The 60,948-nt window shown below is 46.4% G+C and overlaps 1 protein-coding gene across 1 annotated transcript; it reads right to left on the bottom strand.

Moving 5' to 3' along the window:
• Window positions 1-3,138: 3,138 nt before the first annotated feature.
• On the bottom strand, window positions 3,139-41,532 carry LOC126418771 (trypsin-4-like). Its single transcript, XM_050085698.1, has 2 exons — window positions 41,296-41,532; window positions 3,139-3,516 (listed from the first exon to the last, which is right to left on the bottom strand). Exons 1-2 carry the CDS (start codon window positions 41,530-41,532, stop codon window positions 3,139-3,141), a joined length of 615 nt encoding a protein of 204 aa, XP_049941655.1.
• Window positions 41,533-60,948: the final 19,416 nt, after the last annotated feature.

Below are 60,948 nucleotides of genomic sequence, written 5' to 3'. Positions count from 1 at the left end.
AAAAGAACGATCTCTTGAAAAACGAATCACTCTTCATTAGATGTTGTCTGCATCTTCTGTTAGTCTGATTTGGCGTGGGATCACGCTGATGGGTAACTCTTCAAAATTGGTCGAAAAAGTGTTTGTAAGCCACCTTCTTTGTGGATGGATTACACTTCCTGAAGACTTCTCCTCTGAACCTCAGCATGTCGTCTGGTTTTCCTACTATTTGCTTTATGTACTCACTGCACTATAGCTTGCTATCGATAGTTACTTCCGAATAGTTTATAATCGCTTCTTTTTCTCTAGTGATTTCTCGTCAGTAATGTAATAGAACTGTACCAGATCTCTTCGCTCATTTACACTGAGAGCCAAACAAACTAGGACACCTGCCTAATATGGTGATGGATAGACCATGAGTGATAGAGCACCTCATGTTCCTGCTAGTAATAAGCCAAGTACACCGTTCATTTGTCGTATATTTTTGCGAGCTTCAAACGGGAGCAACTACAGTAATGGATAGGAACTGTAATTGCTTTGTACAGATGCGAGCTGAGTTGGTGACCCTTCGCTCACAGCTCCAGGCTGCATTGGCTTCCGTCACACAGCCGAGGCTGCTGCGAAGGGGCATCACTGGTGGGGTCAGACGTGGGGATACGAGACACGTTGAGCGCGTCCCACGTGTCCCACGTTCGGTCCACTGCTGTACTGCGTGCACTGAGGTTGACCCCTCACCTGTGGTCAAGTGGGAGATCATTCCCAAGTCTGGCAGGTAGTGAAAAACTTTCCGAGGAGCCGATCGTAGGGCCTCCTTGGTTCGTTCTGCAAACAGGTTTAGGCATTATCTGTAGCTGACGATGTCTCTGAGCCAGATGCAGTCGTCCACCCTCTTCCAGAGAGATTTTCGCTGCCTCGTGATGACTGGGTGTTGTGTGATGTCCTTAGGTTAGTTAGGTTTAAGTAGTTCTAAGTTCTAGGGGACTGATGGCCATAGATGTTAAGTCCCATAGTGCTCAGAGCCATTTGAACCATTTTTGAACCAGAAGGCATTCGGCACCGTTCCTCACAAGCATCTTCTTACAAACTGCGTGCCTATAGAATATTGCCTCAGTTGTGTGACTGGATTCGTGATTTCCTGTCAGAAAGGTCACAGTTCGTAGTAATAGACGGAAAGTCATCGAGTAAAACAGGAATAATATCCGGCGTTCCCCAAGTAAGTGTTATAGGCCCTCTATTGTTCCTGATCTATATTAACGACATAGAAGAAAATCTGAGTAGCAGTCTTAGATTGTTTGCAGATGATGCTGTCATTTATCGTCTTGTAAAGTCATCAGATGACCAAAACGAATTTCAAAATGATTTAGATAAGATATCTGTATGGTGCGAAAAGTGGCAACTGATCCTGAATAAAGAGAAGTGTGAAGTTATTCACACCAGTACTAAAAGAAACCCGCTAAATTTCGGCGGTTCAATGGTTCAAATGGCTCTGAGCACTATGGGACTCAACTTCTAAGGTAATCAATCCCCTAGAACTTAGAACTACTTAAACCTAACTAACCTAAGGACATCACACACAACCATGCCCGAGGCAGGATTCGAACCTGCGACCGTAGCGGTCACGCGGTTCCAGATTGTAGCGCCTAGAACCGCTCGGCCACAGCGGCCGGCGTAAATTTCGGCGGTAAGCCACACAAATCTGAAGGCTCTAAATTCAACTAAATACTTAGGAATTACAATTACAAATACCCTAAATTGGAACGATCACATAGATAATTTTGTGGGTAGAGCCAACCAAAGACTGCGATTCATTGGAAGGTGCAACAGGACCACTAAAGAGACCGCTTACACCACGCTTGTCCGCCATATTCTGGGCTACTGCTGTGCGGTGTGGGATACGAAACATATGGGATTGACGGATAACATCGAAAAAGTACAAAGAAGGGCAGATCGCTTTCCATTATCGCGAAGTAGGAGAGAGAGTGCCACAGACATGATACGTGAATTGGAGTGGCGATCAGTAAAACAAAGGCGTTTTTCGTTGCGACGGATGCATGAACTGTTAAGCTTGTTGTGCGACATTTCTCTCACTAATCTGTCCTTGTTGTTTTTGGAATTGCGTGAACGATATGTTCCCGAAAGTCTGTCTTACAACGCCAGCCTCATACCCTGTTCTACACACCAACTTGAATAGTCATTTTGTTGCCAGTTCTTTCCATGAGTACATAAATTCTGATGGAATGTTGTCTATCCTTTTTTGCCTTATTTGACCTCAAGTCTCCCACAGAGCTTCTAATTGCTAATACTGGATCCCCTATGTCTTCCACATCGATTCCAGTTCCTTCTTCTTTCACGTCATCGGACAAATCCACCCCTTCATAAAGGCCTTCAACGTAATCTTTTCGTCCATCCGCCATCTCTGCTTCGTTTAACAGTGGAATTCCCATTGGCCATTGGATTCTTAATGAAACCATCCTTTTTTTAAATTTCACCGATGTTTGTTTTGAATTTTATATACGCTGAGTCAGTCCTTCTGACGATCATTTTTCTATCGATTTCTTCACATCTTTCATACAAACATTTCGCATTTACTGCCCTGCACTTCCTATTTATTTCATTCCTAAGGGATATATTTTGCTGTATTGCTATTTTTCCTGAACCGTTTTGTATGTGTTGAAAAATGTTTAGAAATCAACAAGGATGCATTTCAAGAATCACATGAATCAATTTCAGCGTTAAGAAATACACTTATCTTCAGAAGAATACTGTATTGTAACCTTTGTAGTACTTCTCACTTTTCGACAATGAGTGTAGGTGTCCAGTACTGTTAACTGTTGTCAGTTATCTTGCCTATATCTTGTTTCATCAGAGTCAGATGAATAAACTATTCGAGAAATGGATTTTCGGGTAAGGTGTCTGGAAGACCCTTATCATGCATTAGACGCGTTGGATTACAAAACTAGTAGTAAAGAAAAATAATTGATTTGATCAGCACCAGACAATGTTTTTCCTAAACAAAGTCAGTTGTATTTCCAAGAATTACACTGAACTTAAACAAAAATAAGCAATTTTTAATACAGTTTGTTGATAAAATTAAAGGTTGTCAGGTCCGAAAGATCCCTGTTATGCATCCAGAAGCTAAACTCCTGTGTTGTTCCTGATTCAGGTTCGGAAGTTGCCCACACTGGCATAGACAGAGGTAGTGCTGATGCAGCCAGGCCGGGTCCAGTATGCAACGCCAATCTGCATGTCCCCATAGACCAGGGGGCTCCCAGAATCCCCATAGCAGATGGCCGTCGTGGGGTCCCCCGCACAACACACCATGCCCAGCGTCACTGAGGCAAAGTCGGCCATCATGTACCGGCAGGTGTCGCGGTCCAAGACGTGCATGTCCGCCCGCTGCAGGTAGACGGGGTTGAATTCGGTCGCGGTGACGCCCCAGCCCGAGATAGTGACTGGCAGGCATGCTGGAGCGTCGTATCCATCGGCAGGGAGGTTGACCGCTTGTATGTTCGAGCCTAGTGGGAACGGCTCAGAAGCCTGAGTACAGAAAAAAAGAAGACCACATCATGTCTACTGCAGGTACGAATACGTATTAATGAAATTCTGGGAACGCTGGGAATAAACTGGAACATTCCCTGAAAGTCTCTTCGGGTTTGCTGCCGGATCCTAAAATCAACTTGACTCGATATTTCGGCGATCCAACTGGTCGCCATCTTCAGGAAATGCTCCTTCTGCTGATGAGTCCTGCTGAGAGTTCTCAAGTTGATTTTAGGATCCGGCAGCAAACCCAAAGAGACTTTCAAGACTTATTACGCTGGAAAAGCCTACGTAATCACATAAACTAGAACACTCTATAGCTGATACAAATGCTACAAATGACCAAAACGTAGAAGAAATGCTACAAATGACCAAAACGTAGAAGAAATTATTGATAGTATTTTGTCAGAAAAATAATATGTTTTCCTTAACAAATAAACTCTCCCTTAATTTATTTAATTATGTATAGCAAGTACAATAATACCAACAATTAATATACTTCATGAACAGTAACTGGTGAATATGGTATAATGAGCCATGTTTTTGGGATACAAATTGATGAGGTTTTCAAACAGCAGAAAGATATTACTAACATTTTCAAACACTCAATTGCAGCGACTTTTGCACCAAGTGTAATTCTAGTTTGGGAAACAAACGAGGCAGTATCTTAAAATATTTCACATATTTGTACCAGATAATTTGAATTTCAAGTAACAAAAACTGGATATCAATAACCTACAAGCCATTGAAAAGACGAGGATCTAAAGTTCCTATTACCACTTCCAGCGCGCTGGTAGTTGCGTAAACGACAGCTTGAGTGCTCATGCCGACAGGCAACCATTTCACAGCAGTTGTAAATAAATAGGCTACCAGGCAGTCTGCGTTCTTGACTTCAGAAGAGTTGAGTCGTCAATTCAGTAAAATGGGCATTTCGCCTTCTACTTGTTACTGAAACATCAACCAGGAAAAGTATAAGCTACTGGTTTGAGCAGTTTCTACAAACTGGATGTCCATGCGTAGGAAGAAGCGCAAACTGATGTCATGTGTCAGATGAGGACGTGAGAGCAACGGACTGCGATATTACACCCATCAAAAAAAGTTTTGCATCACCCAGTTCCCAGAACTTCTGAAGATAGGCGTTGACTGTGGATATTGTATCACAGACACAGTTCCTTTGACTGTTCAGAGATGTCACTAAACCCGCCCAAATATGTAAACAACCATGCATGAGCAGCGCCTATTAGACGAAGTGGGTCCGACAGCCGATCAGTTCCAATCGTTCCACAAGGAATGAGGTACACGGCTCGTGTTGTCTGTAGTTCAGCCATGCCTAGACGGTCAATACCACGGTTCGATCGCGTCCGCATTGTTACTTTGTGCTAGGAAGGGGTCTCAACAAGGGAAGTGTCCAGGCGTCTCGGAGTGAACCAGAGCGATGTTGTTCGGACATAGAGAGAGACAGGAACTGTCGAAGACATGCCTCGCCCAGCCACCCAGGGGCTACTACTGCAGTGGATGACCGCTACCTACGTGTTATGGATTGGAGGAACCCAGACAGCAGCGGCACCATGTTGAATAACGCTTTTCGTGCAGCCGCAGGACGTCGTGTTACGACTCAAACGATCCGCAATAGGCTGCATGATGCGCAGCTTCACTCCCGACGTCCATTGCGAGATCAATCTATGCAACCACTACGCCATGCAGCGTGGTACAGGTGGGCCCAACAACTTGCCGAATCGACCTCTCAGGATTGGCATCACGTTCTCTTCACTGATGAGTGTCGCATATGCCTTCAACCAGACAATAGTCGGAAACGTTTTTGGAGGCAACCTGGTCAGGCTGAACGCTTTAGGCACACTGTCCACCGAGTGCAGCAAGGTGGTGGTTCCCTGCTGTTTTAGGGTGGCACTATGTGGAACCGACGTACGCCGCTGGTGGTCATGGAAGGCGCCGTAACGGCTGTACGATACGTGAATGCCATCCTCCGACCGGTAGAGCAACCATATCGGCAGCATACTCGCGAGGAATTCGTCTTCATGGACGACAATTTGCTCCCCCATCGTGCACATGACTTCCTTCAGGATAATGGCATCGCTCGACTAGAGTGGCTAGAATGTCCTCCAGACATGAACCCTATCGAACATGCCTGGGATAGATTGAAAAGGGTTGTTAATGGGTGACGTGACCCTACCGACCATTCTGCAGGATCTACGCCGATTCGCCGTTTAGGAGTGGAATAATCTGGACCAAGAGTGCCTTGATGAACTTGTGGATAGTATGCCACGACGAATACAGGCATGCATCAATGCAGGAGGACGTGCTACTGGGTGTTAGAGGTGCTGGTGTGTAGAGCAATCTGGACCGCCACCTCTGAAGGTCTCGCTGTATGGTAGTACAACATGCAATGTGTGGTTTTCACGAGCAATGAAAAGGGCGGAAATGATGTTTATGTTGATAATGTATTCCAATTTTCTGTACAAGATCCGGAACTCTCGGAACCGAGGTGATGCAAAATTTTCTTTGATGTGTGTAGATACCCTGGTAACCTGTGGTTGTGTACTTTAAAACTACCTGTTTCCGACTGACTTAAGTTACTCATATAAAATTAGTATTTCATGAAATAAAAGTTTATTAAATTGTATCCATTTTTGAATAACCTGGTATGTACTCGTCATCACCCTAATCCCAGTCGCTTAAAACCGACAAACTATTACACCCAACCTCCAAGTCTGGATGTATTCGGACTATTCTTTCACTGTGTCGCCATTTTCACCATCATTAGTGTATGTTAGTGATCAATTGACTGCGTAACACCTGGTATATTAGAGCCACAGTGACACCATCATCATGACAAATGGAACAGATTATCATGTCACATGTATTAAAATCATCAGAGTGATCAGTTGCGCGCAGGCAATTTTTGTGTCAGGTGGACGCATAGTGGATAAAGCACATTTGTTCACGGCTGTATAATTGGTGACAGACGCAAGGAAGGAAAGGCTTAAAGTAACGTTAATGATGATGGTATTAGAGATGGAGCACAGGACTGAATTGAGGAAGGATACGATAGGAATTTGACAGTGTCGTTTTCAAAGGAACCATCATAGCATTTGACTTAAGTGAACTAGGGAAACCAAATTTGTGAACAGGGGTCAATAATTATCCTTGCATATTATTATAAACAACCTGAGTGTGTGTGTTTTGTACTCTATATCGTTTCTTATTATGAGAGGTAATTGTATTTCAGTGGAAAATATTGCATTTTTACTGTCTTGTTGTACCATTATCTTTGGACATGTTTCATCTGTTTCATCTCCGCCTTCTTCCGACACAGCACTGTCTTTGGTCATTTGTAATGAAGATAAACATTGCAGAAGTTCTCCTAGGCATGCTGTTTAAAGTTATCACATTTGGTTTGTCTTTTAGAAACTATCGCCAGCTTTGCTAACATTTATTGGAAGTCACAGCCACCTCTTATTCACAGTGACGTAACAGGTTTTGTGAGGGATGACTTCCCTGAGTTAATCTTGCAAATCCTGATACGAGAACACGGCTCACCGTAATTTTGACTTTCTTCTAGAAATGCCTTTTTAAGCAGTTGATGTATTTCAGTCCAAGCAGGAGATCACAATACCTCTGTTCTGACAAGTCATCTCACTCGAAAGCCGCTGTTATAATCACTATTAATTAATTATAACATTGTTACAGGCAAATCAGTAACTTTCATAAGACTTTGCCTACACGAAATTTAATTGCAGTTTTGCAATTCTCTGACCAGTCGGAGTTATTAAACGTACATCATGATATATTCTGTTTAACCTTTATTCCAATATTTTCTAATAATTTTCTGATACATTTTTAGCCCTTCTAACGCTTTTTAAGCCGCCTGAATCAAAACATCGCAAACACCGTTTTCATGCCACCAGAATTGGCAAATTTTTGAGGGTTTACCAGTGCCACTTGGATGCAGTGAACTGTCTGCTTTACTAGCTATCGACATAGCTTAGAACAACAGGATACTTATTTTGAACCATTACATACGTCGCAATTCTGATGTACGTCACTACCCATTACATCACTACCCATTACGTCACAGCCTCAGGCAAAGGACACACATTACGGCAGCAGAATTTATGTGGAGGGTTGTTGTGAGTTCAAATGGTTCAAATGGCTATGACCACTACGGGACTTAACATCTGAGGTCATCAGTCCCCTAGAACTTAGAACTACTTAAACGTAACTAACCGAAGGACATCACACACATCCATGCCCGAGGCAGGATTCGAACCTGCCACCGTAGCGGTCACGCGGTTCCAGACTGAAACGCCTAGAACCGCTCGGCCACACCGTCCAGCTCTTATCTGCACTTAAATAAACTGAGAGTCTATCAGTCTGATGCCTCTGATAAAACGTCAATATTTGAACCAGTTTGGTTGCTCCCATAATTTCTTTTGTGTAATTTAATAATTTCCTAAACGAAATAGTGATTCAAGATCAAACTGCTACTTTCGCATACTGCAGTTGTAGGTTAACTGTACATAAATGTACGTTCGTCTTCATCTTCTGGTCTGCAACGAGGCGATGCTGTATCAGTGTCGGCTGCTCGTTATCAAAACTTAATTTACTAATTATGACATGGATGTTATTATTGCTCCATGTGTTTACTTTAATGTAAAAGGTACGTGGGCTACCTGCAAACAGTATAGACTTCTGTAGGTAGCACTGAACTTAGTACGACGTTCAGTTTAATAACTATATTGTAGTTATAAATATATGCAATTTTGCAGACGTATGAAAGAATAATCTGTTGTGTCGGTAGCTGGGCCGACACCGTGAAGTTGAGATGGCTGAAAATGAACTCTAGACTAACGCTGTAGCCGATAGGGCACGCACGGCTAAAGCAGACGGGCGTGAAGTCTGGAACATGAGAACTTGTAAATGAATAAGAAGTAAAGTATGTAGATGCTTATTACTTATCTTTTTATTAGTCCTTGGAATACATCTCTCTTGAATACTCGTAAGCTATAGGCACTGGATACAAATGGCGCCTTGCTAGTTCGTAGCCATTAACTTAGCTGATGGCTATTCTGTCTATCGGCTAATGAGAGAGAAAGGCTTCGTACATCTGGTCGGTAGCTTGGTTCTCGTACAACTGGGCGGTAGCTAGGTTCTCGTTCAACTGGGGCGGTAGCTAGGTTCTCGTACAACTGGGCGAGTGCTCTCTCGTATGACGAGACCTGCCTTGGTGGTGGCGCTAGGTCTGCGATCACACAGTGGCGACACGCGGGTCCGACATGTACTAAATGGACCGCGGCCGATTTAAGCTACCACCTAGCAAGTGTGGTGTCTGGCGGTGACACCACATTCCTCCCCCGCAAATCGGCGAACGGTCGTGTGATAAGGCTTCCGCCCGCCGAGGGGAGGACCACATGGTGACGTATGCGATGAGGTGGGGAGCCTAACAACAGGCGAGGCTGTGCCACCCGCACCCGGCCATTCGGTCCGAGGGGAGCTAGGAAACGCCTGAAAAACTAGTCCAGGGTGCACGTCAACATGCGGTGTATGCGCCCGTAAAGAGACAGGAGTGACCGAAGGATCAACCTCCATTGCGTCGGGGTAGCCGACGCGCGATGACGTCATGTGGTCCGGAGCGGGCGGGAGTTCCATGGCGGAGGACAGCTGGTCACGGGAAGCGATCGGCGGCGCGTGACCCTGGGAGGCGCTTGGCGGCTGCAACGAAGCGTCGAATGCGGGCGGCGCCGGCGGGAGAACAAGCGGCGGCGGCGGCGGCTGCTGCTGCTGCGGCGGCGGCGGCGCGTCGCCATGGGGCAAAATGGAAGGCATCGTCGGTAACACCTGGGGATGTGGCGAGCCAGTAGATGGGTCCCCAGGGCGCTGACCGGACGGCACCGTCGCTGAAAGCAGACGGGGAGCGGCAGAACCCGAGCGACGACAGAGGCGCAGCTGATTGAGATGCCGACGCACCTCACCAGAGGCCCCCAAAACCAAATACATCGCGCGGCCGAGGCAGCGAAGAATGCGCCCTGCGAGCCAACGCCGTGAACCTCGATAGTTGCGATAAAATACAACGTCGCCTGGAGCAAAAGCAGGAGTCTGCCGCTGCACAGGAACCTGATGCGGCGGATGCAGCAAAGACATCAAGGTGCGATGAGGACGACCGTGGAGCAACTCAGCCGGCGAGCGACCATCTCGGGGCTGAGAGCGATACGAAGACAAAAAGAGCAACAATGCGTCCTCCCGAGAATGCGACTCTTTCAATTTCAACATCTGTGACTTGAAAGTCCGGACCAATCGTTCAGCGGCACCGTTGGACTGAGGCGAAAACGGCGCGGATGTCAGATGTTGAATACCATTGGCCTGGCAGAATGACTGAAATTCTGCGGACATGAATTGTGGGCCATTGTCGGAAACAACAGTCTGCGGAAGACCTTCAATGCAAAAGATAGCAGACAACGCTTGGATGGTGGCGGAGGACGTCGTGGAAGACATCCGGACAACAAAAGGAAAATTACTGAAGGCATCGACCAGACCAACCATCGAGCATTCCAGAATGGACCAGCAAAATCAATGTGCAAGCGTTGCCAAGGGGAAGTGGCTTTTGGCCATGCAAAGACTTTCCGCGGCGGTGCGGACTGTTGTTCGGCACACGCCGGGCACGAAGAACACATATTCGTAATCGCAGCATCGATTCCGAACCACGTACAGTGCTGACGAGCAAGTTGTTTCGTTCGCACGATACCCCAATGTCCTTGGTGAAGAAGCCGTAAAACAGAGGACTGTAACGAACGTGGGACCACGACTCTGGACTGATCATTATCAGAATGCAACAACAAAACACCACGTCGAACAAAAAGTCTCTCCTTGTGAGCAAAAAATCGGCGAACCAACGGATCCTCGATCCGAGACTTTGACAAAGGCCATTGCGTAGCAACAAAACGTAAAACAGTAGCAAGGACAGGGTCAGCAGCTGTGGCTGTAGCGACACGACGAAAATCAATCGGAAACGATTCGACCACTTCATCGGTTTCCGAATCAATGAACAGGCAAGCAAGTTCGGAAGAATCGAATGCTTTATCCTCAGCAACAGGCAAACGGGACAACGCATCGGCGTTTCCGTGCGTAGCAGTGGACCGATACAAGATATCGTAGCGGTACTGCGAGAGGAAAATAGACCAGCGAATGAATTTCTGCGCTGTACGTGGAGGTACAGGCTTGGTCGGATGAAAAAGCGATGTCAAAGGTTTGTGGTCTGTGATGATGGTAAAGTGACGACCATACAAGAAATCATGGAACTTAGTAACACCAAACACGAGAGCCAAAGCTTCTTTCTCTATCTGTGAATAATTTCTTTGCGCAGACGAGAGCAATTTGGACGCAAAGGCAATAGGGCGATCATGGGAGCCAACTTTGTGCGCAAGCACAGCACCGATCCCGAAATTCGATGCATCTACCATCAACAAAAGGGGTTTCTGGGGATCGAATGGCGTAAGGCAAGTATTAGAAAGCAACGCCGATTTCAACTGGCGAAAGGCGCGTTCACATTCCGTCGTCCAGACGAACGGAACACCTTTACGGCGTAAGCGATGAAGCGGAGCTGAAATAGAAGAGGCATTGCGCAGAAAGCGATGATAATAATTAATTTTACCCAACACACTCTGTAGCTGTTTCACATTTTGAGGGGAAGGCAATTCTTGTATGGCACGGAGGTGCTCTGGACTCGGATGTATGCCTTGGGCATTAATGACATGTCCCAGGTATGGTAAGTCACGAGCAAAAAACACACATTTGTCCTTCCTCAAGCGAAGACCATTTTGCCGCAAGACCTGAAATAATGTTCGTAAGTTCGCAAGATGATCTTCTTCTGTCTGTCCGGAGATCACTATATCGTCCAGATAGTTTGCTGCAGTAGGGACCGACGCACAAATAGTTTGTAAATATTGCTGAAACAAGGCAGGGGCGGAGGCACACCCGAATGGCAGTCTTTTGAAGCGGTACAATCCAAGATGCGTGTTAACCACCAATACGCGCTGGGATTCGTCGTCCACCGGTATTTGCAAGTACGCATCGGCGAGGTCCAACTTTGAAAAATATTTTCCCGGGCACAGTTTAGCAAAAAGATCTTCCGGGCGGGGCAAAGGAAAAGTAGCAGTCACTAGCTGTGGATTCACTGTGGCCTTGAAGTCCACGCAAAGTCTCAATTTTCCGGAAGGTTTTGGCAAAATTACTAAGGGTGAGGCCCAGAGAGAAGCTTGCACACGTTCAATTACACCCTGTGATTCGAGATCGTGTAACGTTCTTGCGACCTCATCACGCAATGCGTGGGGAACATTGCGCGCCCTGAAAAATTTCGGTTGCGCGTTTACCTTCAGTTCTAAATGTGCCTCATAGTTTTTAGCGCAACCTAAGCCCGGTGCAAAAATGTCTGCAAATTCGTCACACAGCCGAGAAACACTGTCTGTAGGCACAGTCTGATTCACCGATAGGACCTGATTTACAATAGACATGTTAAACAACTTAAATAAATCGAGACCAAACAAGTTCACAGCAGAAGAAGAACGAAGAACGTAAAATGACACAAGTTTTGTTTGTCCCTTGTATGTTGCAAGAAGGCTACACTGTCCTAACACAGGAATTTTCTGTCCGGAATATGTAGTTAGCTTAACATTTGCGGAACGCAACGGAGGTTTGCCCAGTTGTTTGTACGTGTCATGATTGAGCAATGAAACTGCAGCTCCGGTATCGAGCTGGAATGGTATCACTTTGCCTTCAAAGTCTAAGTCCACAAAAAGTTTATTGTCCTGCTGACGACAAGAGCGACTGTTTTGTGCAATTTGAATAGACACTGGTACAGAATCACTTGCTAATTGACGTGAGTTCCGGCGACGTCGACGCACAGTTTTTGTGGGACGAACACAGTCACTGTTAGAGAAAGTGTCACAGGACGAAGTGGAATTAACGACATGAATGTCCATAGGCGAAGGTCCACGAGCCTGAGTGTCCTGGGTTCGATTCCGGCGCGAAGCAAAGGGCCTGGAATGATTGTGATTGTCTGATCTGAGCTTTTTCTGGCAAACACTTTGAACATGTCCTTTCTTATTGCAGAAAAAGCAAATAGCTTGGCGTGGCGTGTTCACGCGAATGTCTAGTAGCACACCGCGGGCATGATTTCACTGCATTGGTGGGCTGGCGCGGCACACCTGGCTTAGCACGCGGCGGTCGCTGTGTCGACGTGCGCAAGGCCCGGTTACCGGGCCGCGCAGCGCGTCCAGCGGGCCGGTTAATGTTACACACGGCTGGCGAAGTTTCAAAAGATTCCTGAGCACAGTCAAGTGTGTCCTGTCTATCCAATATGTCTATTACTTGTTGAAGGGAGGGATTAACTAGTTTCAAAATTTGCTCCCGTATGCGAACATCAGAAACGTTCTGTGCTATTGCATCACGCACCATTGTATCTGAATAAGAAAGACCACAGTCACATTCAAAGGCACAGTCCCTAGTAAGTCCTTGCAATGTTGCTACCCACTCCCTATGAGTTTGACCGGCCGTACGTTTTGTATGAAAGAACGTATACCGTTTTGCAACCACATTAACTGTTTCTTTGAAATAGGCATCTAATGCAGACAAAATTTCCTCGTAGGACAGAGTTGCTACGTCGCGTCGGGGAAACAATTTCACTATCACACGGTATGTGGACACACCGACACAAGAAAGCAAAAACGGCTGCCGCTCATTACCTTGAATTCTGTAGGCAGCAAGGTGGAAGTTGAACTGGCGAGACCACTCTTGCCACGTCTCATCGGCTGCCACGTATGGTCGAAAGGGAGGTGCAACAGCGTGTAGTGGCAGCGGTAGCGAAGAAGCGGCGGCGGCCGCATCGGTTTGAATGGTACGTTGACCCTGGACGAGCTGTCCAAGGGCATCCAGTAACGCCTGCGTCTGCTGATTCTGCAAGCGATAAAATTCGGACAGTACATCTGGAGAATGTGGCGAAGCCATGACACAATTAAATGTAAGCAATCAGAACACTTTAAATCGTCGCCAATGTTGTAAACGAATTAATACAAACTCTTTTGCTCGTCGCCAATAAATGTTGTGTCGGTAGCTGGGCCGACACCGTGAAGTTGAGATGGCTGAAAATGAACTCTAGACTAACGCTGTAGCCGATAGGGCACGCACGGCTAAAGCAGACGGGCGTGAAGTCTGGAACATGAGAACTTGTAAATGAATAAGAAGTAAAGTATGTAGATGCTTATTACTTATCTTTTTATTAGTCCTTGGAATACATCTCTCTTGAATACTCGTAAGCTATAGGCACTGGATACAAATGGCGCCTTGCTAGTTCGTAGCCATTAACTTAGCTGATGGCTATTCTGTCTCTCGGCTAATGAGAGAGAAAGGCTTCGTACATCTGGTCGGTAGCTTGGTTCTCGTACAACTGGGCGGTAGCTAGGTTCTCGTTCAACTGGGGCGGTAGCTAGGTTCTCGTACAACTGGGCGAGTGCTCTCTCGTATGACGAGACCTGCCTTGGTGGTGGCGCTAGGTCTGCGATTACACAGTGGCGACACGCGGGTCCGACATGTACTAAATGGACCGCGGCCGATTTAAGCTACCACCTAGCAAGTGTGGTGTCTGGCGGTGACACCACATAATCTATTTCTCTGTAGTTTTTGCTCCACCACAATGTTTAGGTTAACGTGAATTGCATATACCACTACTCTGTATGATTCTCTTGTTTTATGAAAAGTATTATGTGTTGACTAAAAAATAGTTATGATCAAGGATTTTCCCTATTTTGGATGTTTGTTCGGTGATTACTTGCCTAAACTTAGTGAGAATACATTTCTGAGCAATTAAATGAGCTTGAATTGGACCCTAACGCAAAGATAGTCGAGGAAGATACTAATATCCGCTACCGACGGCAAACGGAGAGCCAGAGAAACTACTCTATAGGCCAACAGTGCCTCCTAAAAACAGCAAAGGAACTTCAGGTTGGCACAACGTGTCTCTCCTACCCAGTAAAAGCAGCAGTGAGAAAGGGGATATGAACAGGGCAAGATGCACGGCAAATAAAGAGGGGGAAATGGAAGAGACGAAAAGGATATTGTGGTGTCACCGCCAGACACCACACTTGCTAGGTGGTAGCCTTTAAATCGGCCGCGGTCCGTTAGTATACGTCGGACCAGCGTGTCGCCACTATCAGTGATTGCAGACCGAGCGCCGCCACACGGCAGGTCTAGAGAGACTTCCTAGCACTCGCCCCAGTTGTACAGTCGACTTTGCTAGCGGTGGTTCACTGACAAAATACGCTCTCATTTGCCGAGAAGATAGTTAGCATAGCCTTCAGCTACGTCATTTGCTACGACCTAGCAAGGCGCCATTACGTTACTATTGATGCTGTAAAACATGTACCGTCAAGAGCGATGTTCACTATTTATGGATTAAAGTTAAGTATTCCTCAGCTACGTCCTTCTTTGCTAGTCTCATTTCCTTGAACTGTTCCAGACCTCACGCCAGCCTGCGTGAGCTAAAACGCGTGCCTTTCGGCTTCCTCTCATAGTGGGTTGGCTCTCTTGCCAGTCCACAACAGATATAAAGAAGAAGAAGGAGAAGAAGAAGAAGAAGAAGAAGAAGAAGAAGAAGAAGAAGAAAGAAGACGCAGAAGAAGAAGGGAATGAATCGGAGTTCCTACAGTGGGACAGAGGAGCAAATATATGAATGGAAACCATGAGGACATTCGGATTCGATTGTACTGAACAAAATCTGCGTTAGACGTACCTTTCCTTGAGTGGTAGTGCCCTTTCCTGTTTTTGTCTACTACATACAGTTACTCGCAATTTTAACGTTTAGGGAACTTGTAAAGGTGCATTTTTAACACTGTAATAGAACGGAGCACATGTCTAAGAAGACCACAAGTTTGTTGACAGGTTTTGTAGCTACACTCAAAATCGACGCAAAGGCGGATGCAGGAGTGGAACGTCTGTCAAACCCTCTGGCTGGGGGTGTCAGGAGACGCAAAAGCTCTTTGCAAACGGGCCGGTGGAACGCAGGACCACGGCTCATCTCCATCCAAAACCACTGATCGCCCTGGGGTTGGAGCCAACGGTCCAGCTAGCCCTGTGCGTCTAAAAAAAATACCAGAGTACACCAAAAATGGATCCAACTAATCACACTTCTGCATTCCAAACTGAGCCTGTCGTGTTTAAAACAAAAAACTGCATCCTAAATTCAAGAAAAAAATTGGCTCTAAGCACAATGGGACTTAATATCTGAGGTCATCAGTCCCCTAGACTTACAACTACTTAAACCTAACTACCCTAAGGACATCACACACATCCATGCCCGAGGCAGGATTCGAACCTGCGACCGTAGCAGTAGCGCGGTTCCGGACTGAAGCGCCTAGAACCGCTCGGTCACAGCGGCCAGCCTAAATTCAAGAGATATAGACAAAGTGAGTTGGTCTTCCACCAAGTCATCTGGAAATATTAATTACTTTTCAAAGCAGAAGTTATCATAAAAGCCATTAAAAGATAGAGTAGCCTGGAAGATAGAGTAGCCCCTGATTGGCTGACACTAACATACGTTGTGCAGTCTAATAAGAGGACGGCATCGAACGACAAGGCACTTCGTCATGGGTCATCATGAGCGGCGGACACGCAGGATTTCTGTATAAAGATGGTATCTGTTCTTTCGGACGTGCCCGAAAGAACTGATACCATCTTCATATATAGTTAAGGCTAGCCGGCCATTGACCTTTTGTGCTGGATGCACACGCATTGTCCGGACTCTTACGGGACTCGGTAAGATTGTCTGCCGCGAGTAATGAGTGAAGTGGGCAGGGGCACTACGAATGTAGTGTGTGGACATCAAGTTGAGAAAGTGGGTCTCACGGGGAGCGTGCAAGGGATAAATCCCTGCAGTCGCACTATCCTGAGTGTCCTCGGTGGCTCAGATGGATAGAGCGTCTGCCATGTAAGCAGGAGATCCCGGATTCGAGATCCGGTCGGGGCACACATTTTCAACTCTCACCGTTGATGTATATCAACGCCTGTCGACAGCTTAGGGTCTTGATTTAATTATCATTTCACGCGGGATTTCTTCCTCAAGGAGCATGAACTCGTGGGTAAATTTTACTATAACGGTTCGCAGCATTGGTGAGACGATGTACGTCAGTTACCTTGCTGCACTGGCACTGGTTTTCGCTATCAACGTCCTAGCCCTTTTAGTGCAAATAATTAGTGTCAAATATAAATCATGCTTCTGAAATGTTAATCAAAACGTGTTGTCGGCGGGGTGTGTCAGTTGTCCTAACTTAGCTTTGTTCATCCTCGGTTCGAATCCCCGATCTTAGCATTTTATTAATTTCTACTGACGTTGTTGCACACGCTGTATGCAGGCTGTTGGGTATATCTGTCCAGGGTCGTGCGACAGGACACACAGGTGAAGGTATATGTGTTGCTTGATTAATAAAAAAAAAATGGTTCAAATGGCTCTGAGCACTATGGGACTCAACTTCTGAGGTCATCAGTCCCCTAGAACTTAGAACTACTTAAACCTAACTAACCTAAGGACATCACACACAGCCATGCCCAAGGCGGGATTAGAACCTGCGACCGTAGCGGTCTCGCGGTTCCAGAATGTAGCGCCTAGAACCGCACGGCCACTCCGGCCAGCGCTTGACTAATACATAGCAGATCTCAGACTGCCGGATTCTGCAGATTACGGTTTGCACACACACACAACCTCAACGGAAGAACAGTGTTTTAAACACCTTACACCCAAGACATACGCTTCTGCAATCTCCTGTCTAAAGTCCAAATCAGACAGCTCTTTCCCAATGGCTGCGGTATTGCTAATGTACTAGAACATTCTGGACGTTACAGTTTCTCGCGAACGTTAGGGAAATCGCACGTTGACTGTCCACACTTTCGAGACTTTGGAATGAATCAGTTGGTTGCAGTGTTTAAACTGATTTTTATCATTTAAGATTACTAAGTATAGCCCTCTATGAATAGGACACAGTGCAAAGGTTGGTTTATACACACGATTCAGTTCGGTAGCCACCTGCATATCTAATTAATGAACCCCCTTTCATTCTTCCAGCTGCCACAAACAATTATACTAAAAGTCACTGAAGGAAAAAAATCGCAAAGCCAAGAAGAAGTGTGCGACATAAGCAAAAGTTGGTAGGCGTGTTTCTACATCTGAAATATGGTATCTATTCCAATTTCACGCCAGTCGCGTGAGAATGGCATTATTAGCGCCCTGTGAGGATGCAAATCACGTTTGCTTTAAATGCACACTGGAACGGTCATGAGCGATAGCTACCTTTGAGATGGGACGTGGTGAGTTGACGTTAGTCAAGACTACACTTATGGCGACGAAAACGCCACTATCAACACCTCAGTGACATTGAACGAGGTCGTGTAATTGGGATACGAGAAGCTGGTTGTTCCTTCTGCGATAATGTAGAAAGACTTGGCAGGAATGCAGCCACTGTACATAACTGCTGGCAGCGGCGGTAACGGGAATGTGCAGTCGCAAGAAGGCCGGGCTCCCGATAACTACGCTGCATTACCGAGAAGGAAGACCATCGTGCTCGGCGTATGGCTCTGGCCCATCGTAACTGGATCTGCAGAAGCAGTTTGAGCACCAGTTGACACCACAGTGACACAACGAACTGTTACATACGGTTTCTTCAAGGACAGACGCGAGCCAGACACCCCATCATGTGCATTCCACTGACTCCAAACCACCTCTATTTGCGACTTCAGTGGCATCAAGCGAAAGCACATGGGAGGGCAAGGTGGAGGTTGTGAAGACATGGCTTTCCCCGAAAGTCGATAATATTTTTTTTCTTTTGTGCCTTACCTTGTCACAGTACGTATGTATAATTTATTTCTTTGTTCTTTTTTTGTTAATACGTCACATTGTTTCTTCATTCATTTTGCTACTGTTTTATATTTTATATTGTACGAACATGAATGTTCTGGTTTTATATGCTTTTTAAATCTTTGGTTACGGTAGGAGAAGTACTGTGTCAGAGCGAACGACTATCGATAGAGGGCGTGCGAGTTGTTGTCATACGTGGCCGGTTCGCGTGTGGAAAACCGTGGCCAAGTTCGGTGTGAAAGACTGTGATACGCGGGGGAACCATTAATTACAGTGCCTCTCTTGTGTTAATAGGAGATCGTGCATTATTAAGTGAACAGTAAAACCTGAAAAGTATATCGAGTGTTTGCGGTGACGCTTTTACAAACTGTGTGAACTTGTGACAATTAGCCATGAATCAGACACCATTGTCGTGTGGAGACACTAACTGTTAGAATTGCGTGGAAGTGGAACAAACCAAAAATGTTAAGTAAAAGAACAGTGCTCTGATTTGATCAAGAAACATTTATTATATCGTCCAAACTGTCTTAAAGACGACGACGTAAATTTAAACTGATGTTTAACGGACTGTTACAGTGATAAATACATGTTACTGTTTTCCTGTGACAACACGGTGAAAGAACTGTGTGAAATATTGGCATTAACCGGATATATATCATAAATACTAAAGACATTAAGACATTGCATAATTCCGACCTATCCGCACCGCGTGATTAATAAATCCTTAACAATAAAACGTCGCGCGCGTAACGACAACGCACATACTGGAACTATTATTATCGCGCCAATGCTGCCAGCTGATTCGACTACAATGGAGACGTGGACCACCGCCGTAACTGGAATGTTAATGAAACAGGAGGATCCATCGTTATCTTCACGCCAAGAACCAGGATTCACTTCACACATCGTCCGCGCGGACCACCGCTGACGTCATCGCACTGCCTGCAGCAACAGTGAAGACATTAAAAGAAAATTATTAAGCTCTCTCTCATTTCAAAATTAAGGACAATTGCAGTTAAATCAACTATTTTAAAAATACTGTCACAATATCTCAATTTTGTTAAGTTACAGTAAATAGTCTTTCCATTATTTCGTCTTGTTGACAGTGTTGAAAACCTGCCGAATTAAAGTTCAATTAATAATTTTCTTTCAAAATTCTTCTCAGACATTTTGCTGCTCATTATAATTTTATTTTAATGTTTGTTTGTAACTTCTTTTGGAGGGAATACATATTTTATTTTTTGTGTAGTAAAATTAGCTACCTAGCCGGCCGAAGTGGCTGTGCGGTTAAAGGCGCTGCAGTCTGGAACCGCAAGACCGCTACGGTCGCAGGTTCGAATCCTGCCTCGGTCACGGATGTTTGTGATGTCCTTAGGTTAGTTAGGTTTAACTAGTTCTAAGTTCTAGGGGACTAATGACCTCAGCAGTTGAGTCCCATAGTGCTCAGAGCCATTTGAACCATTTTTCAAAATTAGCTACCATAAAATTACATGTATTACCAGTTAATGCCGTCCGCCACTACTGCTTGAAAACTGCACCTATTTTCTCATTGCCTGTCAGCTTCAAAACAAAATTACGTATTTCGTGGTCATCTAGCAGATGCGCGATGTCTATGTAGGCCCCTACAATAATTTGTTTTTACTTTTGCAGGTTTCCTTGAATTATATTGACTTTAATTGTTCATTTGGCCTCGTTAAAGTGATTATCGCATCTATATAATAATTGTACTGAATTACCTAATTTATTTTTTATTACGTAAACATTGGCATACCATATGTAGATTAAAATTGACGTCTTATTGGTTTCACATAAGATTCTGCACGTTCTGACAAAGACTATGCCAAATTTTTTTGTCCATGACTAACAGGTATAATCAGAGTCTTTGTATAGATCATGTTTTATTATTTAAAAGGTTTTCTTTTTAAAAAGTAGAGAAACAGTTTCTTTACAAGGTCTGTTGTGTTTTCTGATGAAACTGGTCTGCCCTGGCGCCAGTGACGTCCGTGTGTTGGTTAAGAGGAGGCCAGTTTATGGCATGCAACCAATTTGTCTCCGTACTATACACATTGGACCTAGATCTGGGGATATGGTGTGGGGTGTGATTTCGTATGACAGCGGGAGCACTCTGACAGTTATGCCACGCCCGTGAACGCAGTTTTGTATGTCGGTCTGGTGATTCGACCTGTTGCGCTAACATTCATGACCAGCATTCTAGCTCTGCAGAATGTACACATGTTGCCTTGGCCTGCTCGATCACCATATCTGTCTCCAATCGAACACTCGTGGGACACCATCGGACGATAAGGGACATCATAAGTCGACAACTCCAACGTCATCCACAGCCAGCATTAACCGTCACTGTATTGATCGACAACGTGGAACAGCCACGGAACTTCACCCTGAAACTGACTTCCGGCACCCGTACAATACGATGATTGCACGTTTGCATGCTTGCATTGAACATTCTGGGGTTACACTGGTTAATAATGTATCAGCATTTCACATTTGAAATGGCGTATCTCGTACTTACATTAACCTGAAATCTTGCAATATTTATCACTTACGTATGTTACTCCCGAAATTTCATTACTGTACATTTATTACAGGGCTATTACAAATGATTGAAGCGATTTCATAAATTCACTGTAGCTCCATTAATTGACATATGGTCACGACACACTACAGATACGTAGAAAAACTCATAAAGTTTTGTTCGGCTGAAGCCGCACTTCAGGTTTCTGCCGCCAAAGTGCTCGAGAGCGCGGTGAGACAAAATGGCGACAGGAGCCGAGAAAGCGTATGTCGTGCTTGAAGTGCACTCACATCAGTCAGTCATAACAGTGCAACGACACTTCAGGACGAAGATCAACAAAGATCCACCAACTGCTAACTCCATTCGGCGATGGTATGCGCAGTTTAAAGGTTCTGGATGCCTCTGTAAGGGGAAATCAACGGGTCGGCCAGCAGTGAGCGAAGAAATGGTTGAACGCGTGCGGGCAAGTTTCACTCGTAGCCCGCGGAAGTCGACGAATAAAGCAAGCAGGGAGCTAAACGTACCACAGCCGACGGTTTGGAAAATTTTACGGAAAAGACTAAAGCAGAAGCCTTACCGTTTAGAATTGCTACAAGCCCTGACACCGATGACAAAGTCAAACGCTTTGAATTTTCGGCGCGGTTGCAACAGCTCATGGAGGAGGATGCGTTCAGTGCGAAACTTGTTTTCAGTGAAGAAGCAACATTTTTTCTTAATGGTGAAGTGAACAGACACAATGTGCGAATCTGGGCGGTAGAGAATCCTCACGCATTCGTGCAGCAAATTCGCAATTCACCAAAAGTTAACGTGTTTTGTGCAATCTCACGGTTTAAAGTTTACGGCCCCTTTTTCTTCTGCGAAAAAAACGTTACAGGACAAGTGTATCTGGACATGCTGGAAAATTGGCTCATGCCACAACTGGAGACCGACAGCGCCGACTTCATCTTTCAACAGGATGGTGCTCCAACGCACTTCCATCATGATGTTCGGCATTTCTTAAACAGGAGATTGGAAACCCGATGGATCGGTCGTGGTGGAGATCACGATCGGCAATTCGTGTCATGGCCTCCACGCTCTGCCGACTTAACCCCGTGCGATTTCTTTCTGTGGGGTTATGTGAAAGATTCAGTGTTTAAACCTCCTCTACCAAGAAACGTGCCAGAACTGCGAGCTCGCATCAACGATGCTTTCGAACTCATTGATGGGGACATGCTGCGCCGAGTGTAAGAGGATCTTGATTATCGGCTTGATGTCTGCCGAATCACTAAAGGGGCACATATCGAACATTTGTGAATGCCTAAAAAAACTTTTTGAGTTTTTGTATGTGTGTGCAAAGCTTTGTGAAAATATCTCAAATAATAAAGTTATTGTAGAGCTGTGAAATCGCTTCAATCATTTGTAATAACCCTGTATTTTTTGGTGGTGTGATTTTTTTTCAGTCTGGGTATGTTCATGTTGTTTAGAACCTACTGCGACCCAGGCGATAGAAAAGTGATGCGGCAACCAAAAATTCACAATCTATCACTCACGCGATGGAAAACTAGAGAACCCAAAACGTCACCATTTATCGTGACGAGTAGCGACTGTGCGAATGGAGAGAGAACAAAGTCCAAAGGGCAGGCCGCCTTCTGATTGGTCAACATATGCGGTCAGGAAATGGAGATAATTCAGAAAATGAAAGGACTATTTCACGAATTTAATCAATACATTAAGTACACTTACCAGCGGTACTGAAACGGTACCGTCAATTCTATTCCATAATATTTGTCAGTGAGAATTTCCGAACGTTATATTAATACGTGAGTCACAAGGCATTTCACTCTTTTACGGTTATGACAAGCCTCTGGAGGAAAAATTAGCTGCAAAATGTGTTTACTTGTTATGTATTGGTATCCTATTAATTGACCTTCCTTGCTATGTACCCTATCTGATTTCGTGAATAAAGCGGTCGGTTTTGAAAGCCCCGTGAGGAACCAGGAGGTAACATCTGTGTGCCTCAGCTGTGCCAACGTAACGGCATTCTGATAGTCGGAAGTTATTGGTAGACTCAGGGTGTGTAGAAGATGCAACTTTTCCTTAAAATAAATTCCAGTTGACACCGACTAATAGTAAACTTCCCCCACAACTTCCCAGGGAAGACGTCTTCCGGCCAAAATTGTGAACGGTCAAACTGTTTTGCTTCAAGACGCGTAAGTATACAGGGTGAGTCAATAACTATTTCCACCAAGAATAACACCGAAAGAATGATAGGAGCTGAAAAGTTTGTGGGACAAAAGTTGCATGGGACAACGGGGGCCATAATATGACGTTGTTTTTTTGTTGCTAGGTGGGGTCGCGTCAGAGATATAAAGTCAATTTTTTTTTAATGGAATGCTACAGTTTGGTACTTATATTCTGACAGCGGCTATCGAGGTGAATCCAATGATTTGTAACAATAAGGGTTTTGAAGGTCAAGAAGGTCATAAAGGTAGCATGAACGTCCATTTACAGAAGGTGCTCGTAGTGATGACAGTCGGTATTATCAATGCAGTGCTGCATCTTCTTATCATGGATTGCGTGGTATTCCTTATCACGTCGGCACTTATCGAAGCACATGCTCTGACAATTCTCTCTCGCGTAGCTTCAGGTGTAGTTGGAACATCTTTATAAACGACGTCTTTAACGAATCCCCACAAGAAAAAATCCAGAGGCGTCAAGTCTGGCGAAGAACCGGCCGCGACACATCTCCTCCGCGTCCAATCCAACGATTTGGGAATAGTCTCTGCAACTCATTTCTAGCCATCAGCGAAAAATGTGCAGGACACCCATCGCGTTGATACCACATTCTGTTCCTTGTTCCAAAAGGTATTTCTCCCAGTAACAGACGTAATGTTTCTTGCAGGAATGTGATGTACTTCCTACCATTAAGATTTCCTTCGATGAAATAGGGGCCTATAATTCTGTCCTCCAGAATCCCACACCATACATTCACCGACCGCGGTTTTTGGTGTGAAACGTTCCGGAGCGAACATGGATCTTCAGTTGCCCAATAACGCATTTTATGCAAATTAACATTTCTACGGTACGTGAATATAACCTCATCAGTAAATAAAATCAAATTAATAAATATGTCATCCCTCTGAATCTGACGTTGAGCTCGTCGGCAGAATTCAATGCGACGCATACAATCCTTACCAGTTATTTCTGATATGGTAAGGATGATATTTATGGCGATGCAGAAAACGAACAACACGACTCTGGCTCATGCGAGATTCCCTTGCGATTTGACGCGATCTAACACGAAGATCTATAACACAGTGGCAAGAGTACCAATTTCCGCTTTCTCGTTAGTAACTTTGCTTTCCGATGCGTTAAAGATCCGGTTGTTTTCAATTTAGCATACACATATTTAAATGTACGAGGTGTAGGGTGAGTACGTTGAGGATATCTTTCAGCGTATAAGTCTCTAGCTCTCACTCAATATCATTGGCATTCTCCGTTAACGAGAAGCATATCGACTTGTTGTTCGAAGGAATACGTCATTCACATTCGCTTGATTCGACGATACTTGTCTTACCGTTCCTATTAGTGTTGTATTACGAAACCGTCGAATGGTGTTTACATGTCAAAACGCTGTATTCGGCTGATATTTACTATATGCACGATATACGAGAGAGAATTGTCAGGGGATGTGCTTCGATAAGTGCCGATGTGATAAGGAATACCACTCTATCCATGATAAGAAGATGGCAGCAGTGCACTGATACCAATGGTCATCACTTCCAACACCTTCTGTAAATAGACGTTCATGCTATCTTTTTGACCTTCGTTGACCTTCAAAGACCTTACTGTTACACTTCATTAGATTCGTCTCGATAACCGCTATCAGAAAATAAGAACCAAAATATAGCATCCCATTAAAAAAAAAACAAAGTTAACCTTTACATCTCGGACGCGACCCCACCTAGCAACAAAAAACCAACGTCATATTACGGCTCCCGTTGTCCCACGCAACTTTTGTCCCACAAACTATTCAGGTACGACCATACTTTCAGAGTTATTTTAGGTGTCAGTAGTTGGTGACTCACCCTGTTTAACGGTAATATTTCTGACCCTACTGGTCTAGTTTGGTATTAATTAACAGGTGGTTTCAGTTTTTAATGTTGCGTACCTGAATCGTAAGGAAAAGGAACCGTTTTAGGATTACTTTGTTGTCAGTCTGTCCGTCCGTCCGTTTGTTCAGACTTGTTTTTCTCGGGTATGCGTCGAGTCATCAAGTTAAAATACTAAGATACACCTTTAAGCTTGTAAGTCAATGCAATTAAAAGGTACGGCTATTTATGTCACATATACTACTGGCCATTAACATCGCTACACCACGAAGATTACGTGCTACAGACGCGAAATTTAACCGACAGGAAGAAGATGCTGTGATATGCAAATGATTAGCTTTTCAGAGCATTCACACAAGGTTGGCGCCGGTGGCGACACCTGCAACGTGATGACATGAGGAAAGTTTCCAACCGATTTCTCATACACAAACAGCAGTTGACTGGCGTTGCCTGGTGAAACGTTGTTGTGATGCCTCGTCTAAGGAGGAGAAATGCTTACCATCACGTTTCCGACTTTGATAAATGCCGGATTGTAGCCTATCGCGATTGCGGTTTATCGTATCGCGACATTGCTGCTCGCGTTGGTCGAGATCCAATGACTGTTAGCAGAATATGGAATCGGTGGATTCAGGAGGGTAATACGGAACGCCGTGCTAGATCCCAACGGCCTCGTATCACTAGCAGTCGAGATGACAGGCATCTTATCCGCACGGGTGTAACGGATCATGCAGCCACGTCTCGATCCCCGAGTCAACAGATGAGGACGTTTGCAAGATAACAACCGTCTGCACGAACAGTTCGAAGACGTTTGCACCAGCATGGACTATCAGCTAGGATACCATGGCTGCGGTTACCCTTGACGCTGCATCACAGACAGGAGCGCCTGCGATGGTGTACTCAACGACGAACCTGGGTGTACGAATGGCAAAACGTCATTTTTTCAGATGAATCCAGGTTCTGTTTACAGCATCATGATGGTCGCATCCGTGTTTGGCGACATCGCAGTGAACGCACATTGGAAGCGTCTATTCGTCACCACCAAACTGGCGTATCACCCGGCGTGATGGTATGGGGTGCCATTGGTCACACGTCTCGGATACCTCTTGTTCGCAATGACGGCACTTCGAACAGTGGACGTTACATTTCAGATGTGTTACGACCCGTGACTCTACCCTTCATTCAATCCCTGCGAAATCCTACATTTCAGCAGGATAATGCACGACCGCATGTTGCAGGTCGTGTACGGGCCTTTCTGGATACAGAAAACGTTCGACTGCTGCCCTGGTCAGCACATTCTCCAGATCTCTCACCAAATGAAAACTCCTGATCAATGGTGGCCGCGCAACTGGCTCGCCAGAGTACGCCAGTCACTACTCTTGATGAACTGTGGTATCGTGTTCAAGCTGCATTGGCAGCTGTACCTGTACGCGCCATCCAAGCTCTGTTTGAGTCAATGCCCAGGCGTATGAAGGCCGTTATTACAGCCAGAGGTGGTTGTTCTGGGTACTGATTTCTCAGGATGTATGCACCCAAATTGCGTGAAAATGTAATCACATGTCAGTTCTAGTATAATATATTTGTCCAACGAATACCCGTTTATCATCTGCATTTCTCCTTGGTGTAGCAATTTTAATGGCCAGTAGCGTATTTTGATACTCGCAAACTCACTCATCAAAACCTCTGCCAATTGCTTGAAGTTAGACAGACACTGTCTCTTGTAACACTACTTACAAAACCTCAAGTGCCAGAATCAAGTAAGGAATTTTAAAAAAAATATACGAGTACAAGAACTTCCTACGTATTGTTCTCACTATGATTGTGTAGGTAAGACTAAAATAATTACGTTTTGTACAGAGGCATTTACGGAGTTATTTTTCTCGCGCTCCTTACACGGATAGTATAGGAAGAGGGATTAATATGAGTTTCAGTGATAATTACTGTGTGCCATACAGTTCACAGTGCTGTGAAGGGTACAGGTGCAGCTGAGAACGTAAAAGTACACGCACAGCGATGTGACAAAATTCATGGGAAAGCGATATGCACATATACAGATGGCAGTAGTATCGAGGACATAAGGTATAAAAGGGGAGTGTATTGACGGAGGTGTCATTTTCACTCAGATGACTGACGTGAAAAGATTTCGTGTGGTGTCACTGCCAGACACCACACTTGCTAGGTGGTAGCCTTTAAATCGGCCGCGGTCCGTTAGTATACGTCGGACCCGCCTGTCGCCACTATCAGTGATTGTAGACCGAGCGCCGCCACACGGCAGGTCTAGTCTAGAGAAACTCCCTAGCACTCGCCCCAGTTGTACAGCCGACTTTGCTAGCGATGGTTCACTGTCTACATACGCTCTCATTTGCAGAGACGACAGTTTAGCATAGCCTTCAGCTACGTCATTTGCTACGACCTAGCAAGGCGCCATATTCAGTTACTATAAGTACTATCTTCAAGAATGTATTCTGAACAGATAATATTGTGAATCATGTACCGTCAAGAGCGACGTTCATCATTAATGGATTAAAGTTAAGTATCAAATTAATTATGTCCGCTTTCTGAATTCTCATTCCTTGTCATGTCCCAGACCTCACGTCAGTATAGTCCTTCCCTCTTCACGCCAGCCTGCGTGAGCTAAAACGCGTGCATTTCGGCCTCCACTCGTAACACGGTGTTGGCTGTTCTGTTAACACAAAATTTCCAACATAATTATGACGTAACTCAACAAACTTTGAAAGCGGAATGCTAATTTGAGCCAGCCGCATAGAACATCCAGTTTCGGAAAGCTTTAGGGATTCAATATTCCGCGATGCACAGTGTCGAGAGTGTGCCGAGAATAGCAAATGTCAGGCATTACCTCTCACCACAAAGAGTGCCGTGGCCAACGGCCTCCACTTAACGACCGAGAGCAGTGGTGTTTGCATAGAGTTGTCAGTGCCAACAGACAAGTAACAACGCCTGAAATAACCGCAGGTATTAATGTGGGACGTACGCCGAACGTATTCGTCAGGACAGTACGGCAAAATTCGGCGTTAATGGGCTATGGCAACAGATGAGCGACGCGAGTGTCTTTTCTAATAGGACGACGTCGCTTGCAGCGCCTCTCCTCAGCGCGTGACCATATCGGTTGGGTCCTAGACTAATGTAAAACTAGCATGGAAAGATGGTTCCGGATTTCAGCTGGTAAGAGCTGATGGTTGGGTTCTAGTACGGCGCAGACCTCACGAAGACACGGACCTCGGTTGTGAACAAGGAGCTGTGCAAGCTGGTGGTTCAAATGGCTCTAAGCACTATGGGACTTAATATCTGAGGTCATCAGTCCCCTAGAACTTAGAACTACTTAAACCTAACTAACCTAAGGACATGATACACATCCATGCCCGAGGCAGGGTTCGAACCTGCGAGCATAGCAGCAGCGCGATTCCGGACTGAGGGAGCGAGGTGGCACAGTGGTTAGAGACTGGACTCGCATTCGGGAGGACGTCGGTTCAATCCCGCGTCCGGCCATCCTGATTTAGGTTTTCCGTGATTTCCCTAAATCGCTCCAGGCAAATGCCGGGATGGTTCCTTTGAAAGGGCACGGCCGACTTCCTTCCCCGTCCTTTCCTAATCCGATGATACCGATGACCTCGTTGTTTGGTCTCTTCCCCCAAACAACCTAACCCCGGACTGAGGCGCCTAGAACCGCTCGGCCACTGCGACCGGCCAAGCTGGTGGAGGGTCCACAAGAGCATAGGCTGTGGTTACACGGAATGAACTGCGTACTCTGGTCCAGCAAAATCGACGACTGACTGGGAATTGTTATGCTAGGCTACCTAGAGATCATATGCAGCCATTCATGGACTTCATGTTCCGAAATAGTAATGGAATTTTTATGAATGACAATGGACCATGTTACTGGGCCACAGTTGCTCACAGTTGGTTTGAAGGGCATTCTGGATAGTTCAAGCGAATGACTTGGCTGCCCAGATCTTGAAAGGTGGCTACACTGAGTCACAGTGCCAGAGCTTCCGCCAAAGATTACTACTCCGCCGCCTCCACTAGGCCCAGTAGTAGTTCAGAGGATGTAGAGAGCAGTCGTTGTTCTGTTGGGCGAGAGAGTAGACGATCTGAGTGTTGACTGAAATGTTGTACTGTTCGGTTGGTGTAATGTATAGATGGAAGAAGATGCAATTGTCAGAATATATTTGAGAAAGGAGATGGGCTTTTGATTTATGATGCTGGTGTAATGGAATATTTTCGTCAATATATAATGAGGTAAAAGGTATTACAGTTTTCTTTAATAACAATCCCTCTTGCTCACAGGTACAGTCAACGAAGCATCTGGCTCATGTTCATTTATTAGACTTGTAATTCTGCTTTCTTTGTGCAATTATAGTATTTCTGGTTTTTCAATTAGTTCATTGTATATGGTGTTTAAAATATTTTGTCGTATTGAGAAAGAACCGAGCCAGATGTACCCAGCGATCAAAAAGTCAGCATAAATTTGAAAACTTAATAAACCACGGAATAATGTCGATAGAGAGGTAAAAATTGACACACATGCTTTGAATGACATGGGGTTTTATTAGAAAAAAAAACAAAGTTCACAAAATTTCCGACAGATGGCGCTGGACAGCAAATCGTCAGTAAGTGCTACCGTGACGGGTGAGAGGTACGCCGATACGTTACAGAATCGCATCATCCCCAGCCTGGCTGATAAACACGTTCTGGAACATACGATGTTTATGCAGGATGGCGCTCCAACCATATTGCTAGACGCGTGAAAGATCTCTTGCGCGCTTCGTTTGGTGGTGATCGTGTGCTCAGCCGCCACTTTCGTCATGCTTGGCCTCCCAGGTCCCTAGACCCCAGTCTGTGCGATTATTGGCTTTGGGGTTACCTGAAGTCGCAAGTGTATCGTGATCAACCGACATCTCTAGGGATGCTGAAAGACAACATCCCACGCCAATGCCTCACCATAACTCGGGACATGTTTTACAGTGCTGTTCACAACATTATTCCTCGACTACAGTTATTGTTGAGGAATGATGGTGGACATATTGAGCATTTCCTGTAAAGAACACCATCTTTGCTTTGTCTTACTTTGTTATGCTAATTATTGATATTCTGATCATATGAAGCGCCAACTGTCGGACGTTTTTGAACTTTTCTATTTTTTTGGTTCTACTAAAACCCCATGTCATTCCAAGCATGTGTGTCAATTTGTACATCTCTATCTACATTATTCCGTGATTTATTCAGATTTCAAATTCATACTGACTTTTTGATCACCCAGTATGTACGTTGAGTCACACTACCACACACAGAACAGTTAAACTTGTGCTTTGTTGTTTCGTAGCTTTTATAGTTGCAGGGGACTTAATTAATCAATTGTGTTAATGGAAATTCCTTGTCATTCTTCATTTTTATTTTGTGCAGTGAGATTGCGTGCTAATAATAGTCAGGGCCAACAGGTTACGAAACTTCGTAACCGGCCTCACAGGTAGTATAATCATTGCATTTATTCATTAATATTAGTCATTTATTTATAATTAAGCCCCCATGCAATCTCCTGACATGAATCCCATCGAACATTTACGGCACAAAATCGAGAGGTCATTTCGTGCACAGTATCCTGCACTGGAAACACTTTCACCTTTATGGAGGGCTACAGAGGCAGTGTGGCTCAGTATTTCAGCAGGGGACTTCCAGTGTCTTGCTGAGTCCATGCCGTGTCGAGAGTGGGCAAGCGCAGGTCCAACACGGTATTAGGAGGAATCGCATGACGTTTGTTACCTCAGTGTATTGTGCACAAGAAGGCACGTAAAGCGCGGTGCAGTTCTCTAAAGAACGGTTCTGCTAGTGCGGCACTGAAGCAGCGAACCACAGCTCAAGTTTAAGGACTGGGAGCGATGCTCGCTGCTCCAAAGACGAACCTCAACTGCTGAGGGTCGTAGTGAATGGCGGGGCGAGCAGCGATCGTGCAAGTGAAATGCACCAGTAAGATTCAATGGGCTCGTTTCATCATCACTGAGCCATGCTGGCGAGCAGTTTGGAGAATAAACCAGGGTGTACAGGACCCGGGACAACCACGAGATCCGGGAATAACGTGGGTATTTTTTCATCCGGGAGAAAACCGGGAAAAACCCGGGAATTTTTTAGAATTCCCGGATACTTTTTGTTTTAGTTTTCAGTTAAAGTTTTGTAATTTTGACTGGGAAGAAATAATACTTTAACAAAGGACTGCAGCAATAAAACATGAACAACAGAAAAAACTAAAATAAAACTTAAGTTACAAAGGAAATGTGCCATGTACACAACAAAATACAGTGCTAATACAAGCGCCTGCCAGTAGCGAAAAGGCTTCAGGAAGACTCTGCAACGCTTCATAACAACAAATTGCCTCCGATGAGGACGACGTCACAATTGTTTACATTAGATTCGTGTGAGCAGTTGCGAGCGAGCCCATGCGTATGCATGCGCTTCTGGGTACAAAAGTATGACTGATAGCTGTATAGGCAAGCAGCAAGATGCTACCCGGAAAAATTTTACTTGCGCGCGCAAGCTGCTATATTCAGTGGGAGCAAACCGGGGTATCTGCCCCGGGTGGCAATTTCAGTCAAGCATTAATCGCCTTGCGGAACAATGAAGATATTTTTGTCGGTTTGCTAAAGAAATATGGCTTTATTAATCTTTTCCGCTGAGGTAGTCAATTTATTTGAAACGATGTGTTTAATTCCACACCACTGGCTAGTTTCAAGTGTTTGCTGCATTTCATCACCGGCCGGGGTGGGTGAGCGGTTCTAAGCGCTTCAGTCTGGAAGCGCGCCACCGCTACGGTCGCAGGTTCAGATCCTGCCTCGGGCATGAATGTGTGTGATGTCCTTAGGTTAGTTAGGTTTAAGTTGTTCTAAGTTCTAGGGGACTGATGACCTCAGATGTTAAGTCGCACAGTGCCATTTGAACCATTTTTTGCATTTCATCTTCTAGCACGTATGGCATTATGCCATATTAAAGAACCAAACATGAGATAATACAATGCGCTTTAAGCCGAATTATGCATTTTAGTATGGTTCACGAAATTCCTCTGATGTCATGTTTCTTTAGCCGGCCGAAGTGGCCGTGCGGTTAAAGGCGCTGCAGTCTGGAACCGCAACACCGCTACGGTCGCAGGTTCGAATCCTGCCTCGGGCATGGATGTTTGTGATGTCCTTAGGTTAGTTAGGTTTAACTAGTTCGAAGTTCTAGGGGACTAATGACCTCAGCAGTTGAGTCCCATAGTGCTCAGAGCCATTTGAACCATCATGTTTCTTTTATGACATAATATATGATCTTTCAATGTTTTACACGTGCGAACATACGGAATTCCTGCGTCATCGTAGCTGCGCAAGCGCGGTGAAGCGTGTTATCTGGGGCTCTCTGGCAACTGCTGAAACGAATTTCTTTCTAACAGGTTGCGGGAAAATATTGCGAATGATTGATTGAAAAGCGTTACTTCCAAAGTAAATTTCTTTTTAAGCAAGATGAACTATGTGCGAGAATGTGCGATGAATTTCTTAAATCACAGAGCATTTGACTCTCATTCAAAAATCAACTGTTTGAGGAAGACCTTTTAGAAAAAATTTCGAGCCCGGGAGATCAGACATTTATATCGGTATTAAAAATTTTACTGGCACGTTTGTGTGATATATCTTAAAGCGTAACAAGCGCAAAAAAGCTCAACATTATACTTGAAAGATTAGCTTGTCTTGCAGCTTCTTAATAGTCGAGACCAATATTATATGTGGAAGCTGTGCTTTTCTTGTAGCAACACTATGTATATTAATTTACACCATTAACTTTTCCTATTTGTGTGTATGCTCTAACAGTGATAATGCTGTAAATAGTCTTCAAGGGTGTGTCGCCGGATGACGTTGTGCAAATCCCACAATATTTCTTCGGAGCAACTGTCCGACATCATCAGGTTGTTGAACCTCGCTGGTGGCTGGGTACGACTGACAAGATCCGCATGTTTTTTTTTTCCTTTATTGTAATTTTAATCACCTATACAGGCGGGCTGTCGGCAGCATATTACACTGCTCTTCAGCCTTAAGTGGAACAATAACATGACATAGAGGTGATACAGACAATGCAAAAAACGGCGAGCAAAAAAACGGAGATACAAAAAACAATAAACATGAAGCCATTCACGCTGGACGATAAAAACACTAACACTTGTTGACACGGCGCACAAAACACGGAGAACGGCGACGGCACATGTGAACAGTAGAGTTGTAACTGCGAAAGAACACGAAACACAAAACGAAGCACACACACGAGACACTGACGTCGATGATCTCCAGCGCGCGAATGTTCACTATGCATGTGCGAGTCCGGGGACCTGCCAAGAGAGGAGGAGGAGGAAGGGGAGTGGGAGAGCGAGAGGGGAGAGCAGAGATGCCACGAGCAGGGGAGAAAGGGGGAGGGAGGAAGGGGGAGGGGAAGCCCGGGGGAAGAGGGGTGGAGGGAGAGGACGGGGGAAAAGAAAAGAGAAGGGAAGGGAAGAGAAGGGAGGGAGGGAGGGTGCCTAAAGGAAGGGACACCGGAAGTGGGGGGTGGGGCAGGGTCAAAGTTTATAGGAGGGGTAGATGGAGGGGAGGAGGACATCATCAGGGAGGGGGAACTGCCGGAAGCCACCTTGGGAGAGGGTATGGAGGGTGGAGAGATGGAGACCGGGTGGGACGTGGGAATACAGGCGCGGCAGCGGGTGGGGGTGGGAGAGGATCGGGGAGACGAGCGGGTGAGGAGGATCGAGTTTACAGGAGGTGTACAGGATCCATATCCTTTCAAGGAAAAGGAGGAGGTGGGGGAAGGGGATGAGGTCGTACAGGATCCACGTAGGAGAGGGGAGACGGATGTGATAGGCGAGGCGGAGAGCAAGGCGTTCAAGGATTTGGAGGGATTTATAAAAGGTAGGGGGGGGGGGCAGAGATCCAAGCTGGATGGGCATAACAAAGGATAGGGCGGATGAGGGATTTATAGGTCTGGAGGATGGTGGAGGGGTCCAGACCCCACGTATGGCCGGAGAGGAGCTTGAGGAGACTGAGTTGGGAGCGTGCCTTGGCTTGGATTGTCCGGAGGTGGGGAGTCCAGGAGAGGCGACGGTCGAGGGTGACGCCAAGGTACGTAAGGGTGGGAGTGAGTGCGATAGGACGGCCATAGACGGTGATGTAGAAATCAAGGAGGCGGAAGGAAGGGGTGGTTTTGCCTACAATGATCGCCTGGGTTTTGGAGGGATTGACCTTGAGCAACCACTGGTTGCACCAAGTGGTGAACCGGTCAAGATGGGATTGGAGAAGGTGTTGGGAGCACTGCAGGGTGGGGGCAAGGGCAAGGAAGGCGGTGTCATCGGCAAACCGGAGAAGGTGGATGGGTGGTGACGGCGGCGGCATGTCTGCCGTGAAGGGGGTAGAGGACGGAGCCTTGGGGCACACCGGCGGAGGGGAAAAAGGTGTAGGAATCTGTATTATGGACGGTGACATAGGAAGGACGGCGGGAGAGAAAGGAGCCGATCAGACGGACGTAGTTAATGGGAAGGGCAAAGGTTTGGAGCTTGAAGAGGAGACCGGAATGCCATACATGGTCATAGGCACGTTCGAGGTCCAGGGAGAGGAAGATTGCGGAGCGATGGGAATTGAGCTGTTCAGAAAGGAGATGAGTGAGGTGAAGGAGAAGGTCGTCAGAAGAGAAGGACGGCCGAAAGCCACACTGGGTAACGGGAAGGAGGCGGTGCTGGCGGAGATGCTGGTGGATGTGTCAGGTGAGGATAGAAAATGGTTCAAATGGTTCTGAGCACTAGGGGACTTAACTGCTGTGGTCATCAGTCCCCTAGAACTTAGAACTACTTAAACCTAACTAACCTAAGGACATCACACACATCTATGCCCAAGGCAGGATTCGAACCTGCGACCGTAGCGGTCACGTGGTTCCAGACTGAAGCGCCTTTAACCGCACGGCCACACCGGCCGGCCGGGTGAGGATAGATTCCAGGACCTTGCTGAAGACCGAGGTAAGGCTGATGGGACGGTAGGAGGAGATAGCGGACGGCGGTTTGCCGGGTTTAAGGAACATGAGGAGAAGGGAGGTTTTCCACAGGTCGGGGTAGTAACCGATGGACAGGACTACATTGTAGAGCCTGGCCAGGGTGGAGAGGAAAGAGACAGGAGCTTCACGAAGGAGACGGTAGGTGACACGATCGTGACCAGGAGCGGTGTTGCGTTTTGTGCGGAGTGTAGCAATGAGATCCTGTGTAGTGATAGGGGCATTGAGTTCCGTGTGTGCAATGTTGTCCAAGTACTGGAAACCAGGAGCGAGGGGAGGGACAGAGGTGTCAGTTCGATCGCGGATATCTGGGAAGAGGGAGTAATTAAACAGGGGATCATCGGGGATGGAAAACACATCGGACAGGTAGGAGGCAAAGTGATTGGCCTTACTAAGGGCGTCAGGGAAGGGGTGATCATCATGGAGAAGAGGATAGTAGGGGGAGGGCTTAGTTCCGGTAAGGCGACAGAAGGCTGACCAGATCTTGGACGAGTTGATAGGTAGGGTAGCATTTAAACGGGTGCATGTCTGTCGCCAGTCCCGGCGTTTCTTAGCCACGAGCAAATTACGAATGTGTCGCTGGAGTTGCCGGTGGCGCCGTAGGGTGTGAGGTCACGCGTGCGGAGGAAGGCACGGTAGAGACGGCGGGATTCATGGAGGAGGAGGACGGCCTGTGGGGGTAAGGTAGGACAGTGGGGGTGGATGGCGACAGTAGGGACGTGGGCCTCCATGGCCTCAGACAAGGTCTGCTGGAGAAAGGAGGCGGCATGGGTGACATCATCTGGGTGGTGGTAGGTGAGAGGGTGGCTATCGACCTGGGTGGAGAGGGTATCCCAGTAGGCAGTCCAGTTGGCACGGGAATAGTCATGGACATACTTAGGGGGAGGGTCATTACGAGGGTCGGGGCGGGAGCGACGACCATCTGAAACGGTGAGGAGGACAGGGAGATGGTCGCTACCAATAGGCTCCAGGACATCCACCGTTATGCGGCCAAGGAGATTGGGGGAGGAGAGGAAAACATCGGGAGTGGAGTTGGATTCGGGATGGGTGTGCTGGGGGATGGGAATGAGATCGCCTTGAAGGGAGGAGAGGAACCGATGCCATCGCCGTAACTGGGCAGCAGAACGACTATGGATGTTGAGGTCGACGGCGATCACGTAGGAGGAGAAGGTACGGTCGATGTGGGAGAGGAAGTCGAAGGGAATAGGGGCGTTGGGGCGGACATAGATGGTGGCACAGGTAACGGTAAGGCCAGGGAAGAAGAGACTAAGGATCAGGTGTTCGGTGGGGTTGGGAAGGAGAGGTTGGTGCCGAATGGGGATCTGGCGATGGTGCCCAATGGCAACTCCGCCACGCGCAATTGGGAGGGGATTATCGGAGCGGTGGAGGAGGTAGGGCAAAGTGTGGACAGTGTGGTGGGGTTGGAGGAAGGTTTCATTAAGGAGGAAGGCATCCACGCGGTGGGTGGCAAGGGTGTGTAGGAAGAGGTGCTTATTGGCGGGAAGGGAGCGGATGTTGATGTAAAGGATACGGTGCTGCCGTGCCATGACAGGGATTTAAACGAGGGTGTCAAGACGGGACAAGGTGAAATGGGCCTGGTTGGTCGAGTAGGTGGCGTACATTTTGAGGTGGAAAACGGAACGGGCAGTGAGGGAGATCTGTTGGAGGGTGTGTGGGCGCTGAAAAGGATGAACATTCTGCAGGACAATGGTGAGGAATTTGATGATGTCCTCAGCGGTAGGGGACGGGCGAAGGGAGTTTTCCGGGAGGGGTGGGGGCGTCCAGAGGGCGGACAGGGACGGTGAGTTCAGGAGTGGTAGGAGGGGGTCGGGCCTTACACTTCTGGGAGTAGGTGGGATGAGGGAGGTTACAGGTATCACAGGAGGGGGGGGGGGACTGGAGATTGGGGCACTGCCGTAAAAGGTGGGCTTGCCGACAGTGCGGGCAGGTGGGGGCCTCGCGGCATTCAGATGTTGGGTGCGCATTATACCGCAAGCACCTTTGGCAGGGGAGGGACTGAGGAGGGGAACGGGAGGGGTCAACTTTATAACGTTGGTTAAAAAGGAGGGCACCCTCCTTCAGGAGAATGTCAATGGAGGGGGCGTGCTCAGAAAAAGCCCGCATAAGGCGGGTGGGGCCAGCAGCATTATGGATGCGGCGAACCGCACGCACCTCCAGATGGGGATGGGCCTGAAGCTCCGCCAACACCTCCTCCTCCGTGATCACTGGACTGATCTGAGTGATCACGGCGGTGAGGGTCGGCGGGCGATGCGGAGGTTGGGGTTGGCGGGAGGGAGGTGGCGAAGGAGCAGGGGTGAGAGAGGCATGAGGGCCAAAGCGGGTGACAGGGATGCGGGAAAGGAGGTCTGTGTGGAGGGTAGGGCTGGGGGAGGAGATGAGTACCAAATCACGGCGAGGAGTGTGGAGGGAGATGGGGGCACCAGGACAATTCTGGCGAAGGAAGAGGGTGAGGTTCCGGGCTTCAAGGAGGGAGGGATCCAGATGGGAGAGGAGGTAGCGGTAGGAGGAGGAGGTAGAGGAGGAGGAGGAGGGGGCAGAGACGGGCGGGGAGACAGCCATGGCATCAGGGGTGGGCGAAGGGGGATGAGGTGGAGCCTTTTTGGGAGCAGAGGAGGCGGGGGTGCCACTGGGGCGCTTGACGGCGGTGGAGGAGATGTGGGGGATGGGAACAACTGGAATATGGCGGGGAGTGGCAGGTCCCGGGGCTGGAGGCAGCGCCGGAGATGGTGAGGGCGATGGCGAAGGCGATGGTGAAGACAATGACGAAGACGATGAAGGTGAAGGGGAGAGTGGAGCGTGGGCAGTAGCCCGCCAGGCGACCACCCTGGCGGGGGCCGCAGAAACGGAAGGAGCAGAGGGAGGGAGTGGAGGGAAGGGATCAGAGGAGGCGCGGGAGGGAGGAGCCGGGGACGGGGCGACAAATAGGGAGGGAGATGAGAGAGTGAGGAGTGGGGGGATGGACTGAGGGGGGAGTGAAGCGGCACACCACGTGATAGTGGTGGCAGCAGCGGAGGGGGAGGTGTAGATAATGGCAGTGGTGGTGGCGGTAGAAGAGGTGGTGGGGGTGGACATGATGATAAGGGGAAAAAAACACAGTACTAGACAAAGGAGCAAACGAGAGACACAGAGGAGAGAGGGACGGAGAATGAAGAAGGAGATGGGGGCCGAAGCCCCACTCTGCTGCCGCTGGGGCGGGGGGGGGGGGGGGGGGCGACCCGGCCGGCTGGCTGGTGGGGACGCCTCGTCTGCTGCAGCAGCTGCTGCTGCTGCTGCTGCTGGGGGCAGGTAGGACCACCGCTGGCCGTTGGCTGCAACCGCTGGTGGCGGGACCGCTGCTGGCCGCTGGATGCTGGATGCTGGGTGGTGGCCGCGGGCTGGTGGCCGCTGGCTGCTGGCTGCTGGCTGCTGCACGTCGAGGGGTGGCTGGCTGGCTGGCTGGCTGGCACCTGCAACACCTAACACTTCGATCGGTACCAGAAGAGCACAGATCGAAGGGCGGTATTCGACTGAATTACCGCCGAAGATGAAGATCCGCATGTCGACGCCGCTGTATATAGAGCACGCGCGTGAAGATTGCGCAGGCGCGGAAACCACGCATGCCCAAAATTTGCAGATAGATGGAACCGGACTCAAACGCCCTCTGCCGGGAAACACAGAGCGGCCGTTCTGCGCGTGCGCTGACGCTGTGTTTACTAACAGGCTGCCAAAGTTATGACGGGTCTATTATCGAAAGCTCTTTGCTTTCTCGTCGTGATTTAACAGCAGCCAATGCAGGGTTCCAGGCTGTACTCAACTGAAATCCCGCATCCCTGTTGATAAGGTTATCAGCTGTACGGATATGTATTGCCTCCTTTATGACGCAATCCCAGAAAGAGGATGCTGGGGATAAAACTTCCGTATTTTCATAAATCATGTGATGTCCTGTGTTCAGACTGTGTTCTGCAATTGCCGACTTCTCCGGTTGGCGTAGGCGTGTATGACGCTGATGTTCATCGCAACGTTCTTGTACTGTGCGACATGTCTGACCTGCATATGCCGCCCCACACTGACAAGGAATCTTGTACACACCACGTTTCCTCAGACCGAGATCATCCTTAACCGAACCTAACAGGTTGCTCAGTTTCGCAGATGGTCGGAAAACACACTTGATGTCATATATTTCGAGGACTCTTCCGATTGTTGACGACATGGCACCAAAGTACGGCAAGAAGGCCAAGGTGGTGGGTGTCTTCGTATCTTCATTCTGCTCCATAGATTGAACTCGCTTGGGCCTGAATGCATTACGTATTTGTCTCTCAGAATAACCGTTTTGACGGAAGACTGTCTTCAAATGTTGCATCTCACTCAGCAGGCTTTCAGAGTCAGATACCACACGCTCTCTATGAACTAGCGTACGTTATGCACTACCGCATTGTGCTGGATGATGGCAGTTTGTGGCCTGCAAATATAGATCTGTATGCGTTGGCTTGCGGTATACGCTGTGTCTTTTCTTAGTTTCGTGTTCTAAAGGGCTGAGAAGTTCTACGCCGGTGTATAAAATCATAACCATTTAAGGGGCTCCGGAAAGGCTCAAAATAATGAAAAGTTCAATTTTTACTTTTTTGCGTTTTCTGAATCTGCAGACTATTACCTTTTAATAGATATATAATTTATTCAATTACGAAGACTACAACCGTTTTTAATTTTTTTTTTTAAATGTGTTCCACATGGGCGTGACCCACTGTGGCGCTGTTAAACTGCTGCACGGATTAACGTCCGTGTTCATCAGGTACATTTTAGTGATGTGAGATAAAGTATGTGTTGTGGCTAACCTGTGATGGTTCAATATATATCGCTGGTGTGATTGTCGATTGTTTCATGTTTATTTACTCTGTCGTTATCTCGAAAATATTCGTAATTAATTCTGTTTCTTGAGTCTCTGTTTTGTTGAAGTATAATGATGTGTAAAAGTAAAGTTATTAGAAATCCTCTGAAGGCTTTTAAGAAAAGGAGAAATGTTGGAAAGCCAAAGGTATGTGTTATTACTGTAAACAATAAAGACGATAACCAAGTGAGTGAACCTAACCTCTCAAGTACACCTGCCCATAGCAGTCAAAGTGGGAAAGAAAATACTTCACAGAAGAAGCTTGGTTCAATGAGTGAAAACTATGAATGTTTTATGGGCGAATCGGATGTGAATGAAATATTTGATATGTCGGTTCTCAAAGGAATTTTTTCAAACTGTGTAAGATGTATTCATTGTAGTGAAGTTGGTCTGGAACTCTCCATAATAAAGCACGTAGGACTTGCTAGCGAAATACAACTGAAATGTGATAAGTGTTCATACATGACCAACTTTTGGAACAGTGTTGCAGTAACTGCAACTGAAGAAAATGGTAGCAAAATCTACGAACACAACAACGAGCGATGCTTGCTTTAGACAAGGAACGCCTTCGGGCTGCAGACAGGGCTGTAAAGAGTCTAGAAATACAAGCAAGAGTAAACAGGAGGAGGAACAAGAGGAAGCTGGAGGAGGAGTTTGCAGAGGATGAAGATAATCCATCCTATGGACCTGGAATGCACTAAAAAGTTAATCCAATCTTTGTCGCTCGATTCCCAAAACTTTTATTTTCTCATACTAATTACATGTTTTCTAAGGATCTTCCAAACATATTTGTTTCAAACTTTCAGTAAATGTTACACAGTACCTTCTGCATAATTTAACACAGCCTTTTTCCAAAAAACTGTGTATTTTTGAATATATAAATAAAAAATTGCAAAAAAATGTTGTGAATTTTCATTACAATGGAAAAAAAATCGTCTTTAATAACTGAACTAAAATTTTGTAAAATCCCTGTGTTAAGTTGTAGCCCATATTCCAATAAATAATCTGTAAAAAGTTCAACTTCCTACCTCAAATACTTTGTGAGGAAAGATGTAATTTATAAGCGTTATTTTAACATTGCAAGTATAGGGCGTTCCGGAGCCCCTTAAAGGATTGATAAGTTTTACAGTTCTGAGGAAACGTATACTGTCAGTTAACACGCAAGAAGTGTATTTTCACCTGGGAAAAAGTGTGCTTTTTAACCAGGAAATCCGGGAAAAATCCGGGAATTTTTTTTCCTTGTCCGCGTATACTCCCTGAATTAAACGTACCATAAATGTGCTCTTGAAAGTCGTCTCACCTGGATGACGCCGATATCGTTGTCGGCGTCGTCGGTGGAGATGCGGAAGTCGGCGTGTTTGATCATCTGCGCGACGTCGAGGCGGACGCCGCCGCTGGCGCGGCTGGACGAGCCGACACGCAAGTTCGTGTGGGTGTTGGGCAACTCTTGGCTCGCGAGGACGCAGTGCGCCGCCGTCAGCGCCCACGTGCCGCTGATGATCGACGCGCCGCACCCGATGTTGTCCAGGATCTGCATGGAGGCCATCCAAGGGAAGTCGGCGATGTCGGCCGCCGTGCCGTTGATGACGTGCCCGTGGCCGCGAGTCCTGACAAGGGAACCTCCCCATCGCACCCCCCTCAGATTTAGTTATAAGTTGGCACAGTGGATAGGCCCTGAAAAACTGAACACAAATCAATCGAGAAAACAGGAAGAAGTTGTGTGGAACTATGAAAAAATAGGCAAAATCCACAAACTGAGTAGTCCATGCGCAAGATACGTAACATCAAGGAGAGTGTGAGTTCAGGGGCGCCGTGGTCCCGTGGTTAGCGTGAGCAGCTGCGAACGAGTGGTACTGGGTTCAAGTCTCTCCTCGAATCAAAGGTTTAATTTTTTTTATTTTTGGTTTCTGGACAAACTCTTATGTTTTCATCACTTTTTTGGGAGTGATTCTGACATCCACAAGAAAACCTAAATCGAGCAAGGTAGAAGAATCTTTTTACCCATTGGCCATGTGTACAAGTTAGGAGGGTCGACAACATATTGCTGTCATGTAACGCACATGCCGTCACCAGTGTCGTATAGAATATATCAGACGTGTTTTCCTGTGGGGGGAATCGGTTGACCTATGACCTTGCGATCAAATGTTTTCGGTTCCCACTGGACAGGCACGTCCTTTCGTCTACTAATCGCACGGTATTGCGGTGCGGTCGCTAAACACAGACACTAAACTTATTACAGTCAACAGAGACGTCAATGAACGTACGGACAGATCATAACTTTGCGAAAATAAATTTTTCGCTAGAGGGAAGACTTGAACCAAGGACCTCTCGTTCCGCAGCTGCTCACGCTAACCACGGGACCACGGCGCTCCTGCCCACAAGCTCTCCATGAAGTTGCTTATCTTGCACATGGACTACTCAGTTTGTATATTTTGCTTATTTTTTTCATAGTTCCACACAACTTCTTCCTGTTTTCTCGATTGATCTGTGTTCAGTTTTTCAAGGTCTATCCACTGTGCCAACTTATAACTAAATCTGAGAGGGGTGCGATGGGGAGGTTCCCTTGTGAGCCAGGGAGCCGCCAGCGACCGCGGCGCCAGCAGACACGCCGCGGCGATGACAGGCGCTGCGCGCGTCATGGCGGAGGCAGGGGCCGAGGCGCAGGTTGTAAGGCCGCTTTTGTACCGCCCAGACACTCGTTGGGCACTATCAGACTGCTCCGTGAACAATGCGACCTTTGTCAATATTCAACGTCTGCAAAGGTCATATCTCAAGTGGCATACAATGTACAGAGATATCACAAAGCTTTGTTACAAAATTCTCAGACACTCAGTCAGTTATCTATTCTGAAAAGTCAAGTTGTTTTCGAGGACAGAGCTCGTCTTGTTGTCACAAAATGTTCAGACATCGGGTCATGTATCTGTTCGGAAAAGGTCAGCTTGTTTTCGAGTGTAGAACTCACCTGTCGAACAGTTACTCGAAAATTTAGGGTGTTGCTTCATAAAAGACGTACGATCACATACTCACCCCAATAACAGAGCACACTGGTCGCTCTGGAGCACTGTTGGTGGTGTAGGACTGGTATTAGGCTGCCACGTGACCCTCCACCGCTGAAATGACTCATGGCAGTGAAGTGGCGTGCTTGTGCTAGTCGGTTGTATGGAATTAGTGATGTAACATGAATTGACATAGGGATGATACGTGCTGTCATAAGGGAGCGGTTGTGTTTTGAGATGTTCGTCACCACACAACAAACGAAGCTGCCTAGTTCGTTGTATCAGTGCAAACTGTCCCACGGGTTAGGAAGCAATGGTGTGAAGCTTACAGTGATGTAATACGGCGAAAGAACAGTGGTCAAAAAAAAAAGTTACGATCAATAGGGACAAGACGCAGCTGTCACGCATTGTCGGTGACAGACGCTGCCGAACTTGGTAGGAGTTGCTGGTGTCACTGCCTGCACATCTATCTCAACTAGTTTCCAAGTGGGCTCTGCGAAGGAACCTACACACAATGGACATTTAGAGGTAGTTACTTCGCAAAACGTCGTTGCTCTCAGTGCAACCTACAGCTGCACAGCTTCAGTGATCCAAACAGCACACACTGGGCAGAAGGTGACTGAAGGTTGTATTGGGGTCCGACGAGTTGAGACTTTGCCTCGACTTTGCGACGAGTGCCCCAATAGCGAAATGAGGCATTGAAACTTACACAACGTGTATGTGGAGGGGGTCGGAGGGGGGTGGGGTGGTGGTGGGGGGGGGAGGGCAGTTCTGTCAGGAGGTACTTCTTTGATGTCTTCCAGGTTGTTCTTGGTACCTTGACTTGGGCCCATTCATTCTGTTCGCTGTTACCATGACCTAGGATGTTTATTTCAGCATCCTCCATGACCACGTTTTGCCTTCTATTCTACATGGTAAGTATACAAGCCATGTTGACGGGGTTTGTAGGTTCTAGCTCTACTGGATTTCGTCATCAGCGAGTGACTTTGGCAGGATACATGGTATACTTAGTGATACTTATGGAGTCTCTTCCTCTATGAGCTGAGGCGATTGTCAACGTTAGAGGCAGTGTTACCCAGTATTAGTGTGATGTCTACTGTCGGTCACTAATTTTTTGCTTATTATGCTTATTGAAACATTTGTCTCGAATATTTTCAGGTAACTGCAGGTGTCCTGCCGCCTTGTTTCCACATTTCCTAATAGTGGACCCTACCCAGTAAACATAAGAGAGAAGGCGCATTTAACGAAACAAACCATTGACAGAAATTTAAAAAAATGGTTCAAATGGCTCTGAGCACTATGGGACTTAACATCTGTGATCATCAGTCACCTAGAACTTAGAACTACTTAAACCTAACTAACCTAAGGGCATCACACACATCCATGCCCAAGGCAGGATTCGAACCTGCGACCGTAGCAGTCACGCGGTTCCAGACTGAAGCGCCTAGAACCGCACGGCCACACCGGCCGGCTAGAAATTTAAAATCTGACTAGTCTTGACTATTCAGGTTAAACAGTAGCCTTGACATAATTACACAGTAATTGCGTTGTTTACCTTATCAGGCACTGCTGGGGCGAGTCAGGCTAAATGTAAAGAACGAAGTTACAATGAAATCCAGACCATTAGCTGCTTCTGGGACAGTTGAAAATGTGTACCCCGACCGGGACTCGAATCTGGGATCTCCTGTTTACATGGCAGACACTCTATCCAAGTGAGCCATCGAGGACACCGACGATGCGGCTGGTCCCGGCGGAGGTTCGAGCCCTCCCTCGGGCATGGGTGTGTGTGTTTGTCCTTAGGATACTTTAGGTTGAGTAGTGTGTAAGCTTAGGGACTGATGACCTTAGCAGTTAAGTCCCATAAGATTTCACACACATTTGAACTTTTTTTTTTTTTTTTTTTTTTTTTTTTTTTTTTTTTTTACGACAGAGCGACTGCAGGAGCTTATCTCTGGTACGCTCCTCTTGAGACCGATATTTCCAACTTACTGTCCACACACTACTTTTGTAATTCCCCTGCCACTATACTCATGACTCGCGGCAGTCAATCTACCGATTCCCGTAAGAGTTTGAGCAACGTGAGTACATCCGCCCTGTAGAAGATCATTGGCTACTAAGCCTTATCGTATATGAAGATGGTACAGGGTGTTTCAAAAATGACCGGTATATTTGAAACGGCAATAAAAACTAAACGAGCAGCGATAGAAATACACCGTTTGTTGCAATATGCTTGGGACAACAGTACATTTTCAGGCGGACAAACTTTCGAAATTATAGTAGTTACAATTTTCAACAACAGATGGCGCTGCAAGTGATGAGAAAGATATAGAAGACAACGCAGTCTGTGGGTGCGCCATTCTGTACGTCGTCTTTCTGCTGTAAGCGTGTGCTGTTCACAACGTGCAAGTGTGCTGTAGACAACATGGTTTATTCCTTAGAACAGAGGATTTTTCTGGTGTTGGAATTCCACCGCCTAGAACACAGTGTTGTTGCAACAAGACGAAGTTTTCAACGGAGGTTTAATGTAACCAAAGGACCGAAAAGCGATACAATAAAGGATCTGTTTGAAAAATTTCAACGGACTGCGAACGTGACGGATGAACGTGCTGGAAAGGTAGGGCGACCGCGTACGGCAACCACAGAGGGCAACGCGCAGCTAGTGCAGCAGGTGATCCAACAGCGGCCTCGGGTTTCCGTTCGCCGTGTTGCAGCTGCGGTCCAAATGACGCCAACGTCCACGTATAATCTCATGCGCCAGAGTTTACACCTCTATCCATACAAAATTCAAATGCGGCAACCCCTCAGCGCCGCTACCATTGCTGCACGAGAGACATTCGCTAACGATATAGTGCACAGGATTGATGACGGCGATATGCATGTGGGCAGCATTTGGTTTACTGACGAAGCTTATTTTTACCTGGACGGCTCCGTCAATAAACAGAACTGGCGCATATGGGGAACCGAAAAGCCCCATGTTGCAGTCCCATCGTCCCTGCATCCTCAAAAAGTACTGGTCTGGGCCGCCATTTCTTCCAAAGGAATCATTGGCCCATTTTTCAGATCCGAAACGATTACTGCATCACGATATCTGGACATTCTTCGTGAATTTGTTGCGGTACAAACTGCCTTAGACGACACTGCGAACAGCTCGTGGTTTATGCAAGATGGTGCCAGGCCACATCGCACGGCCGACGTCTTTAATTTCCTGACTGAATATTTCGATGATCGTGTGATTGCTTTGAGCCCAACATATATCCGAAACATACAGGAGGCGGCGTGGATTGGCCTCCCTATTCGCCAGACATGAACCCCTGTGACTTCTTTCTGTGGGGACACTTGAAAGACCAGGTGTACCGCCAGAATCCAGAAACAATTGAACAGCTGAAGCAGTACATCTCATCTGCATGTGAAGCCATTCCGCCAGACACGTTGTCAAAGATTTCGGGTAATTTCATTCAGAGACCACGCCATATTATTGCTACGCATGGTGGATATGTGGAAAATATCGTACTATAGAGTTTCCCAGACCGCAGCGCCATCTGTTGTTGAAAATTGTAACTACTGTAATTTCGAAAGTTTGTCTGCCTGAAAATGTACTGTTGTCCCAAGCATATTGCAACAAACGGTGTATTTCTATCGCTGCTCGTTTAGTATTTATTGCCGTTTCAAATATACCGGTCATTTTTGAAACACCCTGTATAAGGCTTACTGGCCAATGCTCTTGTTCAGTGCGGATGCACTCACGTTGCTCAAACTCTTACGGCAATTAGTAGATTGACTGCCACGGGTAATGAGTATGGTGCACAGGAGCATTACAAATGTAGTGTGTGGAAAGAAAGTAGGAAAAGTGGGTCTCAGGGGGAGAGTGCCAGAGATAAGTCCCTGCAGTCGCACTGGCCTCTGTGTCTTCGATGGCGCAGTTCCACATCGAGTGCCGAGTGGGAAGGTTGTGTGAAGTTTTCCTTCTTAGTGTTGTTCTGTCTGCCGAGTGAGTCGTAGCGCCTCCGCTCTGCCTTGTTGTCTGTCTGTGTTCGTCTACTTGCAGCGGCGTCGACCGCCCCGCTATCGCTGCCATGGTTTCCACATGTATCCCCACAAAAAGGTACTGTGAGCTTTGCTTTCGATAAAACAACGAGGCACATGTAACCTGGGTCTCTAGAAACCCACGATTGGCTTGTCGATACAATTCACGTGAACTGTGATCAGGTCCACGCCTCTTATTTTGATGCAGACGAGTACGTGTTTTAGTTGAAATTTATGAATCCCCTTCACGTTGAACGGTTACTGTCGCAACGTGGTTTTCAAGCCCCGTTCAAGCATCGCGGTAATTCCGTTAGTATGGTGTCACTCGCAGACGCTGAAATCGAATATACCGATGTTCGAGTGTTCAACCTCCCGTCGGAAGTTGATGACAACTTTCTAAAGGACAGATAGACTCTTTACGTTGACTTGAAAAACGTCCGTCGCGGACGCTGGTCTACTCAACGCGTATTACAGTGTTACAGTGTAAATAGTTCCGTGGACATGCATGTCAAACGCAATATTCCATCACATTTACAAGCGTGTGGGTACCGCGTCCGTGTCATGTATACTGGTCAAGAGGGAACCTGCTTCCTATGTAATTGAAGTGGACACGTTCGGACTAATTGCCCGCGGAGGGCTTTTGTATTAAAGCCGTCATTAGTGCAGCGTCGCAAATTGAAGATTGCTGATCCTTTTCTTTCCATTCGCGACGTCGGACCTACTTCTGCTTCGGATCATAATGAACGGACAGTCAATTCTGATAATCATGTTAATGAATTTCCGCCTCTACCTCCGCGACTGGTTCCGAATCCTGTTGCCCCCAGGATAGAACCCGCAACAGTGACAAACTAGCGATGTCGCACTCAGGATGGTGATGGTGAGGATTTGGCCGTGCCTTCTGCGCCAACTTCCTCCGCATCAATTGTGTCCCCTGCTTCTCTCGATGCTACGATACCTCCCGTCCGTGGTACGGTGAGTGCCAAAGAAGTTACCTCTAGCATCCCTCCTGCTCGCGAAGTGGCTCCTTCTGAACTGCTTGTTTATGGAGAGGCAGCGGATCCGCTGCCCCCCCCCCCCTCCCTCCTTCCGCCGTTCGTTTTTGTGTCCTTCGTTACAGTCTGAGACGATGCAGTGTCCTCCTGCTCCTTCGTCTTCAGCCGCCGACTGTTTCCTGAATTTGCCGACTACAGCAACTCCCGAGAAGAATAAAATTAACGACCAAGTATCACCAGAATACTTCCAAGTATCGCCAGAATGCTTCCACCTTAGTGACTGGAACTGCATTACATGACCCTAGTTCTGAGGGGCAGGAAGCTGTGCCTCTGATCCCTCCCACACATCCGCCTGCTGAGGCCGCCATCCCACGTAGCCGACAGAAACAGCGTATACAACCTGACTGTGTGGTGGCACCCAAGAAATCTACGAAAAAAGGTTGCGTTGACGGAGGCTCTGGTCCCCCGATGTCTGAATCCTCTGTGGATTCCGCAATGGACCTTGACTCCCAGCTGTCTACCTAATTCTGCTCAGGAGTTCCGTACAGCCCTGTATAGATGTGATCAGGGACCCAAGCCAACACGTTACTTTCCTTAATCATGTGGAATCAGAACTGCGATTCGATTCTCGGCGTCATTTCATTTATGATTCATGTGCGGACATAGTCTTCTTACAGTATGTGATATTTAGGCATTTCTCCTCACCTGGTTTTCGTGTGATCTTTAATGTAGCACCTGAATATTCTACAGAGACCGCCTTATTCTTTCCCGAAGGCATTCCTGTTGCTGAGGTGGAAATGTTGAATTCTGGCAGGGGCATAGGTTGTCAACTTTTTAATCTTAACTTGGTTCTTTTATATGCTCCTTCTGGCACTGGTCACGCAGTGGATCATTCACGTTTTTATAAAGATGAGATGGTTTATCTGTTGCGTAAGATTGCCGGCCGGAGTGGCCGTGCGGTTCTAGGCGCTGCAGTCTGGAACCGCGAGACCGCTACGGTCGCAGGTTCGAATTCTGCCTCGGGCATGGATGTGTGTGATGTCCTCAGGTTAGTTAGGTTTAATGAGTTCTAAGTTCTAGGGGCCTGATGACCTCAGAAGTTGAGTCCCATAGTGCTCAGAGCCATTTTTTTTGTTGCATAAGAGTCCTCGGGGTATTGTGTTGGGTGGTGATTTTAACTGTGTGTTGCGTCCTGCTGATCAATCCCCAATTTTATTTTCTGTTACGAATTACAAGAACTGGTCCGCTCCTTACGCCTGCAAGATGTCTGGGTATGTAAATGCCCGACGTTAGTTAAATTTACTCACTTTACTGCGACTTCTAGTAGCCGGGTAGATAGGTTTTACTTATCAGACAGCCTGTGCGACTGCATTCTTAATGTTGAAGTCATCCCAGCTTCCTTTACGGATCACTGTGTTGTGACTGCAACCATCAATCTAGAAAGGCAACCACTCAAATTGTTTCGCACTCCGTCGATGTTAAACGTCACTCACCTAGCTGACCCCTCTCTCGATGACGTGATCTGAGCATTATGGGATCGTACTCTACAGGCCTCTGGGAAGTACTCTTCCATCCTTGACTGGTGGACACAGCTTGCAAAACCGAGGTTCAGGCAATCTTTGATACCTCTCTGCGAAACTTTCTGAGAACTTACGAATATTACTATTCCATCCTGCGTGAATTTGGTGATTCTGCGGACCACGCCCCTCTGCGAATAGCGGATGTTAAGCGTGTAAAGGCAAAGTTGTTGACCTTGAAAACAATACAAATGGAAGGGTTGAAAATGCGATCCAAGCCACGTTACTGGTGACGGAAGAACTGACTTTATTATATCATTTGCTTACTGCATCAGACCCGTCGCCGACGCGCTTGTATTCATTCTCTCACGACAAATAATGGACGTATCGCATCGGAGAAGCTGATATAGTGCATGTCTTACACCAACACTATGTAGACATCTACGACATCGACGAGTCCAGTGCAACGCTTTACGACCCACCAGTCAGCATCTTGGAAACGACTATTATACCTGAACTTAATGAAACGCTCTTAGCTACATTTCAGCCTAAGGAAGTTTACAAACTTATTGTGGGGTTGCCTTCTCAAAAGTCTCCGGCTTTGGATGGACTCCGCAAGGGATTTTATGTGCGCTTTTGGCCGCTGTTCTGTGCTGCCTTTACCTCCATTTTGAACAAAGTGTTACAGGGTACAGTAGCGCCGACCTCGTTCAAAGTAGGAAAAATTCTTTTAATCCCAAAACGCCCTCGACCGGCTTCTCCCGATAGCTCTCGCCCAATTACTTTGTTAAACTTTTGTACATGGCTGCACGTTCAGAGACCGTGAATAGTTAAAATTGAAAGAAAACAGCCCTCGGTCACTATTTTTAACAAATTAACCGGGTTTCAACATTGGTAGGAGTGTCTTTTTCAGAATTTAAATCAAAGAATAGTCTATAACATGGTCACAGAATTATGACTAAAAACGTATTGATTTAAATTCTGAAGAAGACACTCCCAGCATTGTTGAAACCCGGTTAATTCGTTAAAAATAGTGACCGAGGGCTGTTTTCTTTCAATTGTACTTTGTTAAGCTTTGATTATAAGACTGTGGCGAAGGCAGTTAATAGTAGGATGTTGGCTCTGATGGAGATGATTGTTGCCAAACATCAAAGCTGCGTACCTGGTCGTACCATTCTTACTAACCGACCGCTGTGGACGAGCGGTTCTAGCTACTTCAGTTCGGAACCGCACTGCTGCTACGGTCGCAAGTTCGAATCCTGCCTCGGGCATGGAGGTGTGTGATGTCCTTAGGTTAGTTAGGTTTAACTAGTTCTAAGTCTAGGGGACTAATGATCTCAGACGTTAAGTCCCATAGTGCTTAGAGCCATTTGAACCATTCTTACTCCTATAGTCGAGTGTCGTGACATGGTTTTGGTTGCTGCTGTAAAGCACCGAGCGCGGTGGCGCAGTGGTTAGACACTGGACTCGCATTCGGGAGGACGACGGTTCAATCCCACGTCCGGCCATCCTGATTTAGGTTTTCCGTGATTTCCCTAAATCGCTCCAGGCAAATGCCGGGATGGTTCCTTTGAAAAGGCACGGCCGACTTCCTTCCCCATCCTTCCCTAATCCGATGAGACCGATGACCTCGCTGTCTGGTCTCCTTCCCCAAACAACCCAAGCTGTAACGTAAGTCCCTTGTGTCCTTGGTTTCCTAGACTTTAATAAGTCGTTTGATCGTGTTAATCACGAATTTTTGCTTCGGATTCTGGAGGCAGTTGGTATTACTGTTGACACACGGCGAGTGCTCTCAAATCTCTTTACGGGGATTTCAGCTTCAGTGGTTGTTAATGGCCAACTGACGCCCCCCACAAATATCCGTCGGGGAGTACCTCAAGGATGCCCGCTGTCAATGACTTTGTGTTGTCTCTGGAGCCCCTCTTCTTCGGATGCTAGCATCCCACCTCAATGGTTGGAAGGTTTCCGGAGGGACTATAGCTGTTCGGCCTTACGCAGATGACGTGATGGTTCTACTCCGCAATTCTGCGGAGATACCTCGACTGGAGGCTGTAATCGGTCATTATTGTCGGAATTCAGGTGCAGTACTTGTTGTTGTTGTTGTTGTTGTTGTTGTTGTGGTCGTCAGTCCTGAGACTGGTTTGATGCATCTCTCCATGCTACTCTATCCTGTGCAAGTTTCTTCATCTCCCAGTACCTACTGCAGCCTACATCCTTCTGTATCTGCTTAGTGTATTCATCTCTTGGTCTCCCTCTACGATTTTTACCCTCCACGCTGCCCTCCAGTACTAAATTAGTGATCCCTTGATGCCTCAGAACATGTCCTACCAACCGATCCCTTCTTCTAGTCAAGTTGTGCCACAAACTTCTCTTCTCCCCAATTCTATTCAGTACCTCCTCATTAGTTATGTGATCTACCCATCTAATCTTCAGCATTCTTCTGTAGCACTACATTTCGAAAGTTTCTATTCTCTTCTTATCTAAACTATTTATCGTCCATGTTTCACTTCCATACATGGCTACACTCCATACAAATACTTTCAGAAACGACTTCCTGACACTTAAATCTATACTCGATGTTAACAAATTTCTCTTCTTCAGAAACGCTTTCCTTGCCATTGCCAGTCTACGTTTTATATCCTTTCTACTTCGACCATCATCAGTAATTTTGCTCCCCAAATAGCAAAACTCATTCACTACTTTAAGTGTCTCATTTCGTAATCTAATTGACTCAGCATGTCCCGACTTAATTCGACTACATTCCATTATCCACGTTTTGCTTTTGTTGATATTCATCTTATATGCTCCTTTCAAGACACTGTCCATTCCGTTCAACTGCTCTTGCAAGTCCTTTGCTGTCTCTGACAGAATTACAATGTCATCGGCGAATCTCAAAGTTTTTATTTCTTCTCCATGGATTTTAATACCTACTCCGAACTTTTCTTTTGTTTCCTTTACTGCTTGCTCAATATACAGATTGAATAACATCGGGGAGTGGCTGCAGCCCTGTCTCACTCCCTTCCCAACCACTGCTTCTCTTTCATGTCCCTCGACTCTTATAACTGCCATCTGCTTTCGATACAAATTGTAAATAGCTTTTCGCTCCCTGTATTTTATCCTTGCCACCTTCAGAATTTGAAAGAGAGTATTCCAGTCAACATTGTCAAAAGCTTTCTCTAAGTGTACAAATGCTAGAAACATAGGTTTGCCTTTCCTTAATCTTTGTTCTAAGACGAGTCGTAGGGTCAGTAGGGTCAGTATTGCCTCAGTACTTAATGGTGGTAATTGTAGGCTTCTCGCTTTGCGAGATTTTGATGACGCCGTTGTTCCATGGGCTACTGTGGTGGATCGGCATACGTCTCTCGGTATCATCATTGATCGTTGTCCACTCAAAATGGCGAGGCTCAACTGAAAGTCTGTTACTGAAAAAAATCAGGGAGCGGTACTAGAACATGAAAGGCGTTCTCCTACTCTGCTCCAGAAAGTCTGAATACTGGATACTTATGTTTTATACAAAGCTTCTTACGTGGCCCAAGTTTATCCGCTACTCTCGACGATGGCGAAAAAACTACAGCAATTGCCTGGTCGTTTCTTAAGGAAACGACATATCTTTCGCTTACGGTATGAGGTGGTCACGAAGCCTCGTTCCTTCGGGGGGTTGGGCCCGGATGACGTATGAAGGAAGACGCACATGTTATATGTGTGACGCACTGTTTTGATGATAACTCAAAAAACTCACACATTCACGTCTCGTTTATTTCTCTGTTTCCGTCCTGCTACTCTTGAACGCGCTATTGATGTTGCTCGCATAAGTTACAAATTAAAACACGTTCGTGATTTCTATCTTGCGGTAAGCTGTTTAGGAGATGACAATTTATGGAGACTCATCCTCACCTTGAAATTCCTATGGACTCGTTGTAAAGCAGTCCCTTGCCCGAACCTCGTTGAAAGAGTACAGCCGCAAAGAAACTGGGCAATAGTTTGGTGCAATATAGTCTTCTGATATACCGATGCGCATAGTGTCCTCTTGGTATAAGGTAGTAAATAACTTTATTCCAACGAACGAGCGACTTTTCCGTATTGGGATCAGCGACACGGATTTATGTAATCGTTGTACTTCTACAGATACGATACGACATCGCTTTAATTGTGGAGGTCTTATGGCATCTTGGTCTTTCATTACGAGGCAATTGGCCTTCATTACTGGATCTACACTACGCACATCATATTGGTGCCAGATTCTTCCTTCTTCCTACGGTCGAAAACCCCTACCGTTATGTGGTTACTGGGACACTTCGTTCATTATGTCGTAGAAGACGAGGGGGAAGATCACATGAACTTTATGCAGTACATGATCCGGCCTTCTGGACATGCTTCCGAATGCCTCGATATCGAGACCTCTTCGCCTTTTCCGTCAGCAAGCAGTTGGTTAATTTCATTTTCCTGATTATAGGTGTTGTCCTTGTTGTGTAAGTTTCCCGTCTGATTTGCTTCGGTATGTTCTCTCCCAGTTTACCTGCTTGTTTTGTTTGTGTTTTGACTCATTATCGCTACAGTTCTATTGTGAAATGTATGTAGATGACGTATATATACACATGAGCCTATACAATCCTTCAAATCATCTTGGAAATTTTGTTAGTTTGCTGTTTAGAATATAATCTAATTCTTTGTAAATACACTACTGGGTATTTACAAGGATATTCATTGGACAAATATATTATACTAGAACTGACATGTGATTACATTTTCACGCAATTTGGGTGCATAGATCCTGAGAAATCAGGACCCAGAACAACCACCTCTGGCCGTAATAACGGCCTTCATACCCCTGGGCATAGAGTCAAACAGAGCATGGATGGCGTGTGCAGGTACAGCTGCCCATGCAGCTTCAACACGATAGTACAGTTCAAAAAATGGTTCAAATGGCTCTGAGCACTATGGGACTCAACTGCTGTGGTCATAAGTCCCCTAGAACTTAGAACTACTTAAACCTAACTAACCTAAGGACATCACACACATCCATGCCCGAGGCAGGATTCCAACCTCCGACCGTAGCGGTCGTGCGGTTCCAGACTGTAGCGCCCTTAACCGCTCGGCCACTCCGGCCGGCGATAGTACAGTTCATCAAGAGTAGTGACTGGCGTATTGTGACGAGCCAGTTGCTCGGCCACCATTAACCAGACGTTTCCAATTGGTGAGAGATCTGGAGAATGAGCTGGCCAGGGCAGCAGTCGAACATTTTCTGTATCCAGAAGGGCCCGTTACAGGACCTGCAACATTCGGTCGTACATTATCCTGCTGAAATGTATGGTTTCGCAGGGATCGAATGAAGGATAAAGCCACGGGTCGTAACACATCTGAAATGTAACGTCCACTGTTCAAAGTGCCGTCAATGCGAACAAGAGGTGACCGAGACGTGTAACCAATGGCACCCCATACCATCACGCCGGGTGATACGCCAGTATGGCGATGACGAATGCACGCTGCCAATGTGCGTTCACCGTGATGACGCCGTACACGGATGTGACCATCATGATGCTGTAAACAGAACCAGGATTCATCTGCAAAAAAATGACGTTTTGCCATTCATGCACCCAGGTTCGTCGTTGAGTACACCATCACAGGCGCTCCTGTCTTTGATGCAGCGTCAAGGGTAACTACAGCCATGGTCTCCGAGGTGATAGTCCATGCTGTTGCAAACGTCGTCGAACTGTTCGTGCAGATGGTTGTTGTCTTGCAAACATCCTAATCTGTTGACTCAGGTATCGGGACGTGGCTGCACGATCCGTTACAGCCATGCGGATAAGATGCCTGTCATCTCGACTGCTAGTGTTACGAGGCCGTTGGGATCCAGCACAGCGTTCCGTATTACCCTCCTAAACCCTCCTAAACCCACCGATTCCGTCATTGGATCGCGACCAACGCGAGCAGCAATGTCGCGATGCGATAAACCGCAATCGCGATAGGCTACAATGCGACCTTTATCAAAGTCGGAAACGTGATGGTACGCATTACTCCTCCTTACACGATGCATCACAACAACGTTTCACCAGGCAACGCCGGTCAACTGCTGTTTGTGTATGAGAAATCGGTTAGATACATTCCTCATGTCAGCACGTTGTAGGTGTCGCCACCGGCGGCAACCTTGTGTGAATGCTCTGAAAAGCTAATTATTTGCATATCACAGTATCTTGTGCCTGTCGGTTAAATTTCGGCTCTGTAGCACGTTATCTTTGTGGTGTAACAATTTTAATGGCCAGTAGTGTAATATTCCTGATAATAATGATAATAATAATATTGAAGTCTCTGACATAAACAGCGCTATGAGCAGTTCAGAGGCGACCAGTACGGTAAGGTTCCAATAAATAAAGTGGAAAATAATGTCACCACTCGCCACGCGGTTTGGTAACATCCTGGGCGGCACACCAACAGTTACTTCCGTGAAATCTAAGCGATACAGGACGGTGTACAGTCCTCGCGAGTTAACTTTCTATTATTACTGAAAATGCGCGTGTAGTAGCTGCCTGTCCGTGACGTCACCCGAGGCAGCGTGTAAGCCGTTGTTTAACTGACACGGACCGTAAGGTAGCTGGGTGCGAAGTGAAGTCGTTGCCTCTCCGGCCGTATTTATGTACAGGCGCAGTGTACAGTCAAGGGATCACCTGCTGTCATCCGCTCTATGCCCCAGTAGTAGCCTCTAAACGGCCGCTTTCTCAGACACATATTTTATAACACTGTTCTGTATGAATTCAGAAGCTTCGTAATTTTTGTATGTACAGAGTTAATTAGGCTTTAATCAAAGAAAAAGCTCGACAACAATCGAACTTCGCCGTCTAGACTTTGTAGAACGGAACTGAAAGTAGATCCTGACCTCTGAACTACAATTTTAAGAGACTTTGTGTTGGTTGTTATTTACATTAACGTCTTGAAACTTGTTGTAGATCTATTGTTTAATGGGTTTCACTAGGTGCTGTAATCAAAACTTTCTATCATTGACATAAATGATATTTAATATACTACAAATAAGGACGTTTTTATTCCAAATTTAGTTTTCAGTAAATCACTCGAAAACTATTAGAGGTAGCTCAACGGGGTCACACATATGTAAGATTTTTGTATCGAACTGAAGCTTCATACAAAGTTTTGGATTTCTAGCATTATTATTTAGAACCACTTATTTTACGTAAAAATATGGATTCTGACTAAAATTTTGTTCCGATCAAGTTGAAACTTCTAACAGTTGATTTTGGCATACATTTGCACATTATGACCTATGTTTGGCTTTATAGCTTTATTATTTAGTGCCACTTATGTTTTTCTTCAAACTAAGTATTTAGGGAAGGAGATTCATCTGATCAATCTGAAACTTGACAAATTAAACGTTAATAAACTGAAGCATATATTGACAATATTTGGAAAAGCAACTGTAATTTTTAATTTCATCCATTATGGCGCAATATCTTTATGCTACGCACAGACGCGTTATTGTGATGTGGCGCTAGCACAAGTAAACTCGGGTATGTCCCGACACACGCGCTCGCTTCTGTATCTCTCAAATAATGCAGCGCTTGTTTTGCCACAAGTTGACCCTGAACGTAAGTAAATGGAACATATTCCGCATATATACGAAAAGAAATCCGCTACTGTACAACTACACTATCGATGACAAATTGCTTGAAACAGCATCTACGTGTAAATTAATATCCAGAGTGACCTTAAGTGGAATGATCAAACAAAACTAATAGTAGGAAAAGCGATGCCAGACTGATATTTATAGAAGAATCTTAAGAACATGTAAATCCCAAGGAAGGCGTGAGTTACAAGGCGCTTTTTCGATCGATTTTTGAGTATTGTTCACCAATCTGGGATCCCTACCAGGTAGGACTGAGAGGAGAGATAGAGAAGATCCAACGAAGGGCAGCGCGTTTCGTCACGTGTGGTGTGCGTACTGTAAGACCTTCGGTACACACACCATCAGATTATTTGACTTGTCGCTCTAGCGAAGTAGGCGAGTGTCAGCAATATGTCTCGTGGTCTTATCGTGGCGTGTCCATCTTCTGCCGTTAGGTCAGACGATAGAAATGCCACTTGCACGCTTAGAGTAGCAGATTGACGGTGACCATCTTTAAACAGAACTTGATAATTTTCACACACATTTAATAAAATAAAAACAATCATAAACCTTAGTTAACTTGATTCTGGATGCTATTTACAATTGACAATCTGAAGTTCCTTTGGTCTTGGTACGTTAATCTTATTCTCGCATATCTCTGATACTTGACGAAGTGTCTATATATATATCTTCATGGCTATGTACAGGAATATGATAATCTTATTAGGCGCAGACTGAAACTTGACTATCGACTGGTACAGACTAATGCAGACTCGTACAGACTAATGCAGACTGGTGCAGACAAATGCAGACTGACTAATCGGAGGTCTGTACACTCGTTATAATACCTCGCTCGTTCAGGTATCACTGAGCGAGTGTGATCCGCGAGGAGAAAAGGTTCTACTTCAGCAGCAATCTCATTGGCTGCGTGACATATTAATACGCGGATCGGCGGAAGCAGAATATGGTCCGTCTCTAAGACAGCGCCATCTCGTAGTGCGGAGACGGACAAGCGCTGCGCCTGCGCTGTTGTGCTTAGCGGGGCGAGCTCTAGTGGGGAAGTTGTGTACGCGGTGCTACGCGGAACTATGTTCACAACATCACGGTATCGTTTAGTCGGCGCAAGAGCGTTACAGGAATGCTCAACGAACTCCAGTGCCAGTGTAGAGCAACTTAACACCAGCACAGGAAAGGTTCAGTTAATGAAAGGACTAGGCCACAATTCTCAAACATGATTGACATCATTACAATATAACTCTCTCAGAAAGTTTCATTCCTTGGTAATTATTAGAAAAAAGGCACAGAGCATAAAAATTGAAGACATAGTTTCTCATAAAAACACTAATCTAATTAAATATAGAAATCTCTAAAACAAACTCAAGCTGACAAGTAAATGACTTAAGAGTTAACTTCTGCAATAGTTCAACACAGGATCATTAAACAACATTAAACAAACTCGTCGTTTTAAAATTAAGCCACCACTCACGCAACTACAAATGCATCAAGAGATAGTGGCTATAATTAGAAGCGTATACTTAAAGCAGGATTACACAGCTTTCCTTTCATTACACGTGAACTGCCGCTCTTGGTACGAGCCCTTTTACTCTCCAACATTCAACAGGCCCAGCTCACCCTTCTCCTCAGACAGGTCGTTGTACACACGGGAGAGAACACAAAGTAATAAGACAAGCTTCTAAAACACATAGAGAGATGGTATTAATTCAACAAGCCTCAAAAACATGTTCATACGTGCTTCGGGGAATACAGGCCAGACAACAATGACAATTTAAACTATGGCCTGGAAAACTTCAAGCAACCAATTCGTCCAGTAAATAAAATAAAAAATTTAACCACACTTGGTAAACCATCAACACACAGGCATTTCACTACTAAGGAAATCGTTCACCACTGGCAGTTGGCAATATCCATAGCACAGATCGAAGTAGCTGACGAGAATTTCGAATGAGGCAACAAGAAGCAGCAATTGGTTAAATCACGTTGTTACCACAGTTCATGGGCTGAAAAAAAAAAAAAGAAAAAACTAATCCATGGCTCCAATGCCGTCGTGAGCAGAAACAAGGCTGTCTACTCAGAGTCCCGTCAACCAATGAACGTCAGAATCACCAACGCCAATACCAACGGTCTCAGTTCCACGCGTTGCGAGCTTATACTGCCGCCCAGCGTGTTTCCAAACACAGTGCTTCAGTCCGGAACCGCGCTGCTGCTACGGTCGCAGGTTCGAATCCTGCCTCGGGCATGGATGTGTGTGATGTCCTTAGGTTGGTTACGTTTAAGTAGTTCTAAGTTCTAGGGGACTGATGACCTCAGACGTTAAGTCCCACAGTGCTTAGAGCCATTTGAACCAAACTCAGTGTACGGGTGACTCACGCCTCCTAGCGGCTCCGTGTTCACTAGCTCTTCACGTGCCTCGCCTCAGGCGCGCGCTGTATAGGCAAACTTTACGCCAGACGAGGTCGATAACCGCTACGTGGATGTGCACACACCAGCCATACGCTACAAGGAAGACGTTGTGCATCACAGAAAGGTTTACTATTGAAATTTCTGGAGAGTACTTTCCGAGAAGAGTCGGACATCGTATTACCTCCTCTAACATACATTTTGCGGAATGGCCACAAAGAGAAAATTCGAGAAATTAGAGGTAATAGGCCTACAGAAGCTAACTGATAAAGCATTCTTTCCACCCACAATGTGTGAATGGAACAGCTAGGAAGAGATCAGTTAGTGGTACAAGAAGGTCCACGCGCCACACAAAGTTAGGTGGCTTGCACAATATGATGTAGATGAAGTAAATTCTGGGATGAGGAGGTACGAGGCATTTCATTACATAACTATAGGAGTCCAGTCCCAGACGCTTACAGTCGTCAGGAGACAGCTGGCCAGGATGCGTTGCGAGGGGACTCAGTTATGTTGTAGAGCACAGAGAGATCATCACTGACAATAACACATTTATTAGGCATTAATACAGTATTATCTTCCGCAGCACAGCGTCTCAGCTGTGCAGAGCAGATGGAGCTGCGCATCTTCAGCAGCGGAAAACCAGCGTTTGCTCGACTTTTAGTTCAAAATGGTTCAAATGGCTCTGAGCACTATGGGACTTAACTTCTGAGGTCATCAGTCCCTTAGAACTTAGAACTACTTAAACCTAACTAACCTAAGGACATCACACACATCCATGCCCGAGGCAGGATTCGAACCTGCGACCTTAGCGGTCGCGCGGTTCCAGACTGTAGCGCCTAGAACCGCTCGGCCACCCCGACCGGCCGACTTTTAGTTCCGCCAGTATTGCATAACGTAGAGCAGCGGCTGCTACGTCACGGGGAGACCGTAGACCTGCGGAATCCGGCGGCCTCCAGCTCTGAGTATCGATCTCAGAAGTGCTCTCGTTTACACTGAAGATTTGCACTCGGGAGTCTGGCCTCAGGTCAACCTGAAAGTACTCGCTGGCACACAAGGCTGAGGTCTCAGCCCCCATTTGGGAGACAGGAGCCGGCAGCATCACTGTCTGCCACAGGAACAGAAGGAGCAGTTGCAGTGCTCTCACTCTCGAAGGCGGATTACGGACGGCGTCCAGGTCACGCAGGTGAAGCTACCAGCAGACCTGCAGGGTGACGGCGGCCTCCGCGCCCCATCAGTTGCCTCGGAAGTTGGCAGTGCAGCTGGCAGCAGTAGCGTCCTACCAACTGGACTCGTGGTTCCAGGGACGATATTGAAAACACCTAGGTGTGCCGAGGTTCGAACTCCATAGCCTCCCGTCACAATGAATAGATGCAGCTGCCACAAGGGCTGAGGCTA

This window comes from Schistocerca serialis, chromosome 9 (genome assembly GCF_023864345.2).
Source record: "Schistocerca serialis cubense isolate TAMUIC-IGC-003099 chromosome 9, iqSchSeri2.2, whole genome shotgun sequence".
Taxonomy (NCBI): domain Eukaryota; kingdom Metazoa; phylum Arthropoda; class Insecta; order Orthoptera; family Acrididae; genus Schistocerca; species Schistocerca serialis.
Note: the sequence above shows the minus strand (reverse complement) of the source record. Positions and strands in the feature narration are given on the sequence as shown.

Coding starts and splice junctions, on each gene's coding strand:
- LOC126418771 (XM_050085698.1), bottom strand. CDS start 41,532: ATGCAGATCCTGGACAACATCGGGTGCGGCGCGTCGATCATCAGCGGC. Junction 3,517..41,295: donor ACGATATCGGCGTCATCCAG/GTGAGACGACTT, acceptor TTCTGTACTCAG/GCTTCTGAGCCGTTCCCACT.